This window comes from Vicia villosa, linkage group LG1 (genome assembly GCF_029867415.1).
Source record: "Vicia villosa cultivar HV-30 ecotype Madison, WI linkage group LG1, Vvil1.0, whole genome shotgun sequence".
In the NCBI taxonomy this organism is placed as follows: domain Eukaryota; kingdom Viridiplantae; phylum Streptophyta; class Magnoliopsida; order Fabales; family Fabaceae; genus Vicia; species Vicia villosa.
The window spans coordinates 52,913,008-52,985,096 of NC_081180.1; the positions used below are offsets into that span (position 1 = coordinate 52,913,008).

At 35.5% G+C, this 72,089-nt stretch overlaps 4 protein-coding genes across 4 annotated transcripts; 1 reads left to right on the forward strand and 3 right to left on the reverse strand.

Annotated features, from left to right (window-relative positions):
- Positions 1–29,328: 29,328 nt before the first annotated feature.
- On the forward strand, positions 29,329–33,583 carry LOC131637954 (probable glycosyltransferase At5g03795). Its single transcript, XM_058908522.1, has 4 exons — positions 29,329–30,006; positions 30,107–30,237; positions 31,505–31,853; positions 32,608–33,583. Exons 1-4 carry the CDS (start codon positions 29,599–29,601, stop codon positions 33,280–33,282), a joined length of 1,563 nt encoding a protein of 520 aa, XP_058764505.1. The 5' UTR covers positions 29,329–29,598; the 3' UTR covers positions 33,283–33,583.
- Positions 33,584–33,888: 305 nt separating this feature from the next.
- LOC131637961 (transcription factor MYB114-like) lies at positions 33,889–35,049 on the reverse strand. The gene is made up of 3 exons (XM_058908530.1): positions 34,823–35,049; positions 34,611–34,740; positions 33,889–34,460 (listed from the first exon to the last, which is right to left on the reverse strand). Exons 1-3 carry the CDS (start codon positions 34,962–34,964, stop codon positions 34,133–34,135), a joined length of 600 nt encoding a protein of 199 aa, XP_058764513.1. The 5' UTR covers positions 34,965–35,049; the 3' UTR covers positions 33,889–34,132.
- Positions 35,050–40,449: 5,400 nt separating this feature from the next.
- LOC131637969 (uncharacterized) lies at positions 40,450–44,680 on the reverse strand. The gene is made up of 4 exons (XM_058908536.1): positions 43,066–44,680; positions 41,961–42,107; positions 41,444–41,560; positions 40,450–41,202 (listed from the first exon to the last, which is right to left on the reverse strand). The coding sequence occupies exons 1-4, from the start codon at positions 44,485–44,487 to the stop codon at positions 40,582–40,584; spliced, it is 2,307 nt and encodes a 768-aa protein (XP_058764519.1). The 5' UTR covers positions 44,488–44,680; the 3' UTR covers positions 40,450–40,581.
- Positions 44,681–62,648: 17,968 nt separating this feature from the next.
- Positions 62,649–71,504, reverse strand: LOC131637977 (peroxisomal acyl-coenzyme A oxidase 1-like). The gene is made up of 13 exons (XM_058908543.1): positions 71,090–71,504; positions 70,735–70,905; positions 70,434–70,643; positions 70,109–70,196; positions 69,859–70,021; positions 66,513–66,711; positions 65,761–65,958; positions 64,909–65,040; positions 64,390–64,510; positions 63,914–64,024; positions 63,332–63,401; positions 63,042–63,225; positions 62,649–62,953 (listed from the first exon to the last, which is right to left on the reverse strand). Exons 1-13 carry the CDS (start codon positions 71,225–71,227, stop codon positions 62,744–62,746), a joined length of 1,995 nt encoding a protein of 664 aa, XP_058764526.1. The 5' UTR covers positions 71,228–71,504; the 3' UTR covers positions 62,649–62,743.
- Between the last annotated feature and the right edge of the window lie 585 nt (positions 71,505–72,089).

The window sequence follows — 72,089 nt, forward strand, 5'->3', positions numbered from 1 at the left end:
AAAATTGACTCACACTGACAAAAGAGTTGTGGTTTCAAAGTTGAGACATTTCATCATTAATATAAAAGAAATAAATTTAAGTAATTAATATGATAGATAAAAGAAACAATTATTTTAAGATAACAATAAAAAATATAGATGAGGCATTTTTTGAGACATAATAAATAATGAGGTTTATTTATTAAATTACTGAAATTTATATATCATTTGTGTTAATTTTATAGATATTAAATAGGGATAAATAAATGAAGTGATGTCTAACTCCAAATTTTAATATTAGACACCATTATAAGTAAAAAATATTTTTTATTCATTAGATAAATGACATATATGGTATATGTATAGGTCAGGTATATTGATTATTTTACAAACCTTATAAGTACATTTTTGTTTATAGTAGGTACAAAGGTAGACCTTGCCAGCTCTTCGTTGAATTTTGTTGGCAGCAAATTTATTTGGTGAGGATTAATCTATCAAGATGGGAGAAAGATTTACGAGAAGTTAGACCAAGATTTGTGTATTGAGTAGTGGAGGTTAAACTTTACAAATGCTTTTGTGAAAACTCTAACACAATTAGACTTTTCAGATCACCACCTAATACTCATAATTATCAATGAGGATAACTTTGAGAGAGCAGATAAAATTTTCAGGTTTTAAAGTGTATGGCTTTTGGAAGAGATATGTGATGATACTATTCGCAACATTTGGAATCTAAGTATGAATATGATAGATAATTTGTTGCAAATTAGAAATCATGCGGTTCAATGGAAAATGCACGTTGTTAACAACATTATTCAACAGAAGTTAGAAATGATGGCCAAATTGAATGATATTCGATGTTGCATTCAAAATGGGAGAGATCAATATGGCCTTTCTCAATTAGAAAGAAAGCTTCATCGAGAAATGACTAAAATCTTGCATCAAGTAGAACTTTTGTAGTTTCAATGACCAATAGCAGAGTGTTTGGTGGGCGGGGATACAAAACATGCTATTAACATGTTAAAACATTCCAAAGACAAAAGAAGAATGTAATTGTTATGCTTATAGATGGTCAAGGAAGATAGATCAAGAATGCATACGACGTCAATAAGTCACACTACTAGAAAAATCGCTTTTAGTGACCGATTTGGTGACTAAATATTTTTGGTCACTTTAGAGACCGAGTTAGAGACCGCAATTTGAATAGAATAATTTTCATCACTAAATCAATTGCTAAAGTAATTTGGCTATAAAAAAAAATAAGGGGCCAACATGTTTTTAATATTTCATTAATAAAAAATTTCATTAGTGTTTTATTAAAAAAAAATCTCAGTCAATCTTTTAAGTTTCTTTTTTAACATTTATCAATAAATTTTTTTCTTCCCACTTTTCTTTGGAGAAGTTTCTATTTATTTTCTATAACACTCTCTCATGTATCTACCAAAGAACTCATTTACCTCAATCATAAAACCCTAATGTCGTCCCCTTTTTGATTGCGTTATTTTGTCCAACAATGGCCACACAGTTTCCACAATTCTCTTTCTTTCATTGTGGATTTTCTTTCAATCCATTCATTTTATCAAAACGACAGAGTTTATGTCGGATATCCACCGCATAATGCTTAACTTTCGATCACCTTTAAGCTCATCCAAGGGGGTTGGGCATCGAATATTCCGTCCTTGTTACTTAAACTGCCTTTGTGACTGCCTGACTGGTATGTTTTTTAAATTTACTACCTTTGTTTGTATTCTCTCTCATTTTACGATTTTCTTTTCATATTGATATTAATTTATTTATTCTATTTCCGCCATTTTGAGAGTCTTTGCTCTATTCATAACTTCTGTCACAGTTAAAAATCTTTTGTTGTAGCCAATGTTACTTTAAGTGGGTGTTTCGTCTTTATTTTATTTTGTTTGTAAAAACTCTGACTATAACCCTTTTTATAATTAGATCTGTTTGATTCAATAAAATTGGTTGTATTTGGTTTGATTTTATGACGCCAAAGTTACTTGAAGGTGATGCATATGAAATATGGATGATGTCGTGGATTCTAATCTCCTATAACATGATGGTCAATTAGTATAATTGTCATACTACAATATTTAGGTTGAGTGTCCGTCTTTCGAATCAGGCGCCCCTTGTTCAGATACACCACCCGAATCCTAAGCATTCATTAACAATGCACAATCATGCATGAGACATATATTGGATCAATGAACAATATATACGAGATAGTGGAATTTAACTACACTTTCTAGACTTCAGGGAATCAACTACCCATTCTTGGAGTGGCTGCTACATCCTAGGAAGACTCTGTTAATGGCTCTAGGGACTATTAATACACCAGGGTCGTACTTCTCATCTCCATGTGAGCTAACTCTCAATATCATAACAACCCTAAAGCCTCTAAGAGCCGTTAATCGCCAGGGATTGTCACACATTTGTATTTCTAGCAAGTAAAATTGGCACCTACCGTGGGCCCCCGATAAAATTAACTTGGGCCACCGTCACATCATTCTACTGTTAGGTGCCAAATTGTGTTAATATTTAGTTTAATTAATGGCACATTTCGACCGTTTTTATCGTATATTCGTACAATTCCCTGAAGTTTTAGATAATTATTTATAGTTTATAATTTTAAGATTTCTTTTAATGATAATATGTGTTTTAGTTGTGATCTTGTAGGTTTTAGCCATTTTTGGGAAGTTTGGAGCTTGTTTTGGCCTTCATTGGAGAGTGCTGGGCAGAGGTTAGCGCGCGTCGCGCGGAGATATGGGCGCGTCGCGCCCTGGGCAAGATATTGTGGAGCTTCAAAGCAGAGAGTTGCGCGCGTCGCGCGCATTGGCGGTTTATATTTCTTAAGTGTAATGGCGCGAAGCGCGCTGGAGGGCGCGACGCGCCCTGGACAGAAAACTGTTTTACTATATAAGGAGTAAATGTGATATTTGACTTCTTCTTCTTGATATATTGAGAGCTCTTGAACCCTAACTACTGTAGCAAGTGAAGAATTGGAGATTCGAAGCTTTGATCGTCGATTAATCGCCGTAGATACTTGTTGATCTTCATCCTTTCCTTCTTAAGCAAGCTACCATTCTCATGGATAGCTAAATCTCATTTGTATCAAGATAAGATGTAATCTTCCTAGCCTTTTGTATGTATTTCTTGTGAATATATTGTGTATGAACAAGTGATGATCAATATAGATGGTTTAGTTTGTTTATTAAAGCTTTTCTATGGTATAAATGTTTGAGATATCAATGTTTGTATCTAGACCTAACTTTATCATTTATCAAACTATAAGTTGCAGACATGGATTTAGCATTTGATGTTTACTTAGTATCGGTTTTAAAACGTTATTTGTATTGTTTAAACGGTGGAGAAATCGTCGGTTAAACAATACGGTAAATCTAACTATATCGTTGCGGACACGGACGATATAGGCGTCGATACGTAATTATATTGATCGTTACCGAGTTCATATACGTATATTTATAAGGATACATACAAATTTAGGTCGATGAAATCGAATCTTGATACATTTTCTTTAACTTAGAACTTTCATTAATTTACTCTTTGCTACTAAAGTGATTGAATGATCTTTTGCAAACCCAAAACTAAAGTAACATTAACTCATGACAAAATAGGCTATAGAACGGCGGTGATATCACAATAATCCCTGTGGATACGATATAAACGAAAAGTACACCACAATACTCTTTCAACAAAATGGCGCCGTTGCTGGGGATTGTTGTTTAGATATTGCAAGCATTGCAATAGTTTGTTTTGTATTGAGTCTTATAATTAATATCTTGTTTCTAAATTTATTTTCCTTGTGTTTGTTAATTTGCTTGGTTAGTTTTTCAGATTACAGTTTATGCGAGGACGTATACCTACAGATCAACTCCTTTTTGATCCTGAGATTGAGAGGACTGCACGTAGAGAGAATAGCAAAACTCGTAGGACGAGACAACTAGCTAGGGAAAGAAGACAACAACAAGAAGCATCTTCTTCTTCAACTCCGGTTGAAAACTTAGTTGAGGAAGAAATGGCTGCTGATCCTAATGTTCCACCTCGAGGGCCTTGTGTTAATAGCCCTCGACTCAATGCACAATTTGCTTGTGATCAAGCCAATGGAAGAAACTCCGAGATGAAAACGGGGTTACTTCAATTACTTTATCAGAATCCTTTCACAGGAGCAGATCACGAGGATCCTTTTACTCATCTAACAAAGTTCTATGAGATCGCCGGAACCATTGGTGCTCCGGAGGCCGAAGAAGAACAGGTTTTCAGGAGACTATTTCCTCATTCCTTGATAGGAAAAGCTAAGGAATGGTACCTTGATCAACCAAATAATGTCATGACAAATTGGAACGAGTTAGAAGAGAAGTTTTTGGATCGGTTCTTTCCTCACAATAGGTTCATGGAAGCGAAAACTTCTATAGCGGTGTTCTCCCAAGGTCCGAGTGAATCTCTCAATGAAGCTTGGGAGAGGTTCAAGTCTATGGTTAGAAAATGCAAAGGGCATGGGTTTGATGAATTGTCTCAAATCCATATCTTTAGAAATGGACTCCAACCTCAACCAAAAACTCTTTTAGATGCGACCGCGGGTGGTTCGTTGATGTCAAAAACAGCTGCTGAAGCAATTGCTATCATTGATAGGATGGCTTTAAATGATCATCAAGGGCAACACAACCGTAGTGCATCGCAAAGAAAACCAGGAGTTCTTGAATTGAATACTAGTGATGCAATATTTGCTCAAAACAAGTTATTGACTCAACAAGTAGAATTGCTCACTCAACAAATGTCAAAACTCCCTCAACAAATCAAAGAGATACATGGAATCCCTCCTACAAATCAACAAGTGATGTGTTGTGAATTGTGTAGGGGTGACCATCAAACTGGTTTTTGTCCTCCACCGGGTGAAGAGGTGAATTATGTGTCAAATCCGAATCAAGGTTATAGTGGGAGACAACACCAACCTTACAACAATAACCAAGGTTACCAACAAAGAGGTAATCAAGGTTATCAAGGATGGAGGCCGGATGCGGGTCCATCAAATCGTCCAATTCCTTATCAAGGTGGTTACAACCAACAACTTCAACAACCTCAACAAACAAAGCTTTCAATAGATGACACTCTTAGCCAATTCATGCAATTGCAAATTGCAAGCCAAAAGAGTACGGATGCCGCAATAAAGAACCTTGAAACTCAAGTCGGGCAATTGTCAAAGCAACTTGCCAATCAAAACAAAGGTCCTTTTCCGGCTACTACACAAGAAAATCCTCGTGAGCATTGTAAGTCAATTCTAACTCGTAGTGGTAGAAATATTGATATGGGTGTGGGAGAGATAGTTGAGGAAGAAATTGTTGAAAGTGAAAAAGATAGGGTGATTGAAGTAGAAAAAAATGTTGAGGGTGATTTAGTTGAAAATGAGAAAGAGAAAGAATTAGTGGAAAAAGAAACTCTTGAGAAAGTAGTAGAAAAAGAGAGAAAAAAATTGAGTGTGAGTGAGAAGGGAAAGAAGAAGGTGGATGATTCTATACAAGTGAAGAAATTACCTTACCCTCCCGGTCCGTCAAAGAAAGAAGATGCAAAGCACTATGCTCGGTTCTTGGACATTTTTAGCAAGTTACAAATCAATGTTCCTTTTTCTGAGGCATTAGAGCAAATGTCGATGTACTCTAAATTTATCAAAGACATCATCACTAAGAAGAGAAGATTCTTGGATCCGGAGGTAGTCACGGTGAGCTCTTGTTGTAATGCGTTAATTCAACGCACTACACCGATTAAATCAAATGATCCTGGACGGGTAACCTTGCCGGTGTCTATTGGAAATGTTCAAATAGGCAAAGGATTGGTGGATACCGGCTCTAGCATTAATTTAATCCCATTGTCTATGGTGAGAAGGTTAGGAATTAATGACTTGAAGTCGACTAGAATGACGTTATCATTAGTGGATAAATCCATAGCTCATCCTCATGGAGTTGCGGAAGACTTGCTTGTCAAGGTTGACAAATTTTGGTTTCCTGTTGATTTTGTCGTCATAGACATGGAAGAAGATCCTGATATACCTTTGATCTTAGGAAGGCCTTTTATGAAGACGGCCCGAATGATGATAGATATTGATGATGGCTTAATGAAATTAAGGTACCAAGATGAAGAATTATGTCTTGATCTCTTTGAAGCCATCAAGCATCCGAATGATGATGACGATTGTTTTAGAATCGATGCTACTGAAAGGGCTATTATGAAAGTGGAGAATCAAATGCACTTGTCGAATCCTCTTGAGAAAACTTTAATGGAAGCTCTCAAAGTTCTCATCAAAGATCAAGAGAAAGAGATTGAAGATTGCTTGAGAAATTTAGAGGCTTGTGATGAGATGAATCCATTTGAAACTCAAATTGAAGAGTTGAAGGATGAACCTAAAGTTGAAGAGCAAAAGGTGGAGTTGAATGTGTTACCGTCTCACTTGAAATACGTGTTTCTCGGTGACAATTCTAATAAACCGGTTATCATCAATAATGGTTTGTCTAGCAAAGAAGAGCATCGATTGAAGGAAGTATTGATAAAGAATCAAGAAGCAATAGGATGGGTTTTATCCGACTTGAAGGGTATTAGTCCGGTCTATTGTATGCATAAGATTATGTTAGAAGATGATTTTCGGCCCGTGGCACAACCTCAAAGGCGATTGAATCCAACCATGAAAGAAGTTGTTAGAAAAGAGGTTGTGAAGTTATTAGAGGCGGGGATGATTTATCCCATCTCCGATAGCGAATGGGTGAGTCCGGTGCATGTAGTTCCTAAGAAGGATGGATTGACGGTTGTGAGAAATGAAAAGAATGAGTTGATTCCTTCGAGAGCGGTTACCGGGTGGCGTATGTGTATTGATTATAGGAGGTTGAACCAAGCAACAAGAAAAGACCACTTTCCATTACCTTTTATGGATCAAATGTTAGAGAGGTTAGCCGGAAGAAATTTTTATTGTTTCTTGGATGGTTATTCGGGATACAATCAAATATCAGTGAATCCGGCGGACCACGAGAAAACTGATTTTACATGTCCCTTTGGTGTTTTTGCTTACCGAAGAATGCCATTTGGGCTATGTAATGCTCCTGCAACATTTTAAAGGTGCATGCAAGCTATCTTCTCAGATTTGATCGAGAAAAGCATCGAGGTGTTCATGGATGATTTTTCTGTGTACAGGTCGTCATTTGACTTGTGCTTGAAAAACCTTGAGGTGGTGATGGAAAGATGTATTGAAACAAGTTTGGTTCTCAACTGGGAGAAGTGCACTTTCATGGTAACGAATGGGATAGTTCTTGTCCACAAGGTATCTTCAAAGGGGCTTGAGGTCGATCCGGCAAAAATCGAGGTTATTGAAAAGCTTCCCCCACCGGTGAATGTGAAAGGCATAAGGAGCTTTCTAGGACATGCTGGGTTCTATAGAAGATTCATCAAGGATTTCTCCAAGGTCGCAAAGCCTTTGAGTAATTTGCTCAACAAAGGTATGGAATTTAATTTTGATGAATCATGTCTAAAAGCTTTCCTAGAACTCAAAGAAAATTTGACCACCACACCCATAATTGTCGCTCCCAATTGGTCGCTTGAGTTTGAACTCATGTGTGATGCTAGTGACTATGCGGTTGGTGCGGTCTTAGGCCAAAGGAAGAACAAACAATTCCATGCTATACATTATGCGAGCAAAGTTTTAAATGAGGCACAGGTTAACTATGCCACTACCGAAAAAGAATTGCTCGCAATTGTATTTGCATTGGAAAAGTTTCGTTCTTACCTCATTGGTTCTAAAGTGGTGTGTTATACTGATCATGCCGCAATCAAATATCTTCTCACCAAGCCTGATTCAAAACAGAGGCTTATTCGGTGGATTCTTTTGCTTCAAGAATTTGATCTTGAAGTGAGAGATAAGAAAGGTACAGAAAATTTGATTGCGGATCATTTGTCTCGGTTAGTGAATACCGAGGTGACAAACAATGAAAAAGAAGTGAGGGAAGAATTCCCGGATGAAAAACTGTACATGGTACAAGAGGTTAGACCCTGGTTCGCGGATATGGCTAACCACAAAGCATCCGGCTGGATACCGGAGGATCTAACTTGGAATCAAAGAAAAAAGTTTTTGAACGATGCTAATTTTTATGTTTGGGATGAGCCTCATTTGTTTAAGTTGAGTAGTGACAATCTTTTGAGAAGATGTGTCGCGGATGAGGAGACAAAAAGCATTTTGTGGCATTGCCACAATTCGCCTTATGGTGGTCACTTTAATGGTTTGCGTACGGCCACAAAAGTCCTTCAATCGGGATTTTGGTGGCCTACTTTGTTCAAAGATGCTTACCACCATGTTGCCTCATGCGACAGTTGTCAAAGAACTGGTGGAATAGGGAAAAGAGAGGAAATGCCCCTCCAAAGTATTGTAGAAGTAGAAGTATTTGATTGTTGGGGCATTGACTTTGTTGGACCATTCCCTTCCTCAATGTCAAATGAATACATCTTGGTAGCTGTGGATTATGTGTCCAAGTGGGTGGAAGCGATTGCTTCACCCAAAGCGGATGGTAAGACCGTGATCAAATTTTTGAAGAGAAATATATTTTCGCGGTTTGGCTCGCCAAGAATGTTAATTAGTGATGGCGGATCTCATTTCTGTAATGCCCCGCTCGAGAAAGTGTTGGAGCAATATGGAGTAAAGCACAAGATAGCTACTCCATATCATCCACAAACAAATGGGCAAGTTGAGAGGACCAATAGAGAGATTAAAAGAATTCTTGAAAAAACTGTGTCTAGCTCTAGGAAGGATTGGTCAATGAAACTTGATGATACCTTGTGGGCATATCGGACCGCTTTCAAAGCACCGATCGGTCTTACACCATTCCAAATGGTGTATGGTAAAAGTTGTCACCTTCCCGTAGAATTAGAACATAAGGCATATTGGGCCTTGAGACTTTTAAATTTTGACCAAAAGTTATGTGGGGAGAGAAGAAAAATCCAACTAAATGAGTTGGAAGAGATGAGATTGCATGCCTATAAGTCTAATTCAATTTACAAGGAAAAGACCAAATTCTATCATGATAGTAAGATTGGAATTAAGGACTTTAAGGTAGGGCAATTAGTGTTACTCTTCAATTCCCGGTTAAGACTTTTTCCGGGAAAGTTGAAGTCAAAATGGTCCGGACCGTTTTTGGTCAAAGATGTGAGGAGCCAAGGGGCTATTGTGATAGAGGACCAAAAATCAAACCAAGAGTGGGTAGTTAACGGTCAGAGGTTGAAGGTTTATCGAGGAAGCGATTTTAATCGTGAAACTTGTGTTTTATCGTTTGGTGATCCTTGATCGCCTCTGACCGTCGAGCTGACCGACGTTAAACAAAGCGCTCTTGGGAGGCACCCCAAGTTGTATATATTCACTTGTAGTTGTGTTATTTTTGCAGGTGGAATTTTTGAGTTGTCGTCGAGTCAGAAACGATCTACCGGTATTTTTGGTCGTGCTGAACTAATGCAGTTTTTCTGCTGTTTCTGGTGTAGCGCGCGCCGCACCATAAGTGCGCGTCGCGCGCTAGATGAATCCAAATACCCCTTCCAGGCAGAGATGAGGGCACGTCGCGTCGGTTCTGCGCGCGTCGCGCGCTCTACATATTTTTTTTAAAAAAAATAATAATTTGGTTTGGGCCCACCCATGCTGGGCCCGACCCGGTTTCGTTGGCAGAAGACTTAGTAGGGTTTTTGGAGGTCTTTGCCTCCATTCCAACCCTTTTTCCTCTTTGTGTCAAGAGAGTTCAAACAAAACACAAACTTGTTCTTGCATTGTTGTGCTTTCCATCACTATTTTCGTTGCTTAATTGTCATCATCATCAAAGGTATGTTCTATCTTCTTCTCTATTTCCATTAACTTAAGTTTTAGAACTTTAGGTTTTTAGATTTAGGAATTTTTGATAGATTTTGAAAAACTAGGGTAGAAAACAACCATATGCTGTATCTTTTTAGAAGGGAGGAGAAGCAAGTTCTTCTCTCCTGTTTTGCAGGAAAATGAAGTTTTTTTCTGGGTTTCGCAGAGCGCGCGTCGCGCGCTGTACATATTTTTTTTAAAAAAAATAATAATTTGGTTTGGGCCCACTCATGCTGGGCCCGACCCGGTTTCGTTGGCAGAAGACTTAGTAGGGTTTTTGGAGGTCTTTGCATCCATTCCAACCCTTTTTCCTCTTTGTGTCAAGAGAGTTCAAACAAAACACAAACTTGTTCTTGCATTGTTGTGCTTTCCATCACTATTTTCGTTGCTTAATTGTCATCATCATCAAAGGTATGTTCTATCTTCTTCTCTATTTCCATTAACTTAAGTTTTAGAACTTTAGGTTTTTAGATTTAGGAATTTTTGATAGATTTTGAAAAACTAGGGTAGAAAACAACCATATGCTGTATCTTTTTAGAAGGGAGGAGAAGCAAGTTCTTCTCTCCTGTTTTGCAGGAAAATGAAGTTTTTTTCTGGGTTTCGCAGAGCGCGCGTCACGCCCTGTTCAGCGCGCGTCGCGCCCTGGGTTCAATTTTGATTTTTTTTGTATGTTGTTTGGGTTGTTGTATAGGGTCTGTTTTGTGCTTGATGATGAATGTGGCTTGATATGTGCTGTTAATTTTGAGGTTATGCTAACTTTGTTTCAATTGTTGTGTGTTTTGTTTGAATTACAATTGTGCAGGAATGGCACCTTTTTTGAAGAGAAAGAAGGCTGGGTCTGGTGAGGGATCTTCCTCACAATCTGGCAGGTTTGATCGGACAAAATTTCAAGGTCCGGAGCAAGAGGCGAGGTACCATGAGCTCGAAAGCCGAGTTGTGTGGAGTGAACGCACTGTAGTTCCTATTGACCACGACCACTTCCAAAGGGCGTGGAATGCTTTGTCTGAAACATGCTGGGACAAGTTGTTCACTCCAGGACAATTCTATCAGGTGGAGATTGTCAGAGAGTTTTATGCAAACGCCTTGCCTCCGAGCAGTTGGGTAGGTACTGAAGCTTACCCGTTTAAAACATGGGTGAGAGGTAAGGCCATTGATTTTAGCAAATAGGCTATTTTTGATTTTCTTGATAACCCTCTTGCTTTGGTGGAAGAGTGTGAGTACCATCCCAGGTTGAATAGAGGAAACTGGGATGTGGAGAGTATTAGGGAGAAGATTTGCAGGGCTGGTTTCACCTATACTCTGACGAAGGCTGGGCTACCAAAGACTTTTACCCGTAGTCAGTTGACGAATGAGGCTCAATTGGTGACCTCGGTGGTCCTTTATAACATAAGGCCACGAAGTCACACTTCCTCCATCACCATTGATACTGCAGGTCTGGTTCAGGGTATCTTAAATGGTGATAACATTGATGTGTCTAGGATAGTGGCAAATGAGCTGAAAAGGGTCGCCCTGAATGGGACTCTTCATGGAGATGGGGTAAAATGTAGGTTGATTTTTCCTGGTTTAATAATGGGTTTGTGCAGGAAAGCTGGTGTCCGGTTTCCATCTGGGGGTATGATTCCCATGGATTGTGTTATCGATGATGTTTTTGCTAACAGGTACTGTTTGCCTGGAGGTCGTCCTTTTGGTGCTCCTGCTAATGCACCTGACCTTCCCGATGCAGCTCGAGCTGTTCCTGTTGCTGCTGCACCGCCTGCTGGTTCTCAGTATGGTGAGGCAAGTGACTGGAACTATCAGATGCACATGGCGCATCAGAGAGCGTTTATGTTTATGCAGGATTCTATCCGGCAGCTTTCTCTGCAGCAGCCTGTTGGTTCCAGGGAGGATTTGTCTGCATATGCTTCATGGCCTGAGGGCAGGCCAGATCTTGAGGAGGGGATGGCTGATGAGGAGGACACTTCTGATGAGGAGTAGATTTTTATGCTTTCTTGTTTTATGTTTTATTGTTTTTAGTTATATGTTAGAACAATTATTAGTTATTTTGTTTTTAATTTTGTTCCATCCTTTGGATGAGGTACTTTGAAAGGCTAAGTTTACGCCTTTGGATAGTTAACACCGGTTTGGTGTGGTTTTTTATTTTATATAAGTTCAGTTTACTTTATTTATCGCATTTATTTATTTTTAAGTAGTTTATATTTTTTTTAGTGTTTATATTTAAGTTATAATTAATTTTGATAAGTTGTCCTGATGATTAATTAGTTGGAACATGAATTTTTGTTGTCACGATGAATTTGGGTGATGCAACGCAATTTGAGTGGTGATGATATAAGTTGAAAACTGTACGTGCAAGGTACATCCTTTATCGTTTTGTTTATCAAGTACCGTTGATTCTGATGCTTTTAAATTGTACAAATTAGTTGTCATTAATTTCTGTTGATAAAATTAGTTCAATTGTGAATCACTTTAGCCTAGCTGTAGTTGTGAGGAGACTTTCCACTGTGTAGATATATAATAAATTGTGCTGGATACCAGCAATGTGCGTTTTAACTCGTTTTTATTATGATTAATCTTGCATTTATTATTAAATTGTGTTAAGCATGAAAGTGATCAAGGCGTTTTGTTCTGCACTATGAGAAAAACTTCCAATCCAAATGTAACCTACCCGGTGAGTGTGTGAGTATTTGATAACCACTTTGAGCCGTTTTTGCCAAGATTCAATCGGTATCAGTTCCTTGTTTATATTTGCCGATTTTTGATCTGAATCTTGATGATTTTCTTTTAACCTTGAAGAGTACCATGAAATATGGTTAGGAGTGTTTCCTTTTCGCCTTAGAATAGAGAGCATTCGTGATTATGTGGTGGTAATATTCAAGTTGGGGAGAATAAAAAAAAAATTGTTGTTGTATTGGTGTTGAGAAGAAAATAAGTGATTGCTCAAGAGAGAAAAAGAAAAAAAAAAGAAAAAGAAAAAGAAAAATAAAAGATCTTTGTATATAGCTAGTTCCCTTTAAATTAAAAAGATGAACTCTTGAGCAATAAAGTTGTGTGATCTGTTGATAAGGATGTGTGGATGTAATTGTATTTGAATGCTCTCTTAGGTATTGACCCTTTCGATTCAATGGCCGTGAGATATGACACTTCCTTGTTAATCAAGCCAAGCTACAACCCGAAAGTCCTTAGTGATTCATGCTTATATACTTTTTATTTATTCTGTGCTTAGATGAGTTCATAATTAATTCGGTATGTTTGCGTCATTGACTGGTGAGTGTTAGGATCCTCCATTTTTGTTCTCTCAATAGAGAAGTGCGTAGGTGTGATTCATTCTTGAACTTCTTTTGCTTGTGGAATTTTTGACATAAAATTTGTATATATGATTAGCATTGTTATCATGGTACTTTGATGGAAATTGGTAAGGATTGATCTTGGTGTACTGTTGGAATTTGAACCACTCAATTGTTCTTGTTTCTTCCTGGTTGTTTCATTTGTGAAAATTTGTGTTCCCGGTAATTTATCATTGTTTTGTTTGAGGACAAACAAGAGTTTAAGTTGGGGAGCGTTGTTAGGTGCCAAATTGTGTTAATATTTAGTTCAATTAATGGCCCCTTTCGACCGTTTTTATCGTATATTCAAACAATTCCCTGAAGTTTTAGATAATTATTTATTATTTATAATTTTAAGCTTTCTTTTAATGATAATATGTGTTTTAGTTGTGATCTTGTAGGTTTTAGCCATTTTTGGGAAGTTTGGAGCTTTGTTTTGGCCTTCATTGGAGAGTGTTGGGCAGAGGTTAGCGCGCGTCGCGCGCATTGGCGGTTTATATTTCTTAAGTGTAATGGCGCGGAGCGCGCTGGAGGGCGCGACGCGCCTTGGACAGAAAACTGTTTTACTATATAAGGAGTAAATGTGATATTTGACTTCTTCTTCTTGATATATTGAGAGCTCTTGAACCCTAACTACTGTAGCAAGTGAAGAATTGGAGATTCGAAGCTTTGATCGTCGATTAATCGCCGTAGATGCTTGTTGATCTTCATCCTTTCCTTCTTAAGCAAGCTACCATTCTCATGGATAGCTAAATCTCATTTGTATCAAGATAAGATGTAATCTTCCTAGCCTTTTGTATGTATTTCTTGTGAATATATTGTGTATGAACAAGTGATGATCAATATAGATGGTTTAGTTTGTTTATTAAAGCTTTTCTATGGTATAAATGTTTGAGATATCAATGTTTGTATCTAGACCTAACTTTATCATTTATCAAACTATAAGTTGCAGACATGGATTTAGCGTTTGATGTTTACTTAGTATCAGTTTTAAAACGTTATTTGTATTGTTTAAACGGTGGAGAAATTGTCGGTTAAACAATACGGTAAATCTAACTATATCGTTGCGGACACGGACGATATAGGCGTCGATACGTAATTATATTGATCGTTACCGAGTTCATATACGTATATTTATAAGGATACATACAAATTTAGGTCGATTAAATCGAATCTTGATACATTTTCTTTAACTTAGAACTTTCATTAATTTACTCTTTGCTACTAAAGTAATTGAATGATCTTTTGCAAACCCAAAACTAAAGTAACATTAACTCAAGACAAAATAGGCTATAGAACGGCGGTGATATCGCAATAATCCCTGTGGATACGATATAAACGAAAAGTACACCACAATACTCTTTCAACATCTACCAAAGTATTATCTTTATGCTCATCCTTCATTATGGTGAACAAAAAGACAATGACTTCAGCCAGCGAGGAATCTAACGACGAGAAAGTGTCATGGCATAGATGTGTGTTATTATGGATGAGCTTCGTCGTCGGAACCAACCTTTGGAGGATAACATTCTTCACATCCAACAGTGCTAACAAAGAACATATATTATGGATGAAGTATAGTATTGGATCCCCAACCTCTCTCAAATGAGATATGAGAGGCGCCCGTCCCTGAGAACTTCAAGCCGTCATCGTTGGCTAAAGTGATGGATACATCGACTCATATAAGCATGTGGCCTTAATCAAGACTCAGATGGTCATCATTAGGGATTATGACTCCTTTAAGTGCATACTTTTGTCTAGTACCTTTAGAGACGTAACCCTGTAATGGTATATGGACCTCCCAAGGCTCTTTGTCACTAGCTATCAAGACCTGGTGAAGAATTTGGTCCACCAATTCGCCAAAAATAGGAAAGAGAAGCTGATTGTCACCAGTCTTTTCAAAATATTCTAGGATCCATCAGAGTTGTTAAAGGAGCATCTCGCTTACACCAATGAAGCAACCATCAACATAGTCCATCCAAATTAGGAAATGTTTGTAGGAGCATTTTAGAACGAGCTCAGGGTAGGGCATTTTAACGAATCCTTCGCCTAAAGGCATGTGTCGTCCTTGGCTGAGGTTGTAATGCAGGAAGAATACTATATCAAGAGTGAGGATAGCAATGCTGAAAAATAGGCTTGCGTAGCAAAAGAATGCACTCCAAACACTGATAGGTCACGAAGGAACCAATATACGTCACTTATGAGAGAGAATAATCTTCAAGCAAATGGAAAGTACATCGAAAGTTTTACGCCGTGAGTGCCTGCCGGGAGCAAATATTGCATGTGGACCTCCACATGCATAATATCCCTCAACCACCAGCTCCCAAACAGGCGCCATGGGACCTGATCCTCGTAGTTGGTACAAATTCCACAAGGTCAAAGGATATCAGACATAAGACTGTTACCAACTAAAAAAGGAGACATATCACCCCATCTAAGAAAGTCATCTGATTAAATATATCATGGGTAACTCTGTCAAAGGGTCTAGCGAATCCAATTCTTAAGGGCGAGAATCCTTAGGAAATCCATGATCAAAGAAGAGGAAAGTTCCATCTAAAGGAATCGGGGTCATGTCTATTTGCTATACTCTTAATGCCACTGCAGAGATTTTGTTGGAGGCGGAAATACAAAGATCGGCGACAAAGAAAATGCTCTTCAGGTCCTGACCATCAATGGACCACCATCGATTCAGAGGTAGGCGAGTCATAAGTTCTAGAGGCCAAGATTACCTTTTTTGAGAAAGATGTTGAAATTCTGGTATACAAATCTCAGATGTCCTAAAGGATGTTGAGACGTTGATCTCTGAGTTACATATAATGGCAGGATAAACAATATTTAAGAACAAGGGTGAAAGTAGTTGAACACACATTATTGTTAACCCAATTCGGTATAAATAATACGGACTATGGGGGCTACCAAGACAGGAAGGAAATCCACTATCAGTAGTATCAATTCAAAGCTAAACAACCTTCGGTTTACAACTTCTCACTTAATCCTTACCCAGTGCAACTTCTACTTAAGAACTTCCTAGATAAGAGAAATCCCTTTCACTTTCAATCACCACAGTGATATCTCGCAATAACAATCCCCGTTACTGATATTGACGACCCTTTGCCTTAATCTTTAATTACAAGAAACACTAGATTAAGAACTTCTTAATCAAGAATACTTGATCTTTCTTAAAAGCTTCGATAAAGAACAATAACTTGAAACACAATCAACACACACTTAGAATAATGTATCAATGATACCTAAGTGACATACATACATTTAATACTTAACAGCTTATGAATGCATGATGTGAGATATTGGATCGAATTCTAGTATGGTCGAAGGGTAGCTTCTTGATTCGACAGGATTAAGCATGAAGTCGAAGGTTGTTCACATGCCTATGTCGAAGATGCTAGGGTTGTTAGCATGTTAAATTAGGTTTTAGTGTTTAAACCCTAATTTGTTAAGTTAGCTTGTTTATTAAGTTGGCTTGTGTAATGGGCCTTGTGGAAAAAGCCCCTTAGTTAGTATGTTAGGTTTTATTATAAATAGCATACTAGTCTCTCATCATTGTAAGCTGCAAATCCTAATTTAGGGTGAGAGAGGTTATTTGTTATTCTTGTAAACTTGTAATCTTGTTTTAAGAGAAAGTGAAAGAATAGCAGTTATAACCAATTCTTGTGTTCTTCTTATCTTCCCTAATTCCTATTATACTTTTTTCTTGGCATCATTTTTCACAACAAATTGGTGCGGTGAGCGTGGAGAAGATGCCTTCAACAAAGTATGAGATTGAAAAGTTCACCGGAGTGAATGATTTCGGTCTGTGGCGCTTGAAGATGAAAGTCCTACTGGTTCAGCAGGGTTGCTTGGAAGCGTTGAAGGGAGAGGCAACCATGAATGCAGAATTGACGGCAGCGGAGAAGACGAATATGATCGAGAAAGCACACAGCGCAATTTTGTTGAGCCTTGGTGATAAGGTTCTCTGGCAGGTATCAAAGGAGACGACGGCATCAGGGTTATGGGTGAAACTTGAAAGTTTGTATATGACCAAATCGTTGGTAAATCGACTCTACTTGAAGCAAGCTTTGTATTCATTCAAGATGATTGAAGACAAAGTGTTGGCTGAGCAGTTGGATATGTTCAACAAGCTGATTCTTGATCTTGAAAATATTGATGTGAAGATCGATGATGAAGATCAAGCGCTGTTACTATTGTGTTCTTTGCCTTGATCACATTCTCACTTCAAAGAAACTCTCCTGTATGGAAGGGAGTCCCTGACCCTTGAAGAAGTTCAATCAGCCCTGTATTCTAAGGACTTGAACGAACGAAAGGAGCATAAACCTTCGACTGTTGGCGAAGGTTTGGCCATTAAAGGAAAACTCTTACGAAAGGATGGTAAGTTTGACAAGAAAAAGGGCAAAAGCCAGTTGAAGTCTTATAGTGGCGAAGCATCTGGCATTCGATGCTATCATTGTAAGAAGGAGGGTCACACAAGAAAGATGTGCCCTGAACGCCTGAAAGATCATGGAGGTAAGGATAATGGCAATGCAGCCATTGTTCAAGATGATTTAGAATCATCTGATGTTCTTGTGGTTTCAAGCAGTGACTCGAGAAGATAGTGGATTATGGATTCAGGTTGCACTTGGCACATGACTCCAAACAAAGACTTGTTCGAGGAGTTATGTGATCAAGATGGTGGATCAGTATTGCTGGGAAACAACAAGGCTTGCAAGATTGCAGGTGTTGGATCTGTGAGATTCAAACTCCATGATGAGTCAATAAGGTTGTTGACTGAAGTCAGGTATGTTCCTAATTTGAAGATAAATCTACTTTCTCTTGGTGAATTCGACAAGAAAGGATATGTTTTCCAAGGAGAGAAAAGTATCCTAAGAGTCATGAAGGGTTCGAAGGAAGTCTTGAGAGGCGTGAAGAAACAAGGCTTGTATACCCTTGAGGCTGAAGTTGTAAGTGGTTCGAAAAATGTTACATCCATGAAACCTTTGTCGAAGACAGAAATCTGGCACATGAGATTGGGCCATGTCAGTGAAAGGGGTCTGGTCAAATTAGGGAAACAAAATCTGCTTGGTGGAGACAAAGTCGAAAAGCTGAAGTTTTGTGAACCCTGTGTACTTGGAAAATCTTGCAGAGTGAAGTTCAACAAAGGCAAACAAAGAATACATGGATCCCTTGATTACATCCATGCTGATCTTTGGGGGCCTGCAAGGTGTCCATCACATTCAGGAGCAAGGTATTTTCTATCCATAGTAGATGATTATTCCAGAAAATTATGGGTATTCATCCAGAAGAATAAGGATGAAACTTTTGAGAATTTCAAAAGTTGAAAGACTCTGGTTGAAAATCAGACTGGCAGAAAAGTCAAGAGGTTGAGAACCGACAATGGCCTTGAATTTTGCAATGAGACATTCGACAGTTTTTGTGCTGCCTCTGGTATTGCAAGACACAGAACTATTGCAGGTACTCCACAACAAAATGGTTTGGCTGAAAGGTTTAATCGAACTATTTTGGAGAGAGTCAGATGCATGTTGGCTAGTGCTGGACTAAAGAAGGTGTTCTGGGCTGAGGCTGTTTCGACAACAATATATCTGATAAACAGATGTCCTTCGACAGCGTTAGATATGAAGACACTTGAAGAAGTTTGGTCGGGACATCCACCCGATCTCGACAAATTGAGAGTATTTGGTTGCGTAGCCTATGCTCACATTAGGCAAGACAAGGTCGAACCTAGAGCTCTGAAATGCATGTTCATGGGATACCCTGAAGGAGTCAAAGCTTATAGGTTATGGTGCCTAGAGCCAGGTCACAGGAGGTGTATCACCAGTCGAGATGTAGTTTTCAATGAAGCTGAAATGGCTTTTAAGAAAATTGATGATGTTGGTCGAAGTACAGAAACATCTGACAAAGAGCTAGAACAGGTAGAGATTCCTGTTGAGGTGGAGCATGTTGATGCTGAATTGCATATCCCTGATGAAGTCGAAGAAGAAGAAGAACATGCTGAGGAAGTTGAGGAAATTGACGATGACTACCTATTGTCGAGAGATAGGTCGAGAAGAGTCATCAAGGCACCTCAGAGACTTGGGTATGCAGATCTTATAGCTTATGCCTTAATCTCTGCAAGTGAGGTTTTAGACAAAGAACCTAGAGACTACAAGGAAGTTATGAGGAGTCGAAATAAGACTGAATGGCTGAAGGCCATGGATGATGAGATGAAATCTCTTCATGATAATCATACTTGGGAACTGATCAAGAAACCTGCTGGGGCAAGGTTAGTCAGCTGTAGATGGATTTTCAAAGTTAAGGAAGGAATTGAAGGAGTGACGTCGAAAAGATACAAGGCAAGGTTAGTTGCAAGGGGTTTCACTCAGAAAGAAGGTGTCGACTTCAATGATGTGTTTTCTCCTGTTGTGAAGCATAGGTCCATTCGAATGTTGCTTGCCATGGTGGCACTGTTCGATCTTGAACTGGAACAGATGGATGTGAAGACTGCATTCTTGTATGGTGATCTAGATGAAACGATCCTGATGAGGCAACCTGAAGGGTATGTCGAAAAGGGGAAGGAAGATTATGTGTGCAAGTTAAAGAGATCTTTGTATGGGCTGAAACAATCTCCTCGATAGTGGAATAGGAGATTCGACAAGTTCATGGCACGCATAAGTTTCATTAGAAGTCAGTTCGACCACTGCGTTTACTTCAGTTTTCGACATGGTAATTCATTTGTTATTTTGTTGCTTTATGTGGATGATATTCTCATAGCAAGCAACAATGTTGAAGATGTGACGAGGGTGAAGGCTGAACTCAATAAGGAGTTCGATATGAATGATCTGGGAGCTGCTTCTAGGATTCTTGGAATTAACATTCGAAGATATAGAAAGAAGTCGAAGTTATGCTTATCTCAAGAGGCATATCTACGGAAGATTATCGAAAAGTTTGGTATGTCAAATTCAAAGCCAGTTGTGACTCCAACAAACCCTCAATTCAAGCTGAGTATTGATCAGTGTCCCAGTACTGATGTCGAAAGAGCCTATATGAATAGCATCCCATATGCTAATATTGTTGGTTCTTTGATGTATGCTATGGTCTGTACTAGACCCGACATAACATATGCAGTAAGTCTTGTAAGCAGGTACATGGCGAACCCTGGAAAGGCTCACTGGCAAGCATATAAGTGGATTTTAAGGTACATAAACGGGTCTCTGAATAGAGTCCTAATTTATGGTGGAGCTTTGGGTGAAGATAGTAAAGCATCAATTGAAGGTTATGTCGACTCTGATTATGCAGGTTGTATGGATTCCAGAAAATCTATTTCTGGATATGTTTTCACTAGGTTTGGCACTACAATTAGTTGGAAAGCAACACTTTAGAAGGTTGTTGCTCTATCAACCACTGAAGCAGAGTATATTGCCCTAACTGAAGCTGTGAAAGAAGCATTGTGGCTTGAAGGTTTTGCGAAGGAGCTGAAACTTCAAGGTCGAGGTATCACTGTTATATGTGATAGTCAAAGTGTAATACACCTGTCGAAGAATTCAGTCTATCATGAGCGAACTAAGCACATTGATATGAGGCTGCATTTCGTCAGAGGAGTAATCGAGCGTGGAGAAGTCCAAGTGCTGAAGGTTTCGACTAAAGACAATGCTGCTGATATGATCACTAAGACATTGTCGAGCTGCAAGTTTTTCCACTGTATGCAGTTGATAAAGCTGCATGAAGAAAGCTAGTTTGTTCCCTTGATGTTGTAGAGTTAGATCCAAGGTGGAGATTTGTGAGATATTGGATCGAATTCTAGTATGGTCGAAGGGTAGCTTCTTGATTCGATAGGATTAAGCATGAAGTCGAAGGTTGTTCACATGCTTGTGTCGAAGATGCTAGGGTTGTTAGCATGTTAAATTAGGTTTTAGTGTTTAAACCCTAATTTGTTAAGTTAGCTTGTTTATTAAGTTGGCTTGTGTAATGGGCCTTGTGGAAAAAGCCCATTAGTTAGTATGTTAGGTTTCATTATAAATAGCATACTAGTCTCTCATCATTGTAAGCTGCAAATCCTAATTTAGGTTGAGAGAGGTTATTTGTTATTCTTGTAAACTTATAATCTTGTTTTAAGAGAAAGTGAAAGAATAGTAGTTATAACCAATTCTTGTGTTCTTCTTCTCCTCTCTAATTCTCTATTATACTTTGTTATTTGTATCGTTTTTCACAACACATGACATAACTTACAACTCAAAATAGTCCTACTCTTCTATCAAGAATGATATTAGAGAGGCTCACATTAAGCTCACAAACCCTAAACTATTCCCCGTAAGTTATGCTATTCAATTAGGGTTGTTGTCTTCTATATAAAGCACATATTTGGTCTGGATTTGGGCTTCAAAATACAGCAGGGAGATTGCTAAAAACCTATACAAGATTCTCCATAAAATAGTTATCCAATCATTAGTTTCCTAAATATTCTCCATATTTAGAAACTATGAATACATCTTAAAAACAGATAAAATCTTTTATCCTTAAATTAAGCGTAACGTTGGATTGCATAATATTCTCAGAATATTCTCCATATGTAACAATCAATACAGATTCCAAAAAGTCCAACTTTGCACACAGTTAAGATGTCAGATGATCTTTGCATATGACATTTTACTCGACATGTCATACCAGCTGCAGTCGTTAGAACATCTCGTTCAACATTATGTCTAACATATATTTACTACAAGTAAGACCACCTATGTAACATGTTGTTGTCTAATTTGTTTTACTAAAATCAATGCCAATCACAAAATTGATAATTAACAGATGTCGTCGACATTCACCAACACAACGATGACACCATAGTTATTGGTGTTCAATATGACGAGTGGGAGATAAAAGGTGCCTTGATTGAACCGGAGAGCTCCATTGACATCCTCTATTAGGATTCCTTTTAGAGGTTCCACCTATATTTGGGGGACTTTAAGCCCTTTAAAAGATCGTTGGTGGTTTCCTCAAGCGAGTCAGTAAATGTGAAGAGCTACATAACATTGAAAATAACCTTTGGAGCAGGGGAAAATGCCAGGAAGGTCACGGTAAGATATCTAGTCATTGATGATCCCTCATTTTATAACATGATCATATGGCAACTGATAAGTGCCACATTTATGTGAAATACGTGAGTACTCATTAACTTATTTTACAAGCAATTAATACAAAAACTCCTAGTTTATATATGAACAGTGAGAAAACACATGTTTGAATTTTATAGTACACAATATTCCCTCTGGTCCTATTTATAAGATAAAGTTGACTTTTTAGATTCATTGAAAGATCAATGTATCTGGTTATCTGATCCATGATATAGTCCAAATACATTTATTATTCAATGAATCTAAAAAGCAAATTTTCTCTTATAAATGGGACCAGAGGTAGTAACTAAAAACAGGTGAAAAGGATTGGAAAATCAGGATTTAGCACGAAAAGACTAACCCAGATCAAAACCATGGAAGACTAGGATCGATGGGCCTACTATAGGCGCTCCAAGCACAAGAAAAAAGCTATATGGGATGACTTGATGCAAGTTTCATGGTGAAACAAAGGTTAGCTCGTTAATCGAAGGGGTGATGTGCTAGGTGAGGAAAGACAGCTACAGACACATGGCAGAAATGCAAGCATTGCTTGTTGAGGAAGAAAGTATAGCAGGTCAAAGTATGGTACACGAGTTAGGCGCAAGGACGGTGCACCTAACGAGAGGTCCAGAAATTTGCATATAAGTAGGAGTTTCCAATTTATTGCAAAGGAAATTTTTGTGGAGCGAGGTAATACAAAATTGGAGTAGGTTTGCCTTGGTCTGCTAAAGTATAACAAGAGAGAAAACTTAAAGGTGGAAGCGCTGCTTAAAAGACATGGCAAATACACTTCCAAGACCAACTTTGCAGGATTACCGACAATTACACTAACAATGAATAAATGTAGCTAAAATCTCTCTGTTGGGAGTTGGATGTAGTCATTATATACATGTACTGAATAAGTCACGACGTTCTATGTAATTCTACTCATGCTTTAATATTGATGACTCTTTAATCTTAATGCTTGTTTTAATTTTTTTAAACTAAAACTCATTTTAAGGTGTGACATAACATCGAAAGGTGCTTGTCATTGCTAGATTCAAGATAATCATCTATTTAATAGTAACACCTAGAGATAAATTTTAGTTCAATATTTGCATGTAGCGTAGCATGTATGGATGTAGAGTCTTGGTGCTTTATAGCTGTTGGAACTTAATGCTCTATGTTGGTTAATAGTCGATATATCAGACTATTGGATAATGCACTGATCTCAGGGTGTTTAGACCGAAAAAATATATGAATAAGAGCAACATGTGGTAATATTAATAGGTGAGTAAATGATCATATTACTAACCTATGAATGTGAATGATAAATACGTAATAATGAAATCAACCCCTCGCAAGTTTTCTTGCTATTAACACCGGAATCTCCATTTTACCTTCTATCATTTATTTTGTCCTTTAATTTCATGCAACATATCAAATACACAACCATTCTCTACTTAAAATCTTAAAAATTATTGAACGATCTTTAAAACCACCAATCTTGGCGGATACGATAATTGTAAAACTTACATTTGCTCCTCAGCAAACAAAATTGCGTTGTTGCTAGGATATTATGCATATGATTTATTTCATTATTAATAATAAAGATAATTTTATTTATATACTACCGTATGATTTAGCACCACTTTAATATGATTTACTTTCGGTGTCTTTGATTGCAAAATTGTAAGCACTTGATAAAACATTAGAATACAAATCTTTAAAGTACTGTATAATTTTTTTTATCTTGTATGATGTTTGGTAAATAATGGATATGACAAATAAAATCTAATAAAATTTACTACAACAAACTTATAAATGTAAATATTAATAGAGGAGAAAGAGAGAGAATATTTTTTAATATAAAATATGAGAGTATTATTAGTATATTAAATAATTAGTACAAAAGATAAAAAATATATTAATTTTGTAAATATTAATAGAGGAGGGTGAGAGAGAAATTATATTTTAAATAAAATATAAAAGAATATATTTTTTTTATATTTTAAATAACTTGTATTAGGGATAAAAGAGTATTTTTGTATATTAATATTATAAGAGAGATAGAGAATATTTTTAATAGAAAATAAAAGAGTATTTCAGTATTTTAAATAACTTGTATTAAGAACAAAATAATATTTTTGCATTATAAATATTAATAGAGGATTATGAGAGATATAAAATATATTTTTAATAGAAAATCAAAGAATATTCTCATATTTTAAGTAATTTGTTCTACAAAAGAATATTTTTTGTATAGCAAATATTAATAAAGGATAACGAGGGAGAAAAAATATTTTTAGTAAAAAACAAAAGAGTATTTTTTATATTTTAAATAATTTGTACAATGCACAAAAAAAATTGTTCCATATTTTAGTGAGAAATACAAATCATAATTTTTGTCTAGTTCCTAATCATGATTTTTTGTCTAGTCTTATAAACATTTTTAAAATTAAACTCAAACAATTAGAGTTGTGTTGTCCCCTCTATTCTTTTATAGCATATCAAACACACAAATTCTTAAAAATTAAACAATTGTATTGATTCTTCCATTTTTAAGAAATTATATCTTTTAAAAGCTAATATTATAAAAACATTATAAATTAAATTCTCGAGTTATAATAATTTAGAATCAAAGATTATTTTAACTATTTATTTATTAATATTATATACAAATAAAATAAGATATAAATATTATATACAAATTAAATAAGAGTTAAATATGTTTAATTAATAAATTTGATTTTTAATTCCTATAAGAAAAGGTCGTGTACTCATGTTTTAGTCATTACAAAATTATTTATGCCCGTAATTTTAATTTATATAACAGGACTAAAACTTCGTACAAAAATAATTTTATATGAACTAAAACATGACATTACACAAATCACTTGTTGGTCTAGTGGTGATTGGCGTTAGACCGCAACTGCGATCGGGAGGAGACTAGAATCAGTTGATGCCAGAACTGACCCTAAACCGGACTGAACCGGTGGTGATAAAAAAAAATGACATTATTATATAAGGTCTAAAAATAAAATTTAAAATATTTATAGGGGTTAAATTTTTTTTTTTTGGAGTCAAAGTAATATATTTTTAAATAAAAAGGAGTGTAAATATTTTTATTCATATTACAAATAAAAAGTGCATTTTATATTTTTAATTCTTCTCAATTATAAATTATTATTATAAAATGTATTATCTAAAGTGATATATGTAATATTTATGATGTTAAGTAAGTAAAGTGTTTTTTACAGGGACATGTGGTAGGATTTTTTATTTATATTATATTAAAAAGTGATTTTTTAATTTTTAAATTCTTTTCAATTATAAATTATTATTCTAAAATATATTATTTTAAATGATATATGAAGTATTTATGACATTAAATAAGTAAGATATTTTTTTATATATAGGATTTTAAATAAGTAAGACATTTAAGGATATTTTTTTATAGATAGGATTTTTTTTATCTATGTTGTATATATAAAATTATAAAAATTTTGGAAAATAACTTTTTGAAAATTATATTATCATGGTAAAGAAGTTTAAAACAATTAATTTTTTTAATATTAAAGTGGTGACTTTTAAAGTGAAAATTAAATATTGCTTATAAAAAGTAAAATTTAAATTAAATAAAGTAGAATTTAAAAATGTGAGAATTAAATTGATACATTATATTTTTAAAATAAAGTAAATACTTAGGATCTTTGTTAGGATTAGGATTCTTAAAAATAAAATATTTAAGAACTGAAACGAACTGCCAAATCAAATTGAAATGAAGTTAAATGAACCAAACTATTATTTTTGGTTAGTGAATCAAACTATTATGCACAGTTCTAGAATCGAACCAAATCCGAACAGAACAAAATTGAAAATAAAAAATGCTTAAAATAAGTTTTTTTTTTTAAATTGAAAAATAGCTTAACGATTCAGTTCTTTGATAAACAATTCGGTTTGAGAAAAATTGTCTTCTAGCAGTTCGGTACAATTCTTAATTTTGAAATAGTATACCAAACTAATAATTTTGGTTCAATTTAATTCTTAGTAAATTGAAACAACGAATGAATTTTTATTATGATTTGGTTCGGTTCAGCTCAATTTTTCCCACGAACTGTAACATAAACCGTCCTTATGATGATTAATAAATTTTATGAGAATGTCAGATAAGACAAGTGTAGTTTGCTTTGGTCAATACATTTAAATATTTATATCTTAAAAATGACAAAAATAACTGAAAGTAATATAAAATATTTTTATTTGAATAAGTTAAGAAAATATCCCAAATAATTATAATCAATATTTTAATTATTTAAAAATAAAAAATTACTACTTATTTTGAGAACAAAAATATCATTTTTAGCAATGAGACATATTGATTTTATAACTTTTAAAAATTATAATATTTCTAAACTAATAATGTATAATTAATATTTTTAGTATTTAGAAACTAAATTATCACTATGTATTTAGAGAAGAAAAATAATTTATGTGTTAATCAAACATTTGAACTCTAGTGGTAAATGAGTTTCTGCTAAGACACGAAGATTAAAAAAATATCGAGTTTGATTTCTGTTGAAAATAATACTTGGTCCGAATTTAATTTCTTATGAAAACAATACTTGACAAAGCGTCATGACCTCTCGTTAGACCATCTCCAATGGTAGTTCCTTCTAATAAGTTCTCCACCTAGACATGCCACATCATAGTACCATTGCATTGCAATGCAACTATGAAAAAATTGTGGTACCCAATCAAATTAGTTTATGAGGTAAAGTTGTGGGCCCAATAATAACTTTTTAGAATTATACAATTAAAATAAAAATTATAAAAATTATTTTAAGATGATGTGGCTAGTGGGACCCATAAAGAACCCAAAAATGGGTTGCACCATTGGAGATGCTCTTAGGAGCTCTAAATTACTAGGGTCCTTATGGAAATCAGAGTGCGAATTTTTTTTATGAGACTTCACAAATAGACGATGAATTTGATCCTATTGAGTTGTCGATTGCAAAATCGAATACTAAAGTTTTTTAAAAAATTAATAAATTATATTAACTCTATCACTTTTAAAAGCTAATATAATAAAAATGATAAAATTAATTTATTAAGTTATAATAATTTAAAACCAAACATTATTTTATTTATTTATTTATAAATATTATATACAAATAGAATTAAAAATATATATTAAATACGAATAAAAAATAGTGTAGATATTTTTATTCATATTAAAAATAAAAAATGTATTTTTTATTTTTTAATTCCTCTTAATTATAAATTATTACTATAGAATATATTATTTAAATTATAAATGTTTTTTATAAGGACATACCGTGGAATTTTAATTTATATTATACTAAAAGTGCATTTTTATTTTTTAATTCTTTTATATTATATATTATTATTCTAAAATATATTATTTTAAAGAATAGAGAAAAAGGGATATGCACTGACAATGTAAAATATTTTTAAACTGTCAATCAATCACAACCATGTATCCAATTAAAACACAATTTTAATTTCAAAAAACTAATATGACGTGATAAGTGTAAGGATTTTGATTGAATGTATGTGTAAAGTTTATTTACACTGTCAGTACACTACCTTTAAACTCTAAATAATATATGTAGTATTTTTGACCTTAAATAAGTACAATATTTTTATATAATGACATTTTTTATGTCTAAAATTTTATAATGTACACTTTATTTATTTTTGTTATATATAAAATTATAATTGTTAAGGAGAATACATTTTTTAAAATTATATTGTTATATTTAGATGTTAAAGGTAGTGCAATGTAAGTGTAAATTAATATTATACTATCATTTAATAGAATTATAACATTATAACATTTCATATATTAGTATTTTAAATTAAAAATTTGACTTGATTAAATACTGTCTCTGATTAGTTTAGTGTATACTCTTTTTTCACTTAAATTTAAATATAAAAATTTAAAATGTAAAACATATTTTTTTATATATTAAATTATAGATTTTTATACTGAGAATTAAATATTTTTTTTATTAAAAACATATGAATTAAGTAAAAAATAGAATTTAAAAAGGTGAAAATTAAATTATTAAATTAATAATATATAAATTATAAAAAGTGTAGTTTGTTTTTGTAATATATATATATATATATATATATATATATATATATATATATATATATATATATATATATATATATATATATATATATATAAGATTAATTGAAATATAATGTCAATTTAACAATTTTACACCAATAATTTAAAAAAATTAATTTTAATTAATGATTGTGTAAAATTGTGAAACTAACTTGATATTTCAATTAATTTCTCTCTCTCTCACACACACACACACATATATATATATATAGAGAGAGAAGGGGTGATGCACTAACAGTGTAAAATATTGTTACACTGTCAATCAATCAGTACCCATGTATCCAATTAAACCATTTTTATATTTAAAAAAAACTTAATGACGTGGCATATTTATAATTTTCTATTGGATGACAGTGTAAAATTATTTTACACTGTCAGTGTAAAATTATTTTACACTGTCAGTGCACTACCTTTTAACTCATATATATATATATATATATATATATATATATATATATATATATATATATATGAGTTTAAAGGTAGTGCACTGATAGTGTAAACAAATTTTACACATACAACCAATCAAAATTCTTACACTTTCCATGTCATATTAGTTTTTTTTAATTAAAATTGTGTTTTAATTGGATACATGATTGTGATTGGTTGACAGTGTAAAAAAACTTTACACTCTCAGTGCATATCCTTTTTCTATATATATATATATATATATATATATATATATATATATATATATATATATATATATATAAAAGTGTAATGAATATTGGTGATCAAAAAAAAAAAAGTGTAATGAATATTAAAATTGTAAATTATAAAAAATTATTGAATTATTAAAATATTTTTAAATTTAAATATAATTTAACAGAATACTGATGAGTGGTTAGTGTAGAATAAAAAACTCTATATTCAGAAATAACTTAAATTGATTATTTTGTTGCCGTGTTTCTTTATCTTTATAAAAGAGTGGGGACATGACTTCCGGGCACCGTTACCGAACACCAACACTTTCCTCTTCCCACCATAACCGTTACCGTCAACCTCGCCGTTTACCCTACTCAGATCCATCATCTCAACCAGGCTCCTAATTACTTCACTCCATGCATCCTCCTTCCGATTCACGCGAGAAACAATGAGAGCTTTATAGAATCACATGCTCAGGTTATGGTTAATACTTTATCGTTCCATGCGATATGATTGAGATTTGATATGAAGAATGTTTTTCACCGAACTGTTTTGATTCTAATGAGGGAGTTATCGTGGCGAATTTTCGGGCACAGGATTGATCGGAGAAAATTGCTTATTCTCGCGGCTGTTTTTACCGTAACTGGATTTCTGTTTCAGTTTTTTGTACATGATTATGTAACCGATTCGTCGCCCTCCAATAGCACTGTACAGTCGAATGAGTTTGTTAAAGGGGAGATAGTTCAACAGGTTCACCTCACTCTTTCTCAGTCCGTTGTTTCGCCTAATTCGTTGAACAAGTCTGTTCAATCAGTATCAGTTGAGCATGACAGTGTTGTAGATATTCAATCACAAAGAAAGAAGAATATAAATCTTAGTAGTACGACAGTTACCGCGTCGTCGCCTCGTGGACATGTTCCTTTGGGTAAGCAGGTAGAAGTTGGTTAGATTTTGAACTTGGTTCTTTGGTTTGTTTAATTATATATGATGTGTTGAGGCATTACTGATGTTTTTCTGGAAATTTATATGGCAGAAGGACATTAGGTTGCTGTCACCTACTGAGGCCCTTGTGTATGCAAAGAAAGAGATTGAACATGCTCCTTTAGTGAATGAAGATCCTAATCTTTATGCTCCTTTATTTACCAATATTTCTGTTTTCAAAAGGTACTCTTGTTTGTTTATTTTAAAATTGTGCATACTTCTTATTCATGGTTTTGTTGCTGAATAGAGTTATGGTTTTAGGGGGTGGTTATTGACTTCTTTGATTTTTTTTGTTGAGGATTGTTGAAGAAAAAAGGAAAGAGATATTAGGCCCAATAAAATCGGGCACCCGGAAGAATTATTCCTATTCGAATCTTGAATAAGATAATATAAACTACGTTAAGAGTTATTCCTATTCTAATCTAGAATAAGATAATCTAATCTAGAATAAGACTGTATAGTCCAATCTATACCGCACATGCTTGAACAAATGTGATGGTAAGTTTTGTTGTGGAGGGGAGGGTAGTCCTTTCTTATACCCATAGAACTCATTATATTTTTCTTAATGTCGGCTGATGATTTGTTTTTTGTGCTAATAACCGCCATTCATTAAATTATTCAACCAAAGCAACAAAAAAAACATAGTAGCAGTATTACAATTTACATAAAGCCCCTCTTTCTTTGAATATTTATTTATCTATGTTAGGAGACCACTTGACTAAAATTAGTGTTTTGAACCAACAACCTCAACCTCAAGTTTGATCTTTTAAGTGATGGCACATGAATGATTTTATGTTACATCTCTAACCCTATCCCTGAAGCAAGAGCCTTTTAAGTTTGAAGCATGGGATTGGGATATGCATAAATCCACTTACCTCATGCTAAAGTTAGCTTTCTAATATCACACCTCTAAACTCTTTTATGTATAAGCTTTTTGAGCATGGAACGGCATATACAAGGCAAACATTCATCTCAGAATCTGAAGACTTAGGCAAGAAGGCTTTAACTTTGGACTACTTGGTGTTGGTCTACTACCTTGTCAAAGAACCACTCAACCAACCTAACTTTTGTTACTAGTAATGATGGATAGTTTCAATGTAAAGTTGGAAAAATGGTTTTTCTGCAGTCATATTAACGACTATGGTCAATGTCCTTTTACCTAGTAAATATTGTAGTTTTGTTGCTGTATAGAATTTTAGTATCTTGGAAAACAGATTTGAACTGGTTGGATCCAGTTTCTTCATTGTTTTCTATAATCATCTTCCCCAAGTATTCTAGATTTTAAAGAGATGAAGTTGAAAACTTGGGGGGCTGATTGTGTTGTGTAACCTGTGGGCTGCAATCTGCTGAATATTGCTGATAATGTTTTGGATTTGACTGCAACTTTGGTTTGTGAGTTGCATTTACCATGTTTAAAGTATATTGAAATAATATCGTCCTTCAATTTCAGGAGCTATGAATTGATGGAAACAATACTTAAAGTTTATATATATCGTGATGGGGCAAGGCCTGTTTTTCACAACCCTCACCTTAAGGGAATCTATGCTTCAGAAGGATGGTTTATGAAGTTAATGGAGGGAAACAATCAATTTGTTACCAAGGATCCTGAGAGGGCGCACTTATTTTATCTCCCTTACAGTGTACACCAAATGGCGCGGGCACTCTATGTGCCCGAGTCACATAATATGAAACCATTATCACTCTTTCTTAGGGATTATGTAAACAAGATTGCTGCAAAATACCCCTTTTGGAATCGCACACATGGGTCAGACCATTTCCTTGTTGCTTGCCATGATTGGGTAGGTGTCTTTTCCATTGAATTGGTTGAATCATGATGATTTGATTTTTCTAAGATTGATAATTGTTTGAGATTATTTGGATTTTAAATTCTTATATTTCCGTGCTTCCATCCATGCTTTTCATTGATTAGATGAAAAATGAAAGTGAGTTTATTTAGCAAAAATAAATTTAAAATGGCCTTGATCCATAAAAATGCACCCATATAATAAACAACGATGGTGCTGATGCTGCTGCAGATAATACTAATAGGATAACATAGTGCCATATATCTCCCCGTCACGGCAAAGAAAAAAGTTCATGCTTAATCTCCCAATGTATTTCAATTACTCTTGCAAATAGTTAATTCTCTTTCATAAATTTCAATTTCCCTTCAACAGTTGATAGTCGTCTATTACCTTGAAATTTGCAATAATGCAAAGCCCTATCATGTTGAGTATGGAGGTATGCAACATCTTTCACTTGTTTTCCTGTGGGCTATCACACTTTTTTTCAATGATTACTGCACAGTGAAAAACTCGTTTTTCTTGAAGTTTTCAAAGACATCTCTTTTTTATATATATGTGATGCCCACAAAGGTTATTGGTCAATTCATAGTTAAAGAATGGTTGATAACGTATTGACTAACATATTTCCCTTTTGCAGCATAATCTATTCATTCCTATTATATCGGAACCTGATAAATTTCATTTTTTTATTGTGTATTGAAGTCTTCGTTTTTGTTTGATGTCTCCTGTTTGAAACTCACATTTCCAGGGTCCTTACACTGTGGCTGAACATGGAGAACTAGCCGGAAACACCATAAAAGCTCTATGTAATGCTGATGTGTCTGAAAAAATCTTCATTGCAGGAAGAGATGTTTCCCTTCCAGAAACTACCATTCGAGCACCAAGAAGACCTCAGAGATATCTTGGTGGGAATAGAGTGTCATTACGTCCAATCCTTGCCTTCTTTGCGGGAGGCATGCACGGTAGAGTGCGTCCCACTCTTCTTAAGTACTGGGGTGGTGAAAAAGATGAAGACATGAAAATCTACAAGCATCTACCTTTGAGAATCTCCAAAAAGATGACTTATATTCAACACATGAAATCAAGTAAATATTGTTTGTGTCCAATGGGCTTCGAAGTTAATAGCCCTAGGATAGTTGAAGCCATATATTACGAATGTGTTCCTGTGATCATTGCAGATAATTTTGTTCTTCCACTTAGTGAATTTCTCGACTGGAGTGCTTTTTCTGTGGTAGTGGCTGAGAAGGATATTCCGAGGCTAAAGGAAATTTTGATGTCCATCCCTATGAAAAAATACCTTGCAATGCAAACTAACGTGAAGATGGTACAGAAGCATTTTCTTTGGAACCCAAAACCAATGAAATATGATCTGTTTCACATGATTTTACATTCAATATGGTTCAACAGGCTAAACCAGATTTGAACCCTGCAAATATAGATGGGTAGCATGCAAGACTCTAGCAGCCTTTTATTGCTTAGTGGCTGGACTCATACATTAAAAATTTGTTTGATTAGAAATATGGTTAATATTTTTGAATGCTCTTTTATTTTAGTTCTTTTTCAAACCATTAAATCCTTGAACTCTGTATTGTCTCTTTCATACAACTACAAACAATAGAAGGAAATATCTTGCTGAGTTCATAGTTATTGTATCTGTGTAAAAAATTCGATGCATGAATGAGTAAAAAACTTAGTTGCTTTCAATCAATTTCACTACTAATTTCTTCACTCAACTGTCAATTCTATGGTGCAAGATCTGTTCATATTTATGATCACTGATCATTTTCTTGCCACCGCACATGTTTTGTTAACTTTAGTGAACATATTGCGAAACCCTTACAATTTTTAATACAAAAAAAACTCTTAAAATTTTGCCATAAATTGACCATACACCATTATATAACCCTTTGTTGCCTCATTAAATGAAAATCTGTCTCTAATTCAAGTACTACTGCCAACAAAAAAAGAGTGTTTCTTTAAAATGAAATAGATTATTTTATATATTCTGATAACAAGTAATACAACATAAACAACTAATGACACAATTCACTACATATTTACTTTAACAATAACAACAATGGAAGTTACAAAAACTAACTAAAATAAACCTCCTACTTTGAGATCATGACAACATTTGCAGAAATTCCGATTTAACTGTGATTTTGCACTAGATTAGATCACAGTTAATCCAAACATGTGCTTAGAAGCAGAATAGAACAACTTGTTTTCCACATTATACTTCACTGGAGCTACTTATCCACAACAATGCTCACTCAGATATTTGTGTTCTCAGGCAACTGAATCTGCTCAAATTCCAAGAGTTTATTCACCCAATCAAACTCATATGGTTCATCAATGGAAAAGTCTAAGAATTCATTCACATCAAAGAGAACATCAGAATCAACACTTCCATTAATTGAATCTTTATTCTCTAATACAACACTATCCCCAAAAATATTGTCTTGAATTATAGTTTCTTGTGTTGTGGAAGTTTCTGGTTTTTCCTCAATGTGAGTGGCTTTTTTGCACAAATGAGAATTCCAATAGTTCTTAATTTCATTGTCAGTTCGTCCCGGAAGCCTCCCAGCTATCAAAGACCACCTTCACATACCAAAAATTCCATCACCAAAACATATGATATTGATTATGACACGTAGTGCTATACTTCAGATTAAAGTTGTGTCTGACTAGAATCTTCAGAGTGTATCGTGTCTAGTGTCTGTGTTAGTGTTTTGTTTATGTATGACAAACCTGTTTCCTAGAAGTTTGTGAAGCCTAAGAATCAAATCCTCTTCATCATCTGAAATGTTCCCTCTCTTGATATTGGGTCTAAGATAGTTCAGCCATCTTAACCTACAACTCTTTCCACACCTATTCAAACCTGCAAAAAAAAAATGCAACACTTACTTTAGTTTCAAGTTACAATTTCTTTGTTACTTGTGTCTTATTATTACTATTATTACCTGATTTGGCCGAAACAGTTTTCCATTTCTTGGCACCATGAGTTTGAATGCAATGAGCTAGCTTTTGATCTTCCTCCGGGGTCCATGCTCCTCTATTCATTGTTTTCTTAGTTGGTCCATCTTTTTTTCTGCAGGGTGCCATTACAATGAGGCTTTGTTTTTTTGGTGTTGTTAAGAGTTAAGAGTAAGAGAGATAGTATAGTGAAGGTTACTCAGTCAAGAGAAGAAGTTTTTACAAGAATGAGAAAACATGTGTATATATATATATATATAGTGGAATGTAGGTGAGTCCATGCATATGTATGTATCTACCCTTCATGAGAATGGAAACCCAACCACCCGTTAGTTGTAGATTTCAACACCAAGTGACCGGTTAGAGCCTTTCTTGTGTTAATAATTTGATTAATGGACTACGTGTATTGATTTTAGTCATAAATAAACAGGGGTGAATTTAGACATGAACATCTTGTGGGGGTAGGGGCTAGTAATAAACCATGTTTCATTTAGTTTTAATTTTTTAATTTTTTTTTCAATGTTATCCCTCCTTAAATATTATCATAACTATTTATTCCATTCTTATTAAAAAAAAAAGTAATATAATTAGTGTGACGGTTGTATATTGTAAGAGGGTCATGCACTTCTATTCATTCTTTTGGTCCAAGATGGTCATGGTAGATGGATATAAGTGACCCCAAAGTGCTCAGAAACCAATGACTTCGTACAACAAGAATTTATTATCCGATGATGTTTATTTATGTATATTTATATTTAGAGGTTTATTTAAATGAATTTATATTTAGAGAACGGTTTTGAGTTTTGCATGTAGCAGCTTTTGGATAGACATGTGATTTTGAGTTTGATAAGAAGAATCTATTAGAACATCAACAAATTGCAATATTCCCCCAATAACAAAAATGTTGTTCTCAAGATTAAGGTTTGGGTAAGTGAAGGCTATCTCTGCACTGTCTTCCCATGTTGCTGTCTGAACATTCATGCCCACCCATTTAACAAGCACCAGGGGAACCGGAGTTGAGTGCTGAAAAATGACCCTAGAGTCCAAGACACCTTTTGGTTGTATTATCGGACTCAATTCAGAAGTAGTTAATGGCAACAGAAAATACAAAACAGTAACAGGTTTGTGGAAGGCCTTCAATTTTATGCGTAAAAAATCGGGTGAATATTCACCGTAAGAGGACGTTGTAGCTTATAAGCAACATAGCCTCTCTTGGGAATGACTGGAAATGGGCCAAAGTAGTACATCCCTAGTTTTTGGGTCTTACGGAGAGCAACCGAGGATTGATGATAATGTTGCAGTTTAACAAGGACTTGATCACCAATGTTAAATTCCACACGCCTGCGTTTCTTGTTCGCATGCAACTTCATAAGGCGTCATAGCACCGTTGCTATGGTATGAAGTGTTACACCAGTATTCTTTTTCTTGACCAAAATGATTGGGAAACTGTTAGCTTGAGAATTTAAATTCAATTCTCGACATGAAAGTGTAAGAAAATGTGTGAAAATGCTAAGTACAAAATGACCAGGTTATAATTTTCGATATATTTATCATTTCAATTAAGGCGGTGAGTTTGACTCGCCTATCAGGTGTTTTGGGACTTGGTGTATTTTTGAGTCCAAGGGTTAGATGACCTAGAGACCCACCACATCTAGGTTGGAGGAGTCTCATAAACAAATCCACAAGTTTAGGATCACTCTCTCTTCAAAAACATGTTCAGAGTCTCAAAAGAGTTGCAGTGATTTGGCATATTCGACGGGAAACATATTAACTTTCAGCAGGGACAACTAGAAGGCTCGAAAATATTATCGTCAGGGACAACCAGGAAGTTTAGAGGCAATTATCAACATTTTTAACAGTTTGCATCAGTTCAAGAACTGAAGACACGTGGAAGCAAATCAAAGACATAACCCACATAGTAAGATACGTGTCAAGTCCTAGGGAAGTATCCGTTATCGATGATTATTGATGTATGTAGTATATAAGTCGATTTGTTATGTAATAAAAGTTCGCAAATTTTAACCGCATTCCTTATAGAACTCAAATATCCAAGTCATAGAGAGAAAAGAGTTTGTGAGGAAATATGTATGAATTTGCATCCCTTTTTCTAATTTCTTAATCAAAGTATTTTATTTCACTTTTATTGTCTTCTTTGTTTCTTTAAACAATTCTGCATTGTTCTCTATTGGAACTTTTATCCAATTTACCAACATTCAAATGTTAAATATTCAAGCACAAATATACATTTCTCAAACTTCCTACCTAAATTAAACATATGACTTTTCGAGTTTAATCACTTAAAAGAACTAAAACTTGTGATTTGAATTACTAAAAACACCAATAAAAAAATTGGTACATCCGGTTGGACCCTTTTGTGCAAAAAACTTAATTTTTTTATAGAAAAATGTTTTGTGCTTTTAACGCTTATTGGGTTCTTCATACATGAAATGTTTTCAATGTCCGAGTGTGTATGCGTCTCAGGAGTGGTAAAACTCTTGTTGAGATGACACGTCCAAAAAGTACTTCCCTTCCCCATAATTACGCTCTAGATACAAAAGAACAACCAAGCGAATTGTTAGGGACCAAATTGTGTATATATTTGTGGTTCTTAACAACTCAAACTCTAGTATTTATTCCAGTTTGCATTGAAAGTAGCTCAAAAATAGTAAGTTTGTGTTTTAGTATGTAAATATGTGTATAACTAACTTTTATGCTTAAATTTGTAGGATTCTTGACTTTTGGCATTAATGGGAACTTGGATGAGGCTTAAAGAAGACTTTGGATCAATGAAAAGTCAAAAAAAATGAAGAATTTTAATGTCAAGCTCGCTAAGCGCATTTTCTAGTGCATTATGCCCTTTTTTTGTGTCCCTTGGCAGGCTTAGCGAAGTCCACTGAGTGGAATTCTTTTTCTCGCATGCTCGCTTGGCGAACTTTATCTCTCTTAGCGAGATTACACTTTTTGAACTTGTATAAAATCACTTTTTCAGATATTTTGGGATGATCCATCTATTTCCATTTGATCTTAAACCTCCCTCTGGAAGCAAAAATCAATTTTCATCCATTTCTTACTCAAAAACAAAGTTTATAAGCTTAAATCTTTGATCCATTAAAGATTGATGCTTACTAAGCTTTGTTGCTTACTTCTTGTGCAAGCTACTATGGTGATGGGTAGCTAAATACTCTTTTGTATCAAGACAAGACGTGATTTTCCTTTCCTTTGTATATTTTCCTTTGGATTATTGTGTATGAACAACTTATTAATCAATATAAATGGTAATTTTTGCTTTTCTTGAATATTTATGGTTTAAATGTTTGTGAAATACAACTTTTGTACCTTGACCTAACTTTATCATCTATTAAAGACTAAGTCTAGACATGGAACTAGTGTTTGATATTCACTTTGTATCGGTTTATAAATGTTATTTGTGTTGTTTAATCGGTTGAGAAATCATTTGTTGAACAATACGGTAAAACTTGTTATATCGTTTCGGACAACGGACGAATGGGGGTGGAAAAACGGGTCCGACCAAGGTTTTAGGCCCTCACCCTCAAGTGTGACCGCCCGCTCTGTTTTTTATGCGGGCTTTTGTGGGCACGTGCATTAACATAAATTTTGTATTTTTAGGCTTAAAAAGTGCAGTGCCCGCGGGTTTAGTCCGCCTCGCCCTCACTTTTTTGTGGGGAGGGCCAAGGTTTTAGGCCCGCACCCTTAACTATGACCATCCACATCGTTTTCTTGCGGGCTTTTGCAGGACGGACCTAAATGAGGTGGGCATGCCTGTTTGCCACCCTTATGAACGATATAGACGAACGATACATGATAATACTGATTAGTAATGAGTTCATATGCATGATTATTGGGAGACATCCAAATTAGGTTGATGAAATCAAGTCTTGATACGTTTTTACATCCTTAAAACTTTTTGAAATTTACTCTTTGCTACTAAAAATTTATGAATGAACTTTGACAAAACCAAACCTAAAGTAAACTCTAACTCATGACACTATAAACTGTAGAACGGTGGTAATATCTCATCAATTCATGTGGAAACGATAATTAAAAAGTACTCCAAAATAATTTCAACACGAATCAACAGTTGATGGTGCAGATACTTCAACAACCGTCAGATTAATCACTCTTTCGTCAATCAAATGTTAGTTTCGACGACATTACCAGAAGTGGCGATTCCCCAATCTCAAGTAACAAGTATTCCAAATACCCCCAGAGTCACATAAACTGTTACAGGAGACCCTAGACCTTTTTCTCTCCCACATTTCACGCTACCCATGGTAGTAGGGAATACCCATATGGCATGCCAGCTCTAATGATGACAGGCCTACAAACTAGTGCATCTAGATATGCATATAATGCAATGGTTTTTGTGTCTCTCCTTAATCCATGCTTAGCCTTAAGATTTTCTATAAGCAATCCTAGTCGAACGGCCCAAACTCAAGGAGCGTTAGGATATATCCCTCAAGTTATGTCATCCTTAACTACTAGTTCCCTTTTATCTGTGAGGCAAAAAATGGATGAAAGTAACCATGATATGGTGAACATACTTACGCAACAAATTGGTACTGTGCTTAATCCTTTGATCCAAAACACAAACCATAATACCAACAAATGGCTAATCAAATGAGTCAAATTGCTGATTTTTTTGGGCTCCCCAAACGCCTATTTGACCGATCCCTCAAATCTAAAATGATAGGCCGGTTAAAATCCAGGAGTGCCAAATAATGAAGGGATTCCTGAGAATCAAGGGCAACTACAACTTACGCCCCAACAAGTCGAACAACCCATACCCAGGGTTGTCAAAGGGGACTTAGGTAGAAATGGCCTAGAACTAGTGTTGGTTAATAAGAACCAGGATGTAGATCAACTAGTTAGAAATGTCCAACAGAATAATTTTAGGGGGCAAAATAATATATCAAATGTGATTGAATAGATCTTAGCCCAAAATTTCCTTATTGTTAGTCTTCATAGGCCTAATTTTTTCTGCTTTGTCTGAGTATGTTTTGCAAACTGAACTTTCTAGGAGTTGAAAAAATCCCAAGTTTATAAAAGTTTGAAGGCGATACAAATGAATCCACTGTTGAGCATATCGCCCGATATCAATTAGAGGAAGGAGATTTGGCCAATAACAAAAACTTGAAGATGAAATACTTTCCTAGTTCCTTGACCAAGAATGTCTTCCCATGATTCGCCACCTTACCCCCAAATTCTATATGTAATTGGAATCAGTTGGAAAGGGTGTTCCATGAATAGCTTTACATGGGTAAGTCGAAGATTAACTTGAAAGAATTAGCTAGTGTGAAATAAAAATTGACATAATCAATAGATGATTAGTCGAAATGGGTGCATAAGATTTAGAATATTCAATTTGGAAGAAATTAAATATCCATTTCTTCCTAAGAGATATGGCTCGAACAGCTTATCCAATCGGAAGTAACATTTGATCAACCTCCAACAAAGAAACCCGGGAGAACGGGTTTCTGTCCACCGCTACAAAAACCTAATGAGTGTGCACATTTTAAATAACTGAGCAAAGACAAAGTGCAGCTAGCTATTTCTCACTAGCATTCTAGTTAAGCAAAATACCAAACTGACATAATTTTGGATGCAAAACCACTTGTAAATTGGCATAATAACTTCAAAGTAACAAAATTCCTTACACGTACTTTCTACATTTCTCTATATACTTTGTATATTTGATGTATACACTTCCCTACATGCTATAGATTGCTCAAAATAATTTCTTCAGTAAGTTGAAAACAGCATATAAAACAAAAACCATTACAACTTTCTTAGAAGCTAGAATCCTTAAATTCACCCTCAGACCATTTTTTCGCATGAAACCCAGACAAGCAGCACCAACAAAGAGAAACCAAGAACAGATTGTGCAGAGAAAAGCCTTCAGGACCTCTGAAGGACCGGATATATGGGTAACATCGGTTGATACTTCCACATAGGAACACGTGGAGCTTGACTTACTGTTGTTTGTTTCATTTAATCTAAGACTGATCTCTGATTGGTTTAATCCAAGATTCTCATTCAACCAATCAGACAACCAGACAAGCACTTTTGCAAGCCATGCAATCTCATCACTGGATATGGGACGCCTCATCCAGTCACCTTTGTATTTAATATCTGTATACATGCGATTGCCAGACCTTCTAGGCTTGAATATCTCATCACGGGATTGTTGATGCTGAATTCGCTCGGGGGAGATTGAAGATGGCTCTATAGCTCTCCCATCAAATAAACACCCTAGTTTTTCCTTCAATGAGTCTATGCATTTTAGGCTGCGTGTAACATTACCACCGGATATAGCTTGTAACTCAGCTTCTGCGCGCAAAATAAACAACTGCAGGAAGAAGAAAAAAAGTGGATGAGAAGATAACAACCTATACCATATATTATTGTACTAGAAACATGACGCAAGAGTGACAAATGTGTGCTATGTCACCAAACTTCACATAGCTGGTCTCAAGTCCCCATATAAAAGAGCAGGGTTATGTTAGGCAACTAATAGACAATTGATTGATTATGTTATACAATAGTTTGAAACACAAATTTGTAAGGATAGCATAAAAATTATGTAAGACCTGAAGGAGCTGTTGTCCACCATCTTCCCCATCAGCAAATAATCGCAAATCTTTGTTCCAATTATCATGCAAAAATGAACCATCAACACCAGTCTCGCATAAACCATCCTCCCAGTCCTGAAACAAGCAGTATATTAATAATTAGAAGTCAGTTTCTGGTATTTCAAATTCCAAGTTTATCTTCAAAAGCTTGAAGACACTACATAAAAACTTGTAGAAGTGATTTTTTTTCAAAAGAAAAAAGAAATTTTAAACTATGCTAAAAAGAAAGAATGTGCTTTTAATACTATGCCTAAACCAGCTATGAACTTTAAACTAATTAAAGGAGTGCGAAGATTCGAAACATGAAATACCAAAATATATGACCAACAAAAAAAAGGAAGGAAAAAAAAAACCAGTAATAGGTATAGGGTCAACTATTAGGGTGAAAAGTTTCATTAAGGTGCAAAAACTAATCACTAAATTAGCAGATAATGGAATCAGAAAATCTAAAAATCAGAAGGGAAATTCAAACCACCTGCAGCTGTTCACGGATGATAGGAACATATCTGTACAAGTTATTCAACATAGGTTTGCCCAAGCCAGTCTGTTTGGAATGGAAAAGGGCATCCATATTCTTCAAGAGGTCAATGAGCTCTTTGGATGATGTCAATGTGTCTAACACCTGGAAAAGAAGGTTAGAAAGTGAAAAATCCATTCAGCTAAACCTCATGAGGCTGTTTGTAGATGACAGGCATAATCAAATCGTTACAGAAAATTTGCACATTTTTAACCAGACTTTATCCAAACAGGTCTAACATGAACAGAAATGCAAAAAAAATCCTTGCTGAATGTAATATTTCAATGTGTTTAAATCCTTGAAAATATTATATTAATAAAGCCATCTAAAAATTAAGAATCGCAAGTCCACAAAGATCAGGTTGTAGTGATCCATAACATTTTGTACACTTATCTTTTACGCCAATTTTGTGTTGTAACACAATGGACTATAAACTCCTATTTCCATATTTAAGCAATTAATATATATAGTACATGAGTACAACTATTGAACTAATAATGTCCATTTTCCTTCTAATTTTAAGCTACAAAAACCAATATTTAATCGTGAAAGACTTGCAGAAGTTAAAAATAATCTATCAAAGATTAAAATGCTCAGTCAACTAACAGTACAGTGTGTCTCTTGCATCCAGAGTTGGAGTTACCAAGACTTCTATTAAGTCATATAGGGTATACTACAGTGTAATGTGGTATCAGGGGTGCAGGTGAGATCAACCAAAAGCAAACGATTAAGTGATGGTTAAATTCAAATTTTTCCTTAAAGGATGAACTCCCTTCAAGGCTTGCCATTGAAAAGGTATAGACATAAATTAGACATATACATCGATAACCACATTGTAACGGTTACAGGTTACAACATTCCCAAGTTTTTCCAAAGATTGACAATCTTCAGCAATCCATACACACAAACTAGTGAGAATCAAATTATTCATCTGCAGTTTCTCTTACACTATCCATAAAATATCCTAAGCAGAAACTAGTCATTGACAAATAACAACCACAAAGCAGTAAGGCAGTAAACTGCAAACACAACAAACATAATCGAACAGGGTTAAGAAACAAACCTTGACGACCATCTGGACTACAATTTCAACATCACTATGAAGAAACCTGTGAGCAAATCCAATAAAATGCATAACCAAGGAAGTATAGTACAAATAATTAGAGAGAACATAATCCTGCCAACACGGTGTAAACCCACCACCACTTCCATTTTCAGGCACAGAATTTTCCACTTTCTCACCATTCATTTCATCCAGCTTTTTAAATTTACCCTCTTTAATATTCCAAGGCTCCAAGTATCTAATCCAAATAGAAAACACTTCCGAAACATTCTTAACCGACACAGCCATCGGACTAAACAGCAATGTCCTCAACAAAAACCTATACAAAGGCCTCTGCAAACATTGATTCCAACAAGCATAACCCAAATCCTTGTTCTTAGAAACCTCCACAGTCCTCCACCTAACACTAGGACTATAACTAGAACCAGAATCTCCATTCTCACGAAACGCAGTTACAGTACTCAAACCCAAATACCTCACAAACAACTTAACAACTTTACTTAAACCCGGCGTCGGAGGCATTTCTCCAAACGGAAAACTAACTCCAAGAGCTTTACAAACACTGACAGGGAACGGCGAGAAATCGTTGTCAACAAGCCAGAAATGAATCAGCGTGTTAACAACAAACTCGGCTCTATCCGCAACAGTTGCGTCATGACTGGAACCGTAATGGAGAATGGAGCTCCGATAGGGTTGGTGAGAGGTTAAATCGGAGGTAGGAACATTTGCACGGAGATACGCGTAGAGAAGACGCGTGTAGAGGTCGTAGTAGGGTTTTTTGTTTGAGACGTTCTGTTTGGAGGCTGAGAAACCAGGGATGGAAGATTTCCAGTTTTCTAACCTGAATTTTCCGGGGGTTGTCTTGACGGAAACTTGATCGGAGTTAATCGAATTAGCCTTGGAGACAGGGTAATAAGCGAACCAGAAAAAGAAGTATTGAAAGACATTGAGTTGAATTTGCGAGGAGGAGGATGAAGAGGTGAAGATTGAAGGACAAAGATCGGAGAGATTGTGTTTATCGGTGAGGGAGCGGGACCAGTGAGGTAGACGTTCCGTGGGGAAGAGGTATTTGACAAGGGAGAGACGGTCGACGGCGGAGATAGCGGTGGCGAGTGTGCCGGAAGGGGAGAGGAGAGAGAATAGGGTTTTGTCGAGTTCGGGGTTGCTGATCCAACCGTTGGATGAAGGTGAAGGTGAAGTTGAAGCGGCGCGAGGGTTTTCGAAGCCGAAGATGTTGCAGATTAGGGTTGGGAAAGCGAGGGAGAAGAAGTGACGGGATTGATCGGGTGAGTGAGAGTGTAGGAAGGTTTCAATGGAGGTGCAGAGGGAGGTTATTTGGGAAGGTGAGGTGGCGGATTGGATGGTGGATAAGAGTTCCTGGGATTTGGAAACGGAATCTAGGGTGTAGGAGTGAGGGAGCATTGTGGAGGTGGTTAGGGTTTTAGAGGAGAAGAGAAGAGAGAGTGAGAAGGTTTTAGAAATGAGAATGTTGTTATGGAAATTGAAAAAGGGATTTGAAAATGAGATAGAAGAGAAAGAGGAATAAGCGAATGGCGCCTTTTTATGGGGAGGTGGAGGAAAGAGTGTTTAGGTAGCGTGGCGATGTAATAGGGTTTATTGGTGGGGACAAAAGTAATTTCAAATTGAAAAATGAAAAGCCAAAAAAATATTCCACCGGCTACAAGACTATTACTCTGATTTTAGTTGTTTTTATTTCAATAAATTGTGCTTTTAATTGTTGTATTGAATAAATGTGGTTTGATAAATGGGTGACATTTTGAGTCAAACTTAAATCTATTTGTAATATTTTGTATATATGTGGGAGATTTTCGTTTCTTTTTCTAGAAAAAAGAAAGGAAGGAGAGATTAGTATGGTAGTTGATCATTATTTTCATGCTAGTATGCTTTGTGATAAGGATAGGGTTTTTTGGCTACCTAATTTTTATAATTAAATTATTATTAGTGGTGTTTTGCTGCTTGCTTTGTTTCATAGATTCACTGTTTTGTTTGTTGCTTGCCTTACTTTTGTTTGCTGCTTAGCTCACATTACTTAGCCAATGGTTTTTTTTAGAGGTTACTTAACCGATGATCAAATCATGTGACTTCTATTTCAAAAATCTTCTTATGGGCCAAAATATATTATTATTATTATTATTATTATTATTATTATTATTATTATTATTATTATTATTATTATTATTATTATTATTATTATTATTATTATTATTATTATTGCATAGAGAGAAACGTACTAGAAGTCAGTTTTTCATTTTATAGTCTTAATTAAGAATGTAAAAATGTATATAAAGTTACTTGCACGGAGTTATTTGGGAGTTGAAGTCCGAGATGTGAGAATTCATATCTTCACCTTTTTAGGTATAGCTTTTAATCTGGTTAAATTTTATGTAAGTATATTCAACTTTTATTAATTGGTAGTTAAGGGAAAATTAGGAGTGTTGATCTCTAGTTAAGAATGATTAGGGCATGTTTAGTAAAAATCCTTAAATGACGAGGGCAGGATGGTCATTTCTCCCAATAGCCATTTTTTAAGAATTCTTCTCATTTTCCACCTCACTTCCTTCATAACACAGACATATATGGGGAAAGGCTTGCCTACTATAACACCTTATTTCTATCCGGTAATTACAATAAAAATCAAAATATAAAAATTTCCAACATAGCATATGGGATATCACATTTGCAACTTAATAACGACATAAACTTATGCAATACATATACGTAACATTTTTAAATGGATAACTCTTATTCAACCTGTTTAGTCTCTTTAAAATAAATCAACTTTAATTAAACACGCAACGAATTCACAACTTTAAACTTCAATTAAACATAGCATCTTATTTTGACATAAAACAACTCCAAAAACAACAAGTCTTAAAGGGAAACAACTCAAAAATTCAGCAATGGAGACAAATCAACAATAAGGAAAACATGCGATAATCCCCCCGAGTGCTACGTATCAGAGCGACAACACCGACTCAAACTAATGAAGGTGACATCAATCCTTCTATATTACCTGCACGTTACCAACATAGAGGTAACATTCAAACAGAAGAGAGTGAGATATCAAACCATATAATTGAGTGTATGATAAACAATATATTAGATTACATTATATAGAATCACCGCTTCACAACTTTCAAACAACATAATTCATCTCAATTCAACAACATACAACAACAACAACTTAATCACGCGACACCGGATGCGACTCGTATAATATATGCACATGCATGTGGTACCAATGGAGCAAAACTCCCAACTTAGAAATCGTCAGTTAGTAGAGGCGTCCACAAGGCATAAGCCTTCAACTTAATATTTGCGAATCCCGGCTAACTTATTGAGCATCAGCTCCAACTTGAATATGTTATGTATGCGACAACAACAAAACAACAAGGTAAAATAACCAACTTAACAACAACATCAATATTGGCCATAAGCCTACAACTTGAATATGTCAATTAATAGAGGCAACACAACAACAATCATTTCACCTGAAATTTACTACAATAATGTACACGTACAACAACAACTTATACAACTCACCGTCTCGACCGAATTATTCGTAAACAACTCGGTATAATTATTCGGGTAACCCGACTATATTCGGTTAATTAATTTTTCTGCTAACTTACTGTTATTTTCTACATTTATCCTGCTACAAAAATTCCCAACATACTACTGCTATTAAACATTGCCTACTATTTTTGTCATCAATTATTAACTTGCACTACTGATTGCTGTATTATTTATTGTGGCATTTTGCTGTTAATTATCCTCTGCTACTGTTGCTAATCCATTTAACTAATTCATTCAACTAATTAAAATAATCTAGTCTTCAATTGATTACCGAGTGTCATTATCAATTGTATTATAATTAATTAGAAATGAATTATCCTAGCTACATTCTACATGGTACATGATATATTGAATAATTAACTAATACTTTAATTTTGTGAGAGACAATCACTAGAGGCAATTACGCTTGCCTCTCTAGCGCCAAGAGGCAACCGCCTCCTTCCCCTATCTCATGAGGCTAGCGCCTCTCTCTACTTACCATGACGAGAGGCAGGCGCCTCTCATCTTTTTTTTCATCCCAGGACTTTTTTTAATCCCCTTTTCCTACAATTACTACCTCTCGGACTAACTCACCGCAACAGAGCAACTATGATATGTTACAAATTCATGATAGTCAAACAATTTCCAAAAAATAACAATTCAATTTCACAGCATAGTGATAAATAGATAGGAAATAATTCATCGACTCTATATAATCCACAACAAGAACTCAAGCACAACTATAATTATACATACCCAATCCCTACATAATGCTCATCATATACCCTATTATAGAGTTATAACCCCACCCTTACTTGGATTGGAGACCGCTCTATTCCACTGATTGAACCTAGCTTTTGCCATAGCTTCCAACCTTGACCTCTTCTCTCTTTTCCTCTTCTGCAGCTTTTTCCACGGTCACACTCCAAAACCTTTTTTTCTCCTCTCCAAGACTAACCCTTATGCTTCTCTTACTGATAACCTAATTTCTTTTATTCCACTTAACCAAATAATTCCATTACTCTTAAAAATTCTATTGGGCTTAATTTTCACACCCCACTTTTATTACCACCAACCATTAAATAAGCCCATAATAGTTCTTACAAATATTCTCATAAATAATGGCCAATGTTAATCAATCAATTAAATCAACTAACAACATGACAACTTAAACCAACATTTTACAACAATTCACAACTTTGACAACCAAATCAAAAATAATTCGAAAATAATTAAATTAAATTACGGGCATTACACCTACCATTCCATGAGTCTGCCCCACGCATGCCATCTCACCATAAACATAAGGTTCCAAAATGACATCATCCTAATGATTAGTAGAGGAAATTTATATCCGTTTACGAAATTCACTCTTGCTTCATTGATGATCACATAGTCAATGCTCATTACATTATTGCAGAAACAAGCATTGTTTGAATCAACGGAGGTCATCACCAATATCATTGTCTTTCGCACTGGGCCTAAGAAAAAGGAGGCCAAAATAACATAATATGCATAGTCGAGTTAGTATCAGAGCTACCACTATTATTACTACTATTATCATTAGCAAACATGTCTCTCTAAATTATGTCTTATTCAATACTCACATTTTCTAGTTACACATTTTCAATTCAACGAGCCCGCAATTCATATCTCTCTTCATAATTTTTGGGGTTCAATCGAATTCTGGTTTGTATGTCACTTCCTAAGCTATACCGTGTTCTAAGAAGGAGGAAAGTAGAAGGAATAAAGAGAAAGTAACAATACCTACACATAGGTGTCATATTGAAACACTGAGCTTGCAACGAGGTTGAAGAAATGCACAGTGAGCAAAATGGGTACATACAAAAAATGATGAAGATATTGATAACTTGTCCTAAAATATATATAGGAGAAAAAGAGAAACATGTTGGGTTCTCAAGCCAAGAACCATCATGTTTTCTCATAATATTAATGGGTACATACAAAGGTTCAGATCAAATGTCTTTCTCAAGACAATTGATTTAATTTGAACTATTTGATGATGAATATCAGTTGCCTTCATAGGAAACCGTTAGATAGGAAACTTAAAGCATCTACGAATTCCACATCAAGGTAGCTTTGATTTTGGAATACCTTCTAACATGAGTAATACATAGGCAACATTGTCTTCTCAAAATTCAGTCATTACATGTCTCGTTCTTGGGGGCTATGAACCATCATTTAATTTGAACTTGAATTTTTTAAATTAAAATTAATACCAAAAAAACTAAAATCATAAAAGTATAAGATAGACAGAAAATAGCGCGCGTTCTCTGTTAGGAGGAAATTAATGGTAAATTCATGTGTTAATATAAGTGATTTCTTCTCTAAACTAATGCAAATTGTGATGAATCCATAGGGTTTTATGAAGAATTGAACTGAATAAGTTTAGTTCATGTATAAAGCAAATCGAATCACTTGTGGGTGTTATTGTTGCAGGTTTTGAGCTGAATTGGAACTTAAGAAGAACATGAAGAGGAAAGAAAGCTGGAAGTCTCAAAGGCAAAGCAAAAAGTTGAAGTCTGACAAGGGCGCGCCGCGGGAGTTCTAGCCAGCGCCGCGCCAAAGTCTCTGTTTGTGAGCGCGCCGCGCCAGTCCGATGCCGCGCCGCGGCCTCGGCGTTAAAAGCCCAAAAGTTCTGTTTTAAAGCCCTAGTTTCCAAGTGGTTATATATACTTGGTAGAGATCTTTTGTGAGCGAAATTCAGAGAGCAATCCTAATCCAGAACAGCAAACAACATCCGACGGAGAATTCAACATCAATTGAAGACATTCCCTTGATGAAGATGAATCCATCCATGAAATCTTGTTTGTTCTTCATGTCTATGGAGAGCTAAATTCCTCTTGTTGAGTCTAAGGTAGTAGTTAACCTATGATTATACAATACCATTGATTAATTCCTGTGAACAATTATTTGAATTCATTATCAATAAGAAACCTTGTTTTTATTCTTAAATTATTGTTGAATCTTTGATCGAAAGAAAGGATTTAACTTTTGCCCTAGGTAGTATATTGATTCAATTGCAATTTGCAGAGATGGAATTGTAATTGGGTTTTCATAATTATCGTTCTTAATTACTATTATCGTTATTGATATTGGAGAGATCGAATCTCATACCGGTAAAAGTTATCTAATTTGATTTGCAGACATGGAATCTTATTTGAGGATAAGTGAAGATAATGATTCAAAGGATTGTTCTATTGTGAATTAATTGATAATTGTATAGGATTAGGTTGATGAACCCTAAAGGCTCAACATCTTTCTTTATTTGTTAACACAAAGTCCTTTCCCTGCTTTTATTTTATTATTTGCTTTTGATATTATTATTAGTATAAAACAAACCAAACTCAATTTTCCTAACTCAAAATAAACAACTATAGAACGGCAGTGATATTAACCAATCCCTGTGGATACGATATATTACAGAAAATATTTACCCACAAATACTTTCAACAAATTGGCGCCGTTGCCGGGGATTGGTGTCAATATTGCACGCATTGCAATAGTTCTTATTTTGAGTTTTAATTTTTATTTTCTCGATTTGGTTGTTTCACGTGTTTGCTAGTTTTGCAGAAGATCGTGTATGCGCAGCAAAGTTTCTAGCGATCAACTTCTTTTTGATCCCGAGATCGAAAGGACCGCTAGGAGGTTAAATAGCAAAGCACGAAGAAGAGCAAACATAGCAAAAGCAAGAGACAACGCAACCGCGACATCGTCACAACAACTTGAAACCATTGACGAATCGCAAGAAGGATTCTTCTTTCACGAACTATTCACGGAGGAAGAACCGGAAGTTTTTATACAACTTACTATTGTCAACATGGCTGCTAATGGTCCATGTGCTAATAGTCCAAGACTCAATCCTCAGTTCGCTAGAACTGCCGCCAACGGGCGACCGACAGAACTAAAAACCGGTATCATACAATTGATTTGTGCAAGTCCTTTCGTCGGATTGGACCATGAAGACCCGTACACGCATCTTACTCGATTCTATGAGTTAGCAGGTACTACGGGTGTCGCTCAAGCTGATGAGGAAGCATTATTTAAGAGGTTGTTCCCACACTCTTTGCTATCTAAGGCAAAAGATTGGTATCTGGATCAACCTGAAGTAGTGATGACTAATTGGAACACATTGGAAGAAAAGTTTCTGGAAAGGTTTTACTCTCAAAACCGATTCTTTGAAGCAAAAACAGCAATAGCAGTATTTTCTCAAGGTAGTAATGAATCTTTAAATGAAGCATGGGAAAGGTATAAAGCTATGTTGAGAAAGTGCAAAGGACACGGCTTTACAGACGTCGATCAAATCCATATGTTCCGTAACGGTCTCACAGCTACAAACAAGACACTTTTGGACGCCACAGCTGGTGGTTCTCTCATGTCCAAAACACCTGAAGAAGCTACTCAGATAATAGAGCGAATGGCTCTAAATGATCGTCAAGGCAATCATGATCGAACAGTAAGAGATAAGAAACCCGGAATGTTAGAGTTGAACAACAGTGATGCTCTACTTGCTCAGAACAAATTGCTAACTTCACAAGTGGAGCTTTTGACACAACAAATGTCTAAATTACCACAACAGATCAAGGAGCTGAACGGGGTATCTAATTCATATCAAGTTGCTAGGTGAGAATTGTGCAAGGGAGATCATCAAACAGGATTCTGTCCACCAGTGCAAGAAGAAGAAGTGAATTACATGAATAATAACCAAGGACAAAGGCAGAATCAATATCAGAATCAGCCATACCAACAAGGTTATCCACCAAGATACAACAACCAAGGGTACCAACAAAGACCACCGAATCAAGGGTATCAACAACAAGCATTCCAACCATACACTCAACCACCACAACAACAGCAAGGAGGACAATCCAAGTTGGAGGAGACAGTGAATCAGTTCATTCAAACATCAGTAATAAATCAAAAGAATCAAGAAGCAGCTATAAAGAGTTTAGAAACTCAAGTGGGCCAACTTGCTAAGCAGATTGCAACTAATCAATCAAATGCAACTTTCTCGGCCAACACTGAAGAGAACCCAAGGGAACATTGCAAAGCAGTGGTAACAAGGTCTGGACAAAAAGGTGGCAAGGATGAGACGGAAACTAATGAGGTCGAAGACGATAAAGAAAAGGAAGATGAAAAACATGATGGAGAAGATGAAGAATACGAAATTATTAACAAGGGGGCTGAAGAGGAAGATATGAGTAGAGAAGTCAAGAAGGAGAAATTAAAAAGAAGGAGTGCTAAAGATAAGATGGCGAACAACACAATTCCAAGTCAACATTTGCCATATCCTCATGCTCCTTCAAAGAAAGACAACGCGAGACAATATGCCAGGTTTATGGAAATTTTTAAGCAACTACAAATTAATATTCCATTCTCTGAAGCTATTGCCCAAATGCCAAAATACGCGAAATTTATGAAAGATATCTTGACAAAGAAGAAAAGACCGGAAGAAGAAGAGGTTATTATACTTGATGCACAATGTAGTGCTATCATATCACGCCTCCCTCAAAAGGCGAGAGATCCTGGAAGAGTTACTTTACCAGTCACAATAGGAAATCAAAATATTGGGAATGGATTGATTGATCTCGGATCAAGCATAAATTTAATTCCTTTATCAATAGTAAAGCGGCTGGGAAATATTGAGATGAAAGCAACAAGAATGACTTTGCAACTAGCAGACAAGTCTACCACTCTCCCATATGGAATTGCACAAGACATGTTAGTAAAAGTTGACAAATTTTTGTTTCCGGTAGATTTTGTGGTGATTGATATGGAAGAAGATAAAGATTCACCTATCATTCTTGGAAGACCATTCACGAAAACAGCCCGGATGATGATTGACATCGACGACGGTATAATGAAGCTAAGAGTCCAAGATGAAGAGGTATGTTTTAACCTTTTTGATGCTATGAAACAACCCAAAGACAAGAATGATTGTTTTCGCATGGATGTAACTGAAGCAAGTGTCGAAGGAGTGGCGAGCCAAATTCATCTCTCTAACCCTTTAGAGAGGTCTCTTGTTGATTCAGTTAATGTACTCACTCAAGAAGAAGAAAAAGAAATTGAGTTGTTTCTCAAAGAATTAGAGAAAGGTGGCAACATATCCAACAAAGAAGACAAAGTGGAGGATTTGGAGCTAAAAAAAGAAGTCAAAGAATCAAAGTTAGAATTAAAAGTGCTCCCAACTCATTTGAAATATGTATTTTTAGATGAAGAGGGAAGTAAGCCGGTCATTATTAGCTCGAAGTTAAATGCTACAGAAGAGGCAAGACTCATACAAATCCTTCAAAAGAATAAAGCAGCAATCGGATGGGTATTGGCAGATTTGAAAGGTATCAGCCCTGCATACTGCATGCACAAGATCATGTTAGAAGAAGACTTCAAACCAGTGGCCCAACCACAAAGAAGGCTAAATCCAACAATGAAAGAGGTAGTAAGGAAAGAGGTGATCAAACTCCTAGAAGCAGGAATGATTTACCCAATTTCTGATAGTGCATGGGTAAGTCCAGTACAAGTTGTTCCAAAGAAGGGAGGCATGACGGTAATCCGGAATGACAAGAATGAACTCATACCAACTAGAACTGTAACCGGGTGGCGCATGTGCATAGATTACCGGAGACTCAGCAAAGCAACGAGAAAAGACCACTTTCCATTACCATTCATGGATCAAATGCTTGAGAGATTATCGGGGCAGAATTACTATTGCTTTCTGGATGGATATTCCGGATACAATCAAATCGTAGTCAACCCAGAGGATCATGAGAAGACAGCATTTACATGTCCATTTGGAATCTTTGCATATAGGAGGATGCCATTTGGACTATGCAATGCGCCAGCAACCTTTCAACGATGCATGCAAGCCATATTTTCTGACCTTATTGAAAAGAGTATTGAGGTATTCATGGATGACTTTTCAGTGTTCGGAAAGACGTTTGATTCATGCTTGAACAATCTGGACGTGGCACTTGAAAGGTGTATTGAGACCAATTTGATACTAAATTGGGAGAAGTGTCATTTTATGGTAACAGAAGGAATTGTACTCGGACACAAAGTATCTTCAAGAGGACTTGAAGTAGACCAAGCCAAGGTGGAGGTAATTTCAAAGCTACCACCTCCAATAAATGTCAAAGGAGTACGAAGCTTTTTAGGTCATGCAGGATTTTACAGAAGGTTTGTTAAAGATTTTTCCAAGATTGCCAAGCCTTTGAGTAATTTACTCAATCAAGGTACGTGTTTTAATTTTGATGAATCTTGTGTTAAAGCCTTCAATGACCTGAAAGAACGGCTAGCTACCGCACCTGTGATAGTAGCACCAGATTGGAACAACCATTTTGAACTTATGTGTGATGCTAGCGACTATGCCATAGGTGCGGTGTTAGGCCAACGGAAAGGAAAAGTTTTTCATGTCATACACTATGCAAGCAAGGTATTAAATGACGCTCAAGTCAATTATGCTACCACAGAAAAAGAATTTTTAGCTATAGTGTATGCTCTTGAAAAATTCAGATCCTATCTCATTGGGTCAAAAGTGGTGATTTATACTGACCATGCAGCAAAAAAATATTTGCTCACCAAACCGGATTCGAAGCAAAGACTCATTCGTTGGGTCCTTCTTTTACAAGAATTTGACATAGAAATCCGGGATAAAAAAGGGTCAGAAAATGTAGTAGCAGATCATTTATCCCGGTTGGTCAATGTAAATGTCACCAACCAAGAAGCTGAGATAAATGCGACATTCCCGGATGAACAACTTTTTGAAATACAAACAAGACCTTGGTTCGCCGACTTAGCGAATCATAAAGCAACCGGTATGATACCAGAGGACTTTGACTGGAACAAAAAGAAAAAGTTGTTAGCAGATGCAAAGTACTATGTGTGGGACGACCCATACTTGTTCAAGATAGGTAAGGATGGAATTTTAAGAAGATGTGTGACCGAAGAAGAAGCCCAACAAATCTTGTGGCATTGTCATAATTCACCAAGTGGTGGTCATTTTAATGGATGGAGGACGGCAACAAAGGTCCTCCAATCCGGATTTTTCTGGCCAACAATTTTCAAAGACGCCCATCACCATGCAAAGAGTTGTGACAAATGTCAAAGAGTTGGTGGGATAAGTAAACGGGATGAGATGCCACTTCAAACCATCATTGAAGTAGAAGTTTTTGATTGTTGGGGGATCGATTTTATGGGACCATTTCTTCCTTCTTTTACTAACGAATATATTTTAGTTGCAGTGGATTATGTTTCCAAGTGGGTTGAAGCCATCGCTACACCAAAGGCGGATGCCAAAACGGTGCTAAAATTTTTAAATCGTAACATATTCACACGTTTTGGCATGCCTAGAGTGATCATAAGCGATGGTGGATCTCATTTTGTTAATGAACAGGTGGCAAAGGTGTTGGACAAATATCATATCAACCACAAGATAGCTTCACCTTATCATCCCCAAACCAACGGGCAAGCAGAAATTTCAAACCGGGCAATCAAGAATATTCTCGAGAAGACGGTGTCAGAGTCCCGTAAAGACTGGTCGGTAAGGATAGACGATGCCTTGTGGGCATATAGGACAGCATACAAAGCACCAACTGGTGCATCACCTTTTCAAATGGTTTATGGTAAGGCATGTCATTTACCGGTGGAGGTGGAGCACAAAGCACTATGGGCCTTACGTTTCTTCAATAGAGATGATAGTTTGGCGTATAAGAAGAGGAAGAATCAACTCCATGAGCTTGAGGAATTCAGGTACCTAGCATATGAATCTAATAAAATGTATAAGGAAAATATGAAAAGGTACCATGATAAGAGAATCAAAAAGAAAGAGTTCAAGGTGGGCGACCTTGTATTACTATTCAACTCCAGGCTCAGGCTCTTCCCAGGCAAATTGAAGTCTAAGTGGTCAGGGCCGTTCATAATTAAGGAAATTAAACCTTACGGAGCCATTACTATCGAAGATGGTAAGACTAAAGACAGTTGGACCGTTAATGGAGAACGGTTGAAAAGCTACCTTGGGGGAGAGTTTGATAGAGAAGTGTGCACAATCTCACTGTTGAACTCCTAGTCAAAGGAGTTTAACCGTCGAGCCATGCGACGTTAAACGAAGCGCTTGTTGGGAGGCAACCCAACAGAGTAAGCATCTTTTATTTTAAGTAATTTTCTTTTAATTTCATTTTTTATTTTTATGGATTATCATCACTCAGTGCCATCAGCACAATGGAAGTTACAAAAGAATGAAGTGGGGGAACAAGTAATAAAAAGTTCATTTTTTTAATTAACCGCGCCGCGGGCAGTAAGTGCGCGCCGCGACGCCAAACAGAAATATTTGCGCGCCGCAGCATTCATCTTGCGCGCCGCGGTGCAGGGCTAAAAATAGGTTTATTTTGAAACCCCCCACTTCCCCCTCATTCTATCTTTTACAACTCCCAAATCCCAAAAACGCAAGTTCTGGTTCAGAGCTCCAATCTCTCACCTAGTTCACTATTTTTCATCATTACTCATTCGACAGCAAGGTATGTATCTCATTCTTCGGTATTATGTTCTGGTAATGTTAACCCCTCAATAGGTAATCTCAAATCTTCAATATTAGGAATCCAATGATGTTTTCTTTGCAAACCCTAGGGTAGACAACTTCGATTTATGGTTCTGAAGTCGTTTCTGATTCAAATGAAAGAGGGTTAAGGGCTGAAAGAAAGACCCATAGCAGGCAAACCCTTTCAGTTGCGTCGCAGTCGCGTCGCGGGAAACCGCAGTCGCGCCGCGGCTGGAGAGTTTTTGTTAATTTTTCTGTTCTGATTTTTTCTGTTGCCTTGTCATTTGTTGTGATAATTGCAGATGAATCCTGCCAAGAGAGTACGCACCAAGTCCACAAGCTCTGGTCCTAGAGGATCCCGTGCTACTGCAAACCAAGCTGATAGGTTTTTAGGTCGGGCCCAAGCAGACAGGTTCAAGAATCTGGGTTCCCGCACCATTTTAACTGAGAAAGTGGTTGTCCCCTTAGGACAAGGAGGGGGTCCTTATGCTGCTATGTGGAATTTTCTTGAGAATAGGAGCTGGCAACGTGTGTTTGAACCACACACTGTAATTGACTACGACATAGTCAAGGAATTTTATGCCAATGCCATCAAGACTACTGATGAATCTGTTGCTTATTCATATCAGTCCTATGTGAGAGGCAAAACTGTGGCGTTCGACAGAGAGTCAATCAGTGAATTCTTGGGGGAACCACTCCAATTGTCGGAGAATGAAAGATGCTTCTACCGGCAGAATGTCAACAATTGTGCCAACATGGTGGAGATGATATCTGAAACAATTTGTATCCCAGGGAGAGGACCAGAGCTTAGCCGGCAAGGGAACCCAACCCACTACAACAGGAAGGATCTGAGCATTCATGCAAGGGGCATTTTATCTGTGATCCTGTACAACATCCGGCCAAGGACTCATGTCACCACCATTCCTCTTGATGTGGCTTTCTTAATAACCGCAATCATGACGGAAAATACTGTTGATGTCGCCTTCATTCTCTCGAATGAACTGCGCCGAGCTGCATTGAGTGACACACAGCATGGCATTAATGCCAAATGTGTGCTACCCCTACCCGGTTTGATTATGGGATTATGCAAAGAGGCAGGGGTAGAAATTCCAGGACAGGGACACCATGTGATTAACACTTTCATTGATGATGCTTTTATTGACAGGTTTTGTGCAAAGCCATACTACAGGGATCAAGCATCTGACCCTCCTCCAGCTGGACCTTCTGTTTCTGCAGCACCCCCTCAAGGTAGTGCAGCCCCTTTTGACCCTCTGGTAGCCCATCATTATTATTCTGCTATGTTTGAAGCAAATCAGAGGTCCCAGATCTTTCTGCACGATGCTATGCAGCAGCAATTCAGGAACCTGTCTGTAACCCCTGAAGAGAGAACTTTCCCAACCAGGGAAAGCTATTTCACTTACTGTGGTTGGCCGGAGACCAACCCTTTTCCTGTTGGGGGGGATGCAGGTACAAGTGCAGGTGGTGCTGGGAATAATAACCCAGAGCAAGAGGATGAAGATATTGAGGCTGATATTGATGCCATGTTTGTATGAGGTGATGAGAGGTGATGTAAGAGTGAGTGAAAAATTGTTTTGTGTTGGAAATTGAGGTGATGATAAGACTTCTGCTATTCTGTTTATCTAATCTATACTCTGGTGAACCTTAGGGTCACTATGACTTGTTTATTTCTTTAAAGTATTTGTTAAGTATTGCAATTAGTTTGTTTCTTTTCTATCCATTTCGATTTAGAGTAAGTAGTCCCACAACAGAATGAGAATCTCAAGCAAAGTACCAACAATGGAGCAACATGCGTGAAAGTGGTAGTGAGTGAAATTTTTTTCAAAAAAAAAAATTAAGTTTTCACTCTCTTTTTCAATAAGTGACAAGGCAGGTATGAATTTTCGAACTCAAACTCCTAATGTGTGCATGAAATTTAGGTTGCTAGTAAATACTTGACAGAAGCTCTTTATGGTACACTATTTTATTGGATCGGTTTAGCCTTAACCATTGTGAGGAAAGCCTTCCATTGTTTACTATATGCAGGAGACCATCAATTATTTTGACTTGTTCGTATCATGCTAAACCGGTCGTTGCATCGTCTGTGGAAATCTGTGGAAGTGATTTAGGCAATTGTTTGAATCTGAGAGTTCTTTGAGCCGACTCCACCGTAAAAATTATTTTCTTCTGTGAGAGTGTGATCCTTTGCTAACCATTCTTTGAGCCTGAGGTCAAGATAAGCATCATAATATGCACCAAGGAAAATACCTGGTGAGTTTTGATCTCAATAAAAAGTATTGTTTTAGACCATCAACCATAAAATTTGGTGATGTGTTTTCTCTTTGACCTTTTTAGGAAGAAGGGGAGCATTCATATAATCTGAATACAGGTTGATCTCCAAGTTGGGGAGAGTCACATTCAAAAGAAGAATAAGTACTTATGGTAATCGGTGAAAGATAAAAAAGTCGTAGCTTGAAAAACAAAAAAGAAGAGAAGTAACAACGTTAGAATATAACGGTTGTTGGAAAAAAAGTGAAAAAGAAAAACCAAGCTACGAATGAAAAACGATAGACAGGTATAGGAAGTAGAGTTTTAGAGAAGAAGAAATAAGTTATGAATTGGATGCTTCCCTATATTAGGAACAACCCTTGATTATCTTCTTTTCTTTGAATCTAAACCACATTACAACCATAGAAAGACCTTTTGATTCTCAGATTCCACAAGACTTGATGCGAGCAATTTGGTGAACGTATGATATGGATCTCTGTTGATTTAATTGTTTGGATGAGTGTTTAACCCCTCTTTCAGTCATCATACTTTTTGATGAGAGTGATTAGTGCTGATTCAATTACAATTGTGTAGTGTTTTGAACTTCTGGAGGTAATTTGCTTTCAAAGTTTGTTTCATGTGTATATTCTGAGTTTGCAGGTAGAAGAGGAGTATTTGACTTAGTTACTGTATTGAACCACTTGAGAAAAACTTTTTGAAAAAAAAAAAAAAAAACCTGTTACATGATTGTCGGTAAACTTTGCTGGAGGTAAGTAATTTTGTTTAGGGACAAACAAAACTCTAAGTTGGGGAGAGTTTGTTAGGAGTAAATTAATGGTAAATTCATGTGTTAATATAAGTGATTTCTTCTCTAAACTAATGCAAATTGTGATGAATCCATAGGTTTTTATGAAGAATTGAACTGAATAAGTTTAGTTCATGTATAAAGCAAATCGAATCACTTGTGGGTGTTATTGTTGCAGGTTTTGAGCTGAATTGGAACTTAAGAAGAACATGAAGAGGAAAGGAAGCTGGAAGTCTCAAAGGCAAAGCAAAAAGTTGAAGTCTGACAAGGGCGCGCCGCGGGAGTTCTAGCCAGCGCCGCGCCAAAGTCTCTGTTTGTGAGCGCGCCGCGCCAGTCCGATGCCGCGCCGCGGCCTCGGCGTTAAAAGCCCAAAAGTTCTGTTTTAAAGCCCTAGTTTCCAAGTGGTTATATATACTTGGTAGAGATCTTTTGTGAGCGAAATTCAGAGAGCAATCCTAATCCAGAACAGCAAACAACATCCGACGGAGAATTCAACATCAATTGAAGACATTCCCTTGATGAAGATGAATCCATCCATGAAATCTTGTTTGTTCTTCATGTCTATGGAGAGCTAAATTCCTCTTGTTGAGTCTAAGGTAGTAGTTAACCTATGATTATACAATACCATTGATTAATTCCTGTGAACAATTATTTGAATTCATTATCAATAAGAAACCTTGTTTTTATTCTTAAATTATTGTTGAATCTTTGATCGAAAGAAAGGATTTAACTTTTGCCCTAGGTTACTATATTGATTCAATTGCAATTTGCAGAGATGGAATTGTAATTGGGTTTTCATAATTATCGTTCTTAATTACTATTATCGTTATTGATATTTAGAGAGATCGAATCTCATACCGGTAAAAGTTATCTAATTTGATTTGCAGACATGGAATCTTATTTGAGGATAAGTGAAGATAATGATTCAAAGGATTGTTCTATTGTGAATTAATTGATAATTGTATAGGATTAGGTTGATGAACCCTAAAGGCTCAACATCTTTCTTTATTTGTTAACACAAAGTCCTTTCCCTGCTTTTATTTTATTATTTGCTTTTGATATTATTATTAGTATAAAACAAACCAAACTCAATTTTCCTAACTCAAAATAAACAACTATAGAACGGCAGTGATATTAACCAATCCCTGTGGATACGATATATTACAGAAAATATTTACCCACAAATACTTTCAACATTCTCTCTCTCTCAAAATAAATATAAATACAAGCCCTTTCAAGCACTCAACAATAACATAAATTTATTAAAATTTTCTTTTTATTTATGGGGCTATGGTGTTTCTGCTATTAATTTTTTATTTTAAGTTTTTTGTGTTCCTGATTTTCTTGGTAAAATTGAAATTTTAACTTCATTTTGTTGCATTTTTGTTCCAAATCTTGTTCATTCTTGAGTCATTTGTGATTATAAGTGCAATTATATGCGTTAGAGGATTTACTTGGTTGATTACTTACTTTGATTTTGATTAAATTTGAAATTTAAATTGTTGATTTTTAGAAAGAAAAAAAATCATAGTTTCATCTTTTTCACTTGCAACATTTTGATCCATAATTTCATATGCAAACTTGTTTTTGATGTTATTCATTAAATGTATATCCGATTTTCGAAATTCAAAAGCTGGTTTTAATTAGAAAAATTATAGAAATTGAAATATGCAAAAAAAATCTCAAAATAAGTGCTGCAAAAATGTAATTGTACAGAAGCACTTATTAAAAAAGACTTAAATTTTCAGAATTGTTCATTTTAGAATTTTCATAATTTTATTTGTTTGTATTATACATTGCAAGTTTGATATTAGTACAATTCTTTCCTCATATTTGTGTCATTCACATATTTCAATCACTTAGTCATTTTTATCATTTTTTGAGTTGTTTCATTCATAATCCTTTTGAGTGTGTCTTCCTAGGCTTAACTCTCTTGTTTGTCTTTGCAAACTCTCCTTGTCTTGTCTTATAGTACTTACTATTTGAACTCCCTTAATGAAAGCTTTTGTGAGTTTATTTCATTGTGTTTGAAATTTGTTGATTGTGATTATTGCTTAGGTTCCTTTTTAAGAACTTGAAAAATAACTTTTAGTGGAAAAAAAAATTCAAGAGCGCATATTTATGAGAAGTCATAAATTGAGTGAAACACGAGTGACAAATACAAGAGTGTAAACACTTAGTTGAGGGAAAATATCCTTTTATTTTGTTATTATTGTATTGTTCCTTGCATATGTTTTTTAGTATTATGATGGGATTTGATGCTAGAGATTATGATGAAGAAGAAATGAGATATGGGATAATATATAGAGAAAAAGAAAGAAGATTTAGAACCTTAGAGAGAAAGGATAAAAGGTAAGCAATAGAGAAAAGACAAAGAAAATATGAGGAAAGTGTTATAGAAAATAAGATAGTGGATATGTCATATGAGGGTTACATTCAAAAAAATTTATTGGACCCGGAGTATGTGAAATTTCTATATAAAAATGGACATAAAAAAGTAGCAACAAAAATATAGCAGTTAGCTTGCGGGAAAGTGAGAAGATAAAAAAAAAAAAGAGTGAAAGAAAAATTAATAGTAATTTTTGAAAGAAAGAGAAGGAGGGAAATGATTTGAGAGACAAAAATAGAGAAGATGAGAGTATTATTCCACTAAAATTTTACAAACTCCTTCATATTTTCTCACTCTAAATCTTTGTCGAGTTTTGATAATTCTTTTAAGTTAGAGATTGAAGAATGACCTACTAAAGAAGAATTCCTACAATATATTAATGTTGAAGAAAAAGAGATAAATGAGAGGAAAGTTGAAAGTCTTCTTAAACAAGAGAGTGATGTGAATGAAGCAAAGTTAGTGCTTGAAGATGATTGGTTAATAGTTTCTCATAAAGATATTTGCAAAGAAATGCTTGGTTTAAACTCTAATAACTTTCATATTTCTACTACTTTAGTTGATGTATTTCTTTTTAAATTAAAGTATAATTTTTTTCATATTTGTAATACTTCTTACCTTGGAAATGAATATGTTAGGTTATAGAATGAAAAAGTGAAATGGTGCTTCACCTACTTGGTACATTTGGAGTTTTTGCACTATTTCCATTTGATCCCGGTGTATATGGACTTGTAGTTAATTTGGATTATTTCTTCATGAATAATATAATAGAGCTTAAATTTGTGGTCGAATATCTTCAAGAAGGATGGAATGACGAGGACTAATCAAGAACATGAAGAAGAGAATCATGTAGTTAATTTTAATTTGTTATGTAATAATTTCATTTAGTTTTAATTTGAAATTGTAATAGTTTTAATTTAGAATTAGATGATGGTTGCCTCGTTGCACTTATTTTAGAAAAATATGATGCATCTCAATATGGGCATAAAAAGTGGTGCATCTCAATATGAAATTCTAGAAAAATATGATGCATCTCAATAAAGGTTACAAAATGCTTACTTATAATAAGAGTTTAAAGCCCAATTATAAAATTTATTTAGAGCCTAGCATTACGAAGTTGCTGCTTCAACATCGGTCGGATATACTCTTGAAAGCCATCCGGTATAACTGAATCATTCAATGGATCTTTCCATGCCTCCTCGTATAGCTTTGGATACACATTTCCATCATAGCGGCCAAGAATTGAACTGAGGTAGTGATCAGTGTAGTTAAACGCGTCAACAAGCGCAATTGCATTAGGACGAACCTATCCAAACATTTTATCAGTATGTTTCATGTTATAATAACCTACCAACTAGATGCAGCCAATGTATCGGAATTCTTTTAGGACAAACCTGTGAATACAAGGACCTTAGCTGGTCGTTAGCAAGTGAACCCTGTTTGGGAGTGATGCAGCCAGTTGAAAGAAAATCGCCCAAATGCTTATGAAGATGAAACAAAGCATAAATGCTACAAAGAATTTCTAATTGCTGTTTCACTCCCTTTCCAGGTATATCTTGCTTCAACTTATCAATAAATCTGAAAAAAAAGCACAAGGTTATTACTAGAAATGAGAGTAAGAGTCATCACACCACAGATAAACTAAAGATATCACGTGAGACCATACAAAAGGGAAGAATCTCACTTGGAAACAACAATCAATTGGCAATGAGCGCGAGCTGCCTCAACTAGATCATTTGAGAGTTCTTGGAAACCTGCAATTATAAAATCAATAGCATTTACAATGACAATATCTGATCATGATGCATTAAATGCAACACAGAAGTATCCGCTCAAGAGATTTTTATATCCCTACTCCTACCAGACGCTAAGGCTTTGTTTGGGAGTTTGGAGGGGAAGAGAGGACTTCAAAAAAAGGGAAGGATTGGGTGAAAAGAATATAAAGATTTAAGTGGGGGAGGGGGGCTTTGAAAAAAGAGAAGGTTTTGAAGGATTTATTTTTATTCAAAAACCAAAATCCCTCTAATTTGGAGAACTAAAAAATTGTATTGGAGCACAGTTTTGGAGGGCTTAGACAAACTGTCCAAATATAATTTAGGTTAGTATTCCAAAAATAAAAAATATGTTCATAATAAGCATTCTTTTATCATTCTATATATAAAAAAAACCTCCCCTCCAAACTCCCAAACAAAGCCTAACAAAACAAATCAACCATAAGAGATACGAGGAAATAGCTTGTGACTTAGAGCAGGGCTGAATCTTTTACCCTCTTCAGGATTGCTAAACTTGCTAAGGTTTTTAGCACAGGCGACCGCCTTTCTAGCAGCCCTAGCTTCAAATGCTCCCAGGACTGCATTAGGATTCAACCAATCCTCCGCTGCAAACAATCAAATGACTTATAATCAACTTACAAATTCTAATTAGGGATAAAATAGTGTCAGAACAGTCTACACACAATCTCATATATATTGGTGTTAGTCATAAAGGCAAATTTGTTATGGTTCTAATTATACAGTTATACAATCCCAAATTCGTTCTTAACATACTTCTTACTGATTCTAACATATATACATGATAAGCTAACATAATATTTAATATATTCTATATAACTCCAGAACGACAGAGGTATAGTATAGCTAGTAATATTATCTCAATCTGTTAAATTTGGGATATCAATAGACTGAAAAGAGTTAGGATTTTCATTCAAGACAGAATTTTATATTTTCATTCAAATATTTATACCTTTCTGAACATCAGACCGAGATTCCATAAGTTGTTCCACTCGTCCCATATAAGCAACTGTACCAACAGGCTTTTTTGCAGATCCCAACCGAGAAATAGTCTTCATGAGATGCCTTGCAACCTACAGGGGATTTTCTATAAGTTTTCAAACAACTTTAGACAATTCTCACTTAAGAATATCCAATAACTCTCACAATTCCAATGGCACCAGGAGTGAGGAGTGAAGATACTGCCACATAAGAATAGGCAAAAATAACTAATGATGATTATTTTACTTATTTCTATCGTTTTGGAACCTTCCATTATAAATACTACAGACTGCCTTCAACTAAACTAAAAATCAGAAAGTAGTTTTTTTTTGGAAGCCAATAGAAAAACAATGGTCCTACTCCAAAACTGAAGATATGTACAATTATGTATGAAAATGAGAGCACATTGAATTCAACTATATAAAATACCATCCCTCCAAAACAAGAAAGCAGTAATACTTTAATCAACAAATATTCTAGATATATAAACCTGTAAAAGCAGCACAATGTTGTCTCCTTCATATGTGCAGGTAGGAACATAGACTGCAAATAACTCGGGGAGACCACTGCTGCAAAGGTAACCATGGCCACCACATAGTTTGCGGCACTCTTCAATTCCGTCCTGGAAAATGAAGTGAATTTACCTTAATTTGAAGTGAATACGTATTCGGACATTAAAATGGTATTTTTTAAAAGTACAATGGTAACATCAGAGACAGGAGGAACATTTGTATGAGGGGAATGGTACCAATAACGCCTGAAGTCCAACATACAAATAGAAGAGATGCAGAAAAACGAGCATGAAGAAAAACTAAGCTTTTCATTAGATGTAATGCATGAAATGTAAGATAATTCTGATGTAAAATTGAGTGAGGAAAATACCTTGCCACAAATGCTTTGCATCTGGCTTTAGAATTTTAACTTTCAATTGACAATAAATGAGATACATATTTAACGTGCATGAAGAATCATAATTAAAAAAATCACTAATTTATTTGGTCGTTTTATCCCTGATGCTTGATCACACCCATCAAACCCTCCCTCTACTATCAGCATATTTCAAACAAAAAAACAAAACCTATGCAGATAAACAGAAATCTGATAAAGTATGATGTACCTGTTACAAAAGTAAGAAAATTAAGTTCAACATGTAACGAGGATTTTGAGAGAGGAAACACTAAAAAGATGATAAATTCACACAGAAAACCAGGAAAGGTGTCCTGTCAAAATCTCAAAAGTAACCTGTACTTTACATTCTATAAAATGGAGCTAAATAATCACTTCATTTAGTAACAAAAATCAAGAGGCTGAGAAATGGACATAAGAATTGATAATCACATACAGAAGTTGCTGAGGTGGTCAAGGACTTCAATCCTGCAGTGCATGCATGAGCCTCGGGTAATGTTGAAAAATCATTTGCTTGCAATCTTGTCATCACATCCGTGTAAAGCCATTTCAACCACTCACCAACAAATCTGAAAGCATAAGCAGAGGCTAGCAAAGGGAAGAGCCTAGCTTGTTGTGTTTTATAATCTATCACCTGAAAGGGATAACAAAAATAGCAGAGATTGATGCAGACATTATAGAATAGATAAAAGAGATACAAATCACTGGTAGGTAAAGCACGTATCAACCTAGCATCTTATTGATCTTAAACTTTTATGCACACAATATTGTGAACCTAGACACGCATGTTGTTATTTTGATTGGTTAATATATCTAAATACACATCTCAATATGATAAGTTTCATGTCCAAGAAGAGTGTGAAACTCATCCACCTTCACTATAACAAACAGCGTGTATTATGTTGGAATTGAAGTTTCCTAGTAAAATTCATGTTTGGTTCAAAAACTTTACTATAAATAATCATTTTAATTTCTTTACTAAAAGATTTTTGCCAATAAAATAAGCTCAGTCCAAAACAGCAGAAAAATCACATCAAACAAACTGGTGGGATCCTGCTCCAATTTATTGCATTTCACGATTCTTTTTAATTAAAAGAAAATCCCAGGAACGTCTCTTAGAAAATAAGACTGCTCCGGGCTCCAGGTGCAACCAAGACTCTACAGAAACAAAAGGCTTGTACAAATCACCTGTGATTCAAGACTTCCATCAGTTGCCCCAAACTGTCTTCGAACAGCGCTATATCTTGTAGCAATGCAAACAGCTCTAGACATAGCAGTTGACGCATCAGAGACGATTGTTTGTCTCACATATACCATAGTACCGTAAACTAATTGTCTCGGAACATTGGATTGTACATATTTTCCTTCCCTTGTAACCCGTGAAACCCTGGTAGAATTAAAGAAAAACAGTCATACTCGGTACATTGACATGAAAAGATAAGCACATGCAATTTAAAATGTGTGAAAATTATATCTGTAACTTCTGTGTCTAAACTCAAATCACCTTATTTGTATAATGGTGTTACAATCAATACTAATGAAGAAGCACTAACCTAGGAAGTTTTAAGTTCTACGAATATTAACAATCTAGAAAATCTACATGTTCACTTAATTCTAACACTCCTCCTCAAACTGGAATATATATGTCATATGCAAATAGATTCAACCCAATGTCCTCTAAGGAATTTAGTAAATATGTCAGTCAATTAATCATTTGAACTAACAAAATTATTTATGATTTCTCCTGAAAGCACCTTATCACTTACAAAGTGAAAATTGATCTCTATGTGCATTGTTCTTTCATGAAAAATCGGGTTGGAGGCGATATGTAGTGCAACTTGATTATCACATAATAGTTTCATTACCTTGACGTCTCCTAATTTAAATTGTTAGAGTAATTGTTTTAGCCACGTGAGTTCACTAGTTGTTGCTGCCATAGCACGATATTTTACTTCAGACCTTGCAACTATGTTTGGTTTCTTGCTCCGCCATGAGATCAAATTTTCTCCAATGAGTATATAAATAACTTGAAGTGGACCTTTTATCTGATGGTGAACATGCCCAATCAGCATCATAATAGCCTATGCCTTGGATATTACACTTATTTTCATAAAATAGACCTTTACCCGACGCACTCTTTATATACTTAAGAATGCGAATCACAATGTTCTAATGGTCATCACATGGAGTATTTAAAAATTAGCTAACCACACTGACAACAAAAGTAATGTTTGGTCTGATCACTATGAGGTAATATCTATCAGGATCCTTGGTGTCTCCCCTGACCTAGTAGTAGCTTGACGTTAGGATCCATAGGAGTGTCACTAGGTCAACAATCAAGCAAGTCAGTTTCTTCAAGTATATCGAGAGCATATTTGCTTAGTAATAGCCACACCAATCTTGGATTGAGCAACTTCAATTCCCAAAAATATTTTAGTGACAGCAAATCTTTAGTCTCAAAGTGCAAAGACACATGTTGTTTCAACCGCTGGATGACAGCCTTATCATTACCAATGATAATGTCATCGACATAGACCAACTGGTTGAGGCAAGTGGTTGGTGGAGAATGCAAAAAAAGACAGAGAAGCCAGCTTCACATCTAGTCATGCCATACTATTGGAGTACAATGCTAAACCGGCCAAACCAAGCACAGAGAAATTGTTTCAAGCTATAAAGAGATCGACGAAACTGGAAGATGAGGTGAGAAGCATCCCCACTAACAGTGAATCCTGGTGGTTACGCCTTGTACACCTCTTGTAATTCACCATGTAGGAAGGCATTTTTAATCTCCAGTTGATGGAGGGTCCCTTGATGAATAGTAGCTAAGGCAATAAAAAGGCGGACAAATGCAATCTTTTGGTAACTGGAGAGGAGATATCTCCATAGTTAAGGCTAAAGATTTGTGTGTATCCTTTCGCTTGGAGACGAGCTTTTAGGCAGTCAATCTTTCCATCATGAATCACACCCAACTTTAACTGTATAGACTCGTCGACAATCCACTATAGTTTTTCCATCTGGTAAAGGAACCAAATCCCAAGTATCATTGGAGTGCAAAACTTCCATCTCATTGATCATAGACTGTTGCCATCCAGGGTCAGACATAGCTTCACCCATAGTTTTGAGAATAGACACAGAATCCAAGGAATCCACAAAAGCAGTAGGATGTAGATAATAGATGATAATCCAAATGACAAGCATAAATAGGATTAGAATTCTGAGATGACCTGTTACCTTTACCCAAAGCAATAGATAGTTCTAGTGTAGGATGCGAGGTTGAGAGTGCGACATAGCAGTGGAAGAGTCTTGAGGAGCGGGTGGTGGACATGCCCTCCGTTGATAGGTAAGAAGGTCAGGTGTGGGATAGAGACAAGTGCAGGGATAGAGACAGGTGCAGGTGCAATTAGAATAGCAATGAACTTTGGAATGAGAAATTGTGACTGACCATAATTATTGGGTTTTTCAGGAGTAGAAGAAAAGAAGGGACGTGTCTCAAAGAAGTTAACAATGACAGGGACAATGTATCGACATATGATCAGATGCCCTGAGTCAAGGCTCCAAGGTCCGAGTAAAGAAAACTTTGCAGCAAAGGCAATAGGATTACCATTATGAGCAGCAGAGACAATAGGTGATGTAGTTTGCATTTGTGACATCAACCTTTTAGTTTCAACCGCAGTAACCCAACCAGCATAATTGGAACCAACCACCTACTAATTTTTCGCAAGGAATCAGAGGGAGTGTAGTGAAACTGAAAGCGCAAGAAGACAAAACATATCCGAATCCAAACATGACGATCTACATGCGATGAGAGGTGAATGATTGCTGAAAAATCACCAAAATGATGAAAAACACCTTGGAGTGTGGCAGAGGGAGCCCTGCAAATGCAATGGTTGGTGCTGGAAGCAGCGTGTGAGGAGGAATATAGAGGCAGAAAAATGAAAGACATGCTTGCCAGAATATTCCACAGCGGTGGGTCGCACTGGATAAGGAGCCAATTGGTTATAGCATGACTGAAAAGTGTGTAAAGTAGTGGCTAGACAGATGATACATTCAAGAAGAAAGATGCAGAGCTGCTCTAGGATGAACCACTACTGATACTATACGGTGTTCTCTAAATTTTGTGTGTCTATACTGAGATCACACTAATTGTATTTATAACGGTGTTACAATAAATACATTGAATATGTTAATGAAGAAGTACTAACCCTTAGAAGTTGTATATTCTAGGAATACTAACTATCTTAGAATATCTAAAGGGTTACTTAATTCTAACAAAAACAAAGTAAGTTCACTATATGCACATCTTGTCATAGATCCACCCTTTCAAATTTATCTAAATTACTAAGACAAATGATCTTTACCAATCAACTTTCCACTATTTAAAATCCAACGTTGTTGTTGCTACTTTCTATGAATGAAAGGGACTAGATATGCAATGCAGATCATGTATCAATCAAATACCCTTAACCCTCAACTTTGAACATGATTATTGGATTTTCCCCATGCAAGAGAGGTATTATGGGTAAGAGAAACTAACCTCATTAACATTTGATCCCTTGGAATCCGTACATGATCAAACCTCAGAACTCCGTTGTCCATAGTATTATAAGCTCCATTTCCAAATTTCATTCCAATATCGCCAACAGTTATGCCGGGAAGAGGTAAGTGATCATCCAGGCTCCGCAGTTGGACAATGAACCCTTCCAATATTCCAATTGTACATATTGTTAACTTATTGAAATCAAAATCTTAAAACAAAAATTTGGATGATTAAGGCATGTAATTACCATGCACTCCATGATCCTGACCATCAGTAATTAGGCGGCCATAAACAACAGCATGTGTTGACACTTTACCCAATCCACCAGGCCACCACTGTTTAAATCAGAATCAAAAGAATTACAATAATTCCAACAGTTATATAGTAAAATATCATGCTCATCAAATACTCTTTAAAACAAATATGCACGGCAAATATCAAAAAAGGAGGAGCAAGCTGCTTTTTTCTGATTGTGCATATGAATAAAACGTCAACATCTTAAGATTCTAGACCCGTCATGCATCTTAAAATACAAATAAAGGCTCTCATAAGCCATCTCCCATTTTACTCACTTTGCTAGAAGTCAATGTAGGGCTATGAATAACAAATTCATCTGTTTTGGGATCAAATGTTGCCGTTGTTTCTAGCCCTTGAACATTCGATCCATGGCCAAGTTCAGTTTGGGCATAGCAACCAATTATTTGCATCTTTTGTGCCAAAGGCAGCCACTTCTTCTGCTGTTCTTCAGTTCCTTGTCCTTTGATAGCAGGAACAAACATTCCCTGAAAAAAGAAGTTACAGGCTAGATCGATATGGCAGATAAGATAGATAACAAACATATCCATGCCACCATAACAAAAAATCGATGTGTACCCAATGAAGATCAGTAAAAGCAGGCTCATCCACAAAGGATCTAAGCATAGAAGCTTCCTCCTCAGTAAGACGAAGCTCAATAATCCTTTTCAATGCATAAGCTGCTTTCCTCAAAGTATTCTTAAATAACTCCTTCCTACCAAGCATGGCTCTATTATCCTTTCTAAATGCCTACACAAGATAATCAAACGTTTCATACAACATAAAACAATTCCAATAACAGAAAAAGTGCACGATAAACATTAACTCTACAATACAACAATCCATATGCATTACGAGATTTACAATACTAACAGAATATATATGAATTAAATCATTTCACAAAATTGAAAAGGTGAGTGAGGGAGAAATGAACCGGATCGCTGGCGACGAGACGAGACATTCGATCGGAAACTTCTAGAGCGTGAGAAGAACCGGCCCAGACGATCTTCATGGCGTCGACATCGAATTGCGCTTTGTTCCTTTCGAAAGCTAAGTGATCCACACCTTCCATGATTCAAATTGTAAAAACAAAGACGAGAAAGAGGAAGACGAAGAAGAAGAAAGAAAGAAAAATGGATTATTTGTAGAAGAAGGAATGAGATTTGCTTGTTCTCTGGTTCAACAGCCAAATGTAATGAGGCCAGAAATTAGCGCCTAATGATTAAAAACGGAAAAGTATAAATGGAAGGAGTATATTAATTTTTCTTGAATAATATGTTCCCAAATAGTAAATGTTAGAAGGAAAGTTAGGTAAGCAATCTGTTTTGCAATTAAGAAGGTTGCAACTGCCAACGGAAAATATCTTCAGACTCTCTATCCTTGGGGCCTTATCTACTCTGTTTTTTAGGTTTGTTTAAGTAAAAGTTAAAAATATTGTTAGTTGGTTTTATCGGTAAAAGTTAAAAATATTGTTAGTCGGTGATTATCATGGTTAACTAACTTAATAAATCGAATCATATATTAAGTGATTAGGTTCAAGTAATAAATGAATTACAATTAAAAATAAATTATTTGAGAAAATTCAAATTTAAATCTTAAATAAAATAGCTATTGACGATTATTATTTATGTCTGGTTAGAGATTCATTCTCGTAACAACCATAACATTAAAAAGATTTGAACATCGAAATAACTTTACAAATAATTTTTGATTTAATAATAAATATATGTAATGGTCAAAATTTCATTCTTCTGTCTTAAATAACAAACTCATTTAGTATAAAAGAATTGATAAAAAAAGTAATTACTTTCAATTAATAAAATATTTTTTTCAATTACATCATTTTATTAATAACACTTCCATAAATAACAATTCATTATCTTCCATTTTGTTTATGTATTTATTAATATGGATTGATTGATCAATTAAATTAA

Coding starts and splice junctions, on each gene's coding strand:
- LOC131637954 (XM_058908522.1), top strand. CDS start 29,599: ATGAAGAATGTTTTTCACCGAACTGTTTTGATTCTAATGAGGGAGTTA. Junction 30,007..30,106: donor ATGTTCCTTTGGGTAAGCAG/GTAGAAGTTGGT, acceptor TTTATATGGCAG/AAGGACATTAGGTTGCTGTC. Junction 31,854..32,607: donor TTGTTGCTTGCCATGATTGG/GTAGGTGTCTTT, acceptor TCACATTTCCAG/GGTCCTTACACTGTGGCTGA.
- LOC131637969 (XM_058908536.1), bottom strand. CDS start 44,487: ATGCTCCCTCACTCCTACACCCTAGATTCCGTTTCCAAATCCCAGGAA. Junction 41,561..41,960: donor TCATCCGTGAACAGCTGCAG/GTGGTTTGAATT, acceptor TGCTTGTTTCAG/GACTGGGAGGATGGTTTATG. Junction 41,203..41,443: donor GTGGACAACAGCTCCTTCAG/GTCTTACATAAT, acceptor TTCTTCCTGCAG/TTGTTTATTTTGCGCGCAGA.
- LOC131637961 (XM_058908530.1), bottom strand. CDS start 34,964: ATGGCACCCTGCAGAAAAAAAGATGGACCAACTAAGAAAACAATGAAT. Junction 34,741..34,822: donor AACTGTTTCGGCCAAATCAG/GTAATAATAGTA, acceptor TTTTTTTTGCAG/GTTTGAATAGGTGTGGAAAG. Junction 34,461..34,610: donor CACAAACTTCTAGGAAACAG/GTTTGTCATACA, acceptor TGGTATGTGAAG/GTGGTCTTTGATAGCTGGGA.
- LOC131637977 (XM_058908543.1), bottom strand. CDS start 71,227: ATGGAAGGTGTGGATCACTTAGCTTTCGAAAGGAACAAAGCGCAATTC. Junction 66,712..69,858: donor AGGGATCAAATGTTAATGAG/GTTAGTTTCTCT, acceptor TAATTCTACCAG/GGTTTCACGGGTTACAAGGG. Junction 65,959..66,512: donor ATGGAAGTCTTGAATCACAG/GTGATTTGTACA, acceptor TATCCCTTTCAG/GTGATAGATTATAAAACACA.